This window comes from Diadema antillarum, unplaced genomic scaffold (genome assembly GCF_040938485.1).
Source record: "Diadema antillarum isolate AM-2024a unplaced genomic scaffold, OU_Dant_1.0 seq00002196_RagTag, whole genome shotgun sequence".
Taxonomy (NCBI): Eukaryota; Metazoa; Echinodermata; class Echinoidea; order Diadematoida; family Diadematidae; genus Diadema; species Diadema antillarum.
Window position 1 is genome coordinate 1 of NW_027272832.1, and position 72,089 is coordinate 72,089.

A 72,089-nucleotide genomic window follows, 5' to 3' on the forward strand; every position below is an offset into this window, starting at 1 on the left:
GGCCTTCGATGTCGCTCCACGATACACGGGCCTCAGTTACATCGGGGAAGGGGCCTATGGAATGGTGTGGTACGTATTCGTCAGTCTGTGTTAGAGAGTTTTTTTTCGTTCATGGTGGCCGTGGTCCTTCCGCTACCTAAACCGCTACGGCACTGGATAATGTACGTAGCCTCGGCCTCGTAGGGTTGAAAGATAGTCCGCGCATGCAATTCCAATGAGCCCGCACCCGAACGAACGTGAGACCGTCTGAAACATGCATGCACAGATATAGGACTGTTTACATTGTAGAGCCAGGGAGCGGAGGCTGGGCCGGTGGGAGCTGGGCGTGGGTGAAATGATACTGTTGTCATTTAACATTTCGTGTCTACATCTATCGTGAGATTTGTTGGAGTGAGTGGGTAGGTCCATGATTGCTGAGGTGTTGGCTAGCTTGTATGTAGATAAGGCATGTTGCCCATGATTCAACCGTTTCGATGAATAGAGTAAAACCCCCAATTTTCGGCCAGCCTCCAAAATCCAGACACTTGTCACTAATCACAAGCCAGCAAATTCTACTGTCACAACACACGCATATCCTATCGTTTCACATACTGGCACACTTGTTCACCACAGCCTCAGGAAAGTGCCTGAGTCACCTCCTAAAATCCATCTAAAAATCCCAAATTTTGCCGTCAAAAATGCAGAATCGGCGCAACTTTTCCTAAGCGTGTGCGAATTGGGTCCTGTGTAAAGAATCAGGGTCGTCGAAAAAGCGCTTGAAATTGAAAAATTACTCTGTTCTGTTGCGAAATTTTTCGCTTATAAATCGCAAGCTCAGAGTGTTATGGTATCCTCAAAAACACAAAAGAAAAACAAAATCTCCGTACATGCCGATGCAGTGAATAAATGTACAGGGGCTGAATGCAAGTGCCGAGTCACCAAAATTCGGACACGAACGGGCGCCGCAACGTCCTCGATGCAACCTTGCGCCAACAAGGTATGTACTATGGTGCGTGCTCATACTGTATTTCAGCGGCCTTGTGTTCGTATTGACATTGAACGCGCAATAGTGCCAACTGCGCGTGTCCGAATTTTGGAGAGGCTGTCCGAAAATTGGGGAATTGACAAGGTGGTGATATCTGGAGATTTTTTGAAATTTTATGATGTACAGTACGCGCAATAGAAAACGCCTGACGAAAGTGCGTCCAAATTTCGTCCTAACGCTTTTAGCAAAGTCAATATTGGGAAAATGTAGTTTGATATATTTAACTTACATTGTTATAGATATAATTTTTAGAGTATTTTTTGAATTTAACAAATATTGCAGAAAAGCTTAAGTGTCTGAAATATGGGGGTTTTACCCTAGACCACTCTTACAAATATAAAGGTAGATTTAAGTGCATTCTCTCCTAGAACACTAGTTCATGAATAAAACAAGGCGTAAATCAAGTGTGAAATTCCGTGAAGACAGACGTAGTCTCCGCGGAACATATCCCAACAACCAGATACAGACCGATCTTTTGGTCATAAAGGTTTTACAAATAGCTGGCAGTCAAATCTTAGACAGTGTTCTGCTGTTATGGTTGAATTGTGGGGCTTGCTTTAATTTATGATGTTGGCTTTGATCAGTCTATTATTATGTTCGTTAAACTGTAACTGCACTGTGTGAGCCTGTGCTGTGGTGTAGTAATGTTTTTTAGACAGATTTCTGGATAGCTATTTTCTCAATCATGTCTATTTAAGGCAGGGAATAATTTTACTTCTCAAATTCGATTAGCAGTTTTAATCAAGGGGAAATATTTTAAACAAAGTTTTGTCCAGTCCTCTGTGAAAAAAACCTGTTACACACAAGAAATTTTGTGTAGCAGTCTTGTCAAAAATGCGTAGCAAATTGCGACCTTATACAGGTACCACAAAAATTATTCACTCCTAAGGTCCTCACATTTTATTAAATAGAAAAAGAAAGCAAGATGAAAAGAAAGAAGACTACCTGTATTTGGCCAGTAGCAAGAAGGTTGCATTGTGTGGTATACGGTACACAATATGCATAGTATTAAAGTTATCCATGCAGTGACGCTTTGTAAAACGGTGCGTAGCAGGGAGAAACTTTGTGTATTTATTGTAACTGTAGTTGTGCTCGGTTGTCACACAGGTTGGCTTCCTATAAATGACCTTGCCATCAATTTATGACTTGCTTTCGTTACCCTTTGAGATTGATCACCTCATTTATTCTTCCTGCTGATTCTGTGGCTGTCTCTCTTGTGTTGGATTATATTGTGAGGTGTGAAATATGGATTACTCTTATATATTGCTGGATTAATTGGTTCAAGATGTCACTGTCCCAATCATTTAAAGAGATAAACTGTGCTGTGTGGGAAGTGAGGTTCTGTACCAATCCAGGCTGCTATTTGAGGATATACAGTATGTAATTTCTGTGAGATACCAAGCATACAAAAAACAACAACAACAACAAAAAAAAAAACAACAAAGTCAGCCTCCTGCAGTGATCAGATCCATGCTACTGTCATTGAAGGCATAGGGAACTACCAATGTACCTGGTAATAATCGGGTGTTTGTAAAATTATGATACATGTGTAGAGACAGGGAACCACATTCAGCCCTTGAGATGCAGGGGACCTGTCCACTGGCAACCCTCTCCCATTGTGCAGGTGGCTCCCTGATGTATCAAGTACTGGAAATATCATTTTTTTTTTTTCGGTGTGATTAACTAAATTCGAGCTGAGCAGCTCGAAAACTTTTTTTTTTTGCAGGTTCTTGAAATTATGCTTTGCAGGTGCTTTAATACTCGTATGCTTCTAATTTGAGAAAAAAGAAAGAAAGAATTTGATTTTATATTTTACCGTGCATGAAAATTTATGGATTTTGCTGCAGATCTCATGATTGCTGTCGTCCATACAAAAATATACCTATTTGAAGTTTTCACAAAGAAGGGGAAAAGTGCATCTACAGCATTGATAAGCATTGTTGAATGTGATCACTAAACTGCCACATTGCACATCATGTACATACAGTGTACTCACCTACACTGTACCAGTAAGTGGGCCTACTTGATTTGTGTAATTGGGGGGGGGGGGGGGGGAATGCTAGAACACAAAATCCTGTGTACCATGACCCCACTTGAAATGCTGTTAGTTCAGGAAAGGATAGATACCACAGTGTATAAAGATACCTACAGTTTTAGCATGTAGGTACTGTAACACAGTGAAGTTTGCAATTGTTCAAGTAGCACACTCAATATGTGCTCAAAATACAGCTGTAGGACAAGTTTGCCACCTGCTACTAGTCTGTGTTTCTTTAGCACAAAATGTTACATTAACAGAGATTGGACTGATGCACTGGCTTCCTGTCACACACGTCCACAAAGTGCAAACTGTTACAAGTTTGAGCTGGCTTTCTTTCCCCTGCTATTGTCTGTTGCAACACATGATATTCTAATAGCTACATGTACTGTTAGAAGCAAAGTGTTTGATCCGTACGTACATTGTACATTAAAGTTACACCAATTCTGTCAGAAGTGCATTTCTGTATTCTCCTGTCGTATTGTCTCCTGGAAAAGGGTCTTTTCATGCAGCAGTAATGGAGAATGAATACAAAAATCTACACTCGGTAGCACCAGCAGTAGTGCATTCATTCAAATGTTAAGTTCAACAGTGCATAAAAAAAGAAGGGGGAAAAAACAACAACAACATTACAACATTCCATTCACTGTCAGGCAGTGACATTCTACAAATGGTTTCCACATTTGAGCTGTCTGAAACGAGCAACCAGGAAATGTCATTGCCAAGGTTACACAGGATGATGGAAGTGTGGCTACAAGGAACAATGGTAATCCTGTCAGCCAGAAAGAAAAAAAATATTTGGCAAACATAGCAAACTTGGTATTCAAGGAAGTGGCTGTACTGGTTGTATGCAAAAAGAAAAAAAAATTAAGAAAAAAAAAGTTGCTTATTGTTTTGCAAAGCCAGCACCCATGGGCTCAAATACAAACAAATAATGGAATGAAGAAACACAAGACCAAACATGAATCCCAAAGAGAAATATGAACTTTAATTTCCTTGACTGTGTCATCAGTAAGAGAATCGATACGTGTAGATGTAGCATTTATAATTTTTTTATTTTGTTGAAAGGTAACTGCAACCAATACAAACTCTTAGGTGCGAACAAGAGAGAGAGAGAGCTGTGAAAATGAAGGATAAATTTTTGCTTTCCTGTATGAAACATGAAAACTGAATGGTAAAATTGTGATAGAAACACACAGTCTCATCAAATAATAGAAATGCGATTTCTAGAGCTCAATGAATTGAACTTGCCTTGGACACTTTAGATTTAATCCAAGCCTCCCAAGGTAATGTGTATATGTGTATTCAGCAAGGTTACTCATAACACGATTCAGATGCAGCATGTGTTTTGAAAGCAGAATGATTCCGTCAATACCAATCACATTGCATTGTGACATACAAATGTACATAGGCCTATACTAAATATCCGATTGAGACGGAGTGGGGAGAATTATGATAGCAGCTAAAAGTCCCTATAGAAATTTATGTCTAAATGAAATCAACTTCATAAAATCAATGCCATTTATTCCAGTCTGTTTTCCTGTCTGCTGAAGATTATATTGGTGGATGTTTCCTGCAAATGATCTGTTTCTCTCCTGAACAAAATCTGTGAGGTCTCCATACACTTAAGTTTTTATGTCCAGAAAGCGGAGCCAGTACAAGATTGTAGAGCATGAGAACAGAGTTAGGTCAGACTCACAATTATCACTGATGCATATCTCAGCTATACATTTGAATATGACAGTTTCATCAGTAATGGTAATTCATTTTCTGAACGAGCCAAAGTAGACCATAATTGTTTTTATTTTCCAGTTACACACGTAAGTACTGATACTGGTTTTACCATGTGATCATACAGAATTTTAGAGCCAGTGTGGATTGATAGTCATAGTCCTCAGACCTTTTTGGTACTTTAATATTCATACATGTACATTTTATATGAGCTGAAATTTGCGCATACGAATATTTTAGTGAATTGCTACATACAGATATTTCAGTGAATTGCTACCTGTCGAACATTTTCATGTGCTGTTAATTTTAGGTCTAGTTATTGCTACTTCACCTATCATAAAATAGATAATGAGTTATAAAGCGACAGTGCTAATACTGACTGTTTTTACTTGATGACTCCCAGTACATTTCAAAACAAGTGACGTGTCTTCTTCATTCAAAGTACTGTTTGATACTACAAGCTGCATATTGTTATGCCTCAGATATTGCTACGTAATTGCTCACACAGCGTGCTCGTACAGTAGTAGCTGCATGCAATTTCATGAGCTGATAATATAAGATTAACAAGCCAAAAGTTTTACCTTCAACATTGCATGGATGCAGTGTAGGTATTGCCTACATGTAATACACAATAAGTAGTCAGCAACTCTATCAAGGACAGTTCTTGACTGCAAATCAACCTCTCGATAATCTGTCCTTTAATGTCATGATTCATGGAAAACTATGAACAGGAAATGTGTGGTTTATAGAGCATTGTATTCTTTTGTACACATGCATGTGCAATGTTCACAGGCTATGTACTAAAGAAAGATTTACCATAGAACACATTCTTACATTTATCGCGATTATATGCTATCATTATGCTATGCAAATACAACTGTATGTGCTTGGACAAAGGATTCCGCAAGTGACTAACAAACAAGCAAACAAACAGACTTAAAGCCATCTGTACAGTATGTACATGTACAGTGTACAACTGTATATCAGCATTGTCAACAATGACTGGACAACGCCCAGCTCATTCCGCGCAAAGCATGAACTGCCAATCCAATGCTGCTAGACCTCAGATGTCTCTCGATGTAATTTTTCATTTCATGTAAACACCATCTAAAAAGATAGAAAAATATTTTGAACAGTTTAAGACCTTATTTGTCAGGTAGCGGGGGCTATTCATTTGTGTTACAGGAGGATTGTTCAGACTTGTTTGTTTTTTTGTGTGTTTTGATGGGAATATCAAGAATCCTGCGGTCATTTCTGATTTCTGTTGAGGTACATCACATCTGTACATGTACGCGTATAAGTTCTATTGATTATGCCTAGAAGATGGACAGGGAAGTGTACTAGTACATGTATGATGGATGAGCTACACTGTATGTAGATGACCTTTAAGTCTTTCATGAATTGATGTGTATATGGCAGCATGCTTTCTAGATCAGAACATTGCCCAGTCCCTGAATGTTATGGCCAGAGAGGTAAAACGCAGGCCTCTTTTTATTTTATTTTCTTTTTTTAAGCATGAGGAGTCTAACACTTGTCCACTCTGTGAATTCCATAGTGCATATCCTCTTCATACCATGCTGAGGTGATAGGCAAGAGTGATCTACAAACGTACCTTATGTATGATTTTACTATGATACACAGTATAGCGCAGCCATCAGTATGCAAATACGATACATCAACATGTACACAGCAGCGCCGTAAAATCAGAAAGTACCAAAATTAACTTTTATCTGACTTTTGTAGCCTCAGAGTTAAGTGTTCTAGGTTGTGAAATGTTTTGGGTTTGTTTGTGTAAGAATGAAAATAATAATGATAAACTGTACAAGGTGGTGCAAAACTGCACTAGTGCTTTGCGCTAGCTTGCAATTGCCGGAGTATATGTATGCAGTGGCTTCAGATCAGAAAAATAGTATTAAGAAAGATATCAAACAGTAAGGACCTCCTGCATCACCTCTCTCTAAAAATTGGAACAAGAAACTTTTTTTTTTTTTTACTTGGCCTTATGTACAGTTCTGCCTATTAAACACAGTATAAATGAATTTAAGCACTATGTTCTAGGAAAAGTATACAGTGTATAATGCCTATGATAGTTCTCGAATGTCATAGAAAGTATAACTTGTATGCACACAGTGTATAGTGTGTATTTCTGTCACATGAATCAATGGTTTTGTGAGTTTTGTGCTTTATGACCATACAATGTACCTTCCTGGGCAGTCATTTAATAGCATATGGAAAGGATCAGTGGAACTCCAGAGAGCAATCTGAGCTGGGCCAGCAGCAGGCTTCCTGCTCACACTTCCTGTAGCTACCACAGGTCTTGGGTATCCACAGGCACATCAGATGTAGCTCTACCAAGTCGTACATTAGGTGCATTCACGTTGGAATTACCGTGGTACTCTGTTAAAGTAGTGCTGTAATTTGTTGGCGCTGTTCTCACTGGATAAATACCATTGTGATAGATACCACTGTAATTCACTTGGTACCCATCTCACGCATGATTATATTTTGTGAATCACTGTGCATCTCATATGAGGAGAAGACAGGTTGTGTGTCAGGCCACTTGAGAAATATGCCACTGTGCGATCGGTAGTATTTTGAGTCGTAATTCACACTCAAATCTCGCATATAGTACTTTGTGCGAAGTTTGAATTACCACCGTAAATACTACATACTGTACTGTACAGTATGTTGCAATGTATTTCGTTAGGTATTTTGTGGTGTATTTGCATTCACATTATGAACTACTGTATACGCCATATATTTAGCGAGTCTAGATTTTCGCGAATCAGGACTTCCCAACGATTTTGCGAGTGGTTAGATTCGCGATTGTGGAGTCCTGTACTGAACGGAGAAATGTATGCGTGTGGGTCACATTCATTTCGGGATCAGAGTCATTATTTTCGCGTGTCTTTAATTTTGCGAATAGCACTTGACTCGCAAAATTCGCGAAAATAAAAACCTCGTGAAATATTCGGCTTTGTTATACAGTACATGTGGTGTACCACGGTGTTTCACTGTCAATCCGAATGAACCTAGAAGATAGATGTGCATGCCACAGGATGTGGAGAGTGGTTCAGACTGATGGGGCTGGGCACAGGTATGAGATTTTGCCCGAGGGTCTCAGAAACATGGATACACTTGGGTGGCTTTCTTTTATGTAATTATGTGAATGATAATCTTAGCCAGATCAAGCAACTGAAACTACATGTATATTTGTTAACAGTCGTTCCATGAAAATGTTTGTAATTGATGTCGTGTAAAGCTGTAGTGATACTGATTAGTTCGCAGTTTTCATGTGGCAATATCCTCTGTGCAACAATTTAAAAGACCTCTCAGCACGTATGGTGCTTGAATTAACTCACATTGGTGGTACATGTACAGTAGAAAAGTAACTTTTGAAAATAAAGATCCCATTTTGTACACTGATGAATTACGATCCCCTAAGTCAGAAGAGTTGGAAGATGCGGAAGTATGAAATAATTACAGAAAGTGAAAGAAAATCTTCCAGACTCGTTTTTTTTTTTTTTTTTTTTTTTTCAAATATGATACTCATCTGCATTTAGGCCAATGAGTTCTGTTAATTACTAATTACATGTACCAAAGCACAGACCCTTTCAGCAAGTCAGGCTCAACAAAGGAATAAAAAATGGAGACATGCAGGTCATAATGTATAATTGCCTGATGAGACCTTAGCCCTGTTTCATAAAGCTGTTTGTAAAGTTACAAACAACTTACTTATGAGCAACTAGTGATCAATTCTGATGTGCTATACTATCAGAATTTCCATAATTCAGCACAATAACTGATTACCAGTCGCTCGTAAGTTGTTGGTAACTTTACAAACAGCTTTATGAAACACCCCTACTTGTACTCAGTATTCAATTTGTATAATGACAGCAGATAGTGTCACCAAAGTACATCCATGTACATTTTGCTTTGCAAGTTTAGGTTTCTATGCTGTGTGTGTACAAGGTATATTCAGCACAATAAAACGGATTGAAAAATCCTGCAGTCTCATTGGTCGGGAGCTGTGCAGCAATTTTCACTGGTAGCACATTCAATATCAAATCATTGCAATCACTGGCGATAGACCGTGTAAATGTGCTATCGCGCACTTGTAGCAAAAGAGTTTGGGCACTTCTCAAGTGTTCACACACTTGGCAAGAAATACATTGTAGCTGTGCGTCCCATGACAGCAAGTAGCACGAGTTTGCACACTTAGCAAGCATTCGTCCACTTTTAAAGCATAAATCAAATGATGCACATGTTATCTTGTGCCCCAGAAGGAATAATGTGCATGAGGCAACTATGGAATCTAGCTTAAACCCACTCCGTTGCACCTTGTGGGTTAAACAAATACATAGTTTCCTCATGCACACAATTCCTACTGACGCACTCAAGACTCCTGCGTAATTTTAAATAGTAGGATATATGCTAGTGCCACCAGTTGCTTCAAACACAGAGTTTAGCCAGTAAATGAAACCTCAGGATGCTGAAGCATACACTTTGGGCCGGATGCATAAACATTAGCAATTGCTTGTGCTAGCCTTTTACTCGAATCCGTATGCATAAAAACAAGCAATTGCTTGTGAGCAGAAGCTTTTGCTAGCAAGCACAAGCAATTGCTTAGAGACCAATCATTTGCTTAAAAATGTATGCATAAAACATACCTTTTACTAGTTCTTGCTAGCAATTGCTTACGCTTTTCCAAGCTCTGTAAAATGAGCTTGAGCTTTTGCTTATCTGGAACGTTCCCTTCGTATGATTTTCATATTCATGAAAGAAAGACCACACTTGTGAAGGAGTAGTATAAATCTACAAGAAATTACTCATAAGTAGAGTAAGAAATTTTTCATTTCAACAACGGGAATGTCCAGTGGTTAGCATGCAAAATGTGATGAAAAACATGTAGGATGTCTGACTTTGGTGGAGAGCAAGGAGACCTATCTCCACGTGCGATCTGGCAGATCCGGGCAATTGCAAGCAGTGATGGGAATCAGCCAGTAATGCATGAGTGTGTGTGCATTTATGAGTGTCGCGTCATAGCTCTTCTGCTATGTCAGGAAATGTTTCCGCACACACATGCCCTTTCAAATACCTGCTGCCACACTCGCCTTTGTTCTTGTGTTCGCACAGGCGTGACGTCCCTTTTGTTGAAAACGCAAGCAATTGGTTGTGCGGGACAAGCAAAAGGTATAAGCACCAGCAAAAGGTTAAATGCATATATGGATTTAAGCAATTGCTTGAGCTAGACCTTTTGCTAGACGAGCTTGTGCTTTTGCTTGAAGCAATTGCTTACAAGCAATTGCTTGTTTTATGCATTCGGCCCAATGTGACTTTTGCGCATCACAGAATCCTCTTTTTCATTTAACTTCTTCAAAGTTAAATTGTCGTTGCTCTAGGAGCAAATTAGTGATCAGACAACAGCAGTAATTAATGCGTGTGTTGACAACAGTAAAGGTTGTACTCAAATTTCAGCACATACAGTGTATCTGAGTGTGAGATATATGGTTTCATGCTTTGTAGGTTCTAGTACACTGTCCAGAGAATGGGTTGACAGTGTGTTGTTGTTGTGACCGTTGCATATACGCCTCAAGCAAGAGAGAAACAATGACTTGTGTTGGCAACAAATTGATTAGATTGTCCATCCACACTCCTCCTATCCTGCCTTCTCTCTCTGTTCCTTTTGTCCTTATCATTTGTGAAGTCCCCAAGAAGATTGAACCATAATATGTACAATGCCATATTAATTCCCATGCTTTTATAACTTTTTTCTTTTAATATGTAATGCAAGGGAGGAAAAGATGACAATTTGGAGGAATTTCGTATTTCATTGCTTTTGCAAAGACGAAATTGACTCCTTGTCTAAAATACAGTCCTCCAACCATCTATTCTTGCAGGAGAATGGAATGGAAGGTGACTGTGGATGTATATTTCCAGCCTTCCTTTTAAAGCTGCTTGCTCACAAGACTAGTGTCGAGTGACATACAATTGTATGTACATACACTTAAAGGGATGGTGATATAGTTATGGTTGAGATGGGGAATTCACATTTTGTTTCCTTTTTTCTTTTTCTTTTTGCAAGATAATCACATATTAAATATTCTAAGATTAATTCAAAAATTTATTTGATGGAATTCAGTTTTGAAATGGCAGAAATGTCCAGAAGCAAAGTATTGCATAAACAAGGTGGTCCTAGTAAAAGGTGGGTCCCACCTTTAATTAGAAAGACCTCTTTGGTTTTGGATAACTCAGTAATTTCAAAACCAATTTTCATTAAATAAATTTTGAATTCCAGTTAGAATTGTATGCTCTTTCACATTTCATAAGAGGTTTCTCATTATCTCTCTAGAAAAGTTGGAAACCTGAGCCCTCATCTCAACTCAAACTATGCCATCCCTTTAAATGCATATCATTACACTGTATGTACCGTGCATTCTGTAGAAAGAAATCACTGCTGACTGATATTTGAAGCTGGTCTATGCTCAGCTTTGGTTGATCCATTCCATGCTGGATGGAAGAACTTCCCAGAAAGCAAAACATATGCCTGCGATGGATATTTTGAATATCAACACAAAGCCATTGTTTTATGGCTCTTTTCTTCCTGGTCAGGGAGCTGCATTTTTTATTCCATTGTTTTGAAAGAAAACTGTTTTATTTTATTATCCATTTGCTCAAAGGGTTTCATTCATTATTGCTGTGATCAATAAATTGTCAGAATGGGGCTTCATACAGCATGGAACATATTGCTGAGAATATCATGAAGTGCAATTGACTTGTTGCTGATGACTGGATGATCAAAAAAAAAAAAAAAATTCTTCCCCAACCAGATCATAGTCTATCTGTGGAAATTAAAGATTGAGAGATGCTTGTAGCTCTTTGTATCTATAGGCACATCTGTAGAATATAAAATTCTTTTTAGGTGGGCTACTAATTCCACCCACTACAGGTGTCATTTGAGGTGATTGAAAATCAAAAACATTCTAGTGATCTTTTCGGCCCTCTATCATCATCACATCATATCATTTTGACAGTGTAGTGATACCAACGTGAGAATCCTTTCATTTTAATTCATAATTTCCCATTCTTATGAATTATCGTTGAGATTCTGTTCTGTCTCTCTTATCTGTATTTTGTTTCTCTCAGTATATCCAGTAATACATATTTTCCATTTATGACAGGAGGTATTAAAAGAGGTATAGCATATTTAATAATCTCTGAATTAAAACTTTCCCTGGATTAATTTAGGATTAATTATCCAATGTGGCTCAACCTACGATTTGAATTCTTCTCCATATATTCTCCATAATACTGATATCCTGTGAGATCCCTCTTTTAAAACTGTGGAAAACAATTTGGCTTTTTCCCCTTGAGGTGCAGTGAATCAATTTACTCTTCATCTACACCGTAATACTCTGTTGATCTTCATCTTCAATGGTTGCTGCTCAATGTGCAGAATCCTGCATATTTCATCATGCAAGCTCGTCTTGGCACGAGCTCTCTGCTGGCCTTAATTTATGGCGCTGTTGCATAAATATTTAGACAACTGCAGTGATCTGGTTAGCTGAACATGGGAAGTAATTGAATCTCCTCTGATGCTAGTTTCTGTAGGCCATTCTGCACGGGCTTGTCTGTGAATGTAGAATTCATCCCATGGGCAATGATTTGTGGACAAAAGTCTTTTAAAATTCTTTTACAGGTCTACGAATTGTACATGGATGATCTTATGTCCTCAACAGTACAGCGAACATTGAATGATGATCAAGTACAATTGTACATCTGATGTATCACGTGTTACCCTGGGGTACCGTAGTATCGCGGGGTACCATGTTGTGTAGCTCCACCTCACGTCCACTCGAGGACAGCCGCAGAGAAGTGCATGCACTGTGTGTGCGTGTACATATAGCCATTCCCATGCCACTGCATGTTATACTACGCATGCATGGCACGCTGTGCTAGCAATAGCGCTAGCGTGTGCTTCAGTGCAGTGCAGTGCAATGCAGTACAGTGGCTAGCGCGCGCAAGCTCCAGCACCAAAATAATTTCCACTCTTTGGCAACCCAGGGTACAACCTTTTTTTAAAAAAAATGAATAATTCAACAAAATGGCTGATTTTTATTGGTACCCCGGGATACCATTTATGTCATTATTTGTATGCTCGTTTAACAGTTAAAGCTGAAGTACACCTGTATGTTGCATTCTTGTACAATGAAATTGATCGACATATCAAACACATTGCTGCCATGCTATTAAAAGCGCAGTGTGATTTAGAATGAAAATGCACAGCTAGAAGATGAGATCTAAGTGTACACCATGAAAATCAGATCTTTTTGATTGAAGTATAGACTTGTCAGGAGTATATGTGACCCTGCATCACAAAACCAACAAAAAGTCGCCACACATGGATTTTCAGTTAAGGGCAGATTCTGAAAGAACAGACTAAGTCTTAAAATGATGTATAACTCAACTGAAATGGACTCCCCTATAAACCTATCTAAATACTGGAAAGAAAGCACACACTCTGGAAAAGTGTGAACTGAGAAAAGAGGCTCTGAAGTACAGGGTCTATTCAAGTGCTTAATCTTTACCAAACTGTGCTAGCTGTCTGATGAAAAGGACAAAAACGCAGGATATAAACCACCGGAGCAACAACAATGACAGAATTATCAGATTAAGCTGAAATTAGGCGTGCTCTTTTAACATATACTGTCCATACTTTTAAAGCAGTAGCATATTATCCATTCAAAAGTTATTAGACTTGAAAGTGAAAAGTGTGAAAAGGATTTCAAAAAGTGAAAAGGGGCCTCTAAGTCATACCTGATCATTCTTCTCCCCCCCCCCCCCCCCCCCCCCCCCCCGGGTTGTAGAAAAAGTGATGAAAACACACTTTCCCATTCATGTTATGATCCAGAACTAAAGAATATTGTAGAAGAAGGATAGCTCTTTCAGAAAATATGAAAAACTCAACATTGATCGGTGGACCCATTTCACCTTTTTTGAGTCCTCACGTAAAATCAAGGGCTGCTACTTTTTGCTCGTTTTGTGATGCACGGTCACATATGGAGTACGTTCTGTGTTGCATCATTTTGTGCATCCTGGAGTTTATGCAGTTATACATAAATTTCTATATTAACTTAGATCTTTATCAGGTAACTTTCTACAAGTGTAGCTGTTTGTTTGAATTAATTTGTCAAATGGAAGAATAAAATATTCCATTTCCAATACGTTTCTTTTGGTATTTGTCATGAAATTTATAACATTGATCTCAGTTCATAGTTTATTTCAGTAATTTGTTGTGTTATTATGCTTATTCATATGTTACGGATATATGCTGGAAATGAAATAAACGAAATAAAGGAAATGGAAAAGGAAATCGTCATCAATTGGTGTCTACAAAAACAGTTAAGGCAGTGTTTAGTGCAGAAGGGGACTGTAACATACTTTGATTTAGATTTTGATTTTATATCTGTATGTACACGTATGAAAATTTTTTCAATTTTAATAGAAATGTCCTAAATACGATCAACAGAATCTTTTTTTTTATATTTAAGCAAAATCTAATATTTCTTACTTTGAACAAACATACGTAAAGGCATACTTTTGAGTTTGTTGACACACACAAAAAAACCCCCAACAAAATGAAATAGTTAAGGAAGCAGTTTGTTCGAAAGGCATAAAGCATAATCTTTTTTTTTATTGGTTGTGTGTGTAGAAGTCTTGTTTGGATTCATTGAAAAGGAAAATTATGCAAACTGGAAATTAGCCATGGATTGCAGGTCTTCTTGACGATCTTCTTCCTCCATTTTGTGACCTTAGCCCTCATGAAAATGCAATTAAAACTGGCCATATTGAAAGGTGCATGTGCGTGCTGAAGCCAAAATTGTGAATACCGCAGCGTAATCATGCTTTATTATGTCTGTAGGTCTACCACACCAATTGTATCATAGCACCCCCAGGGATAGCTAGCAAATGATAATGATTGAACACCCTTCGTATGTGGTTTTGAGTAACTGTTCACAGTATGCTTGAAGATGAGCTGTACCCAGCAAATTATGTTATACAGCCATCATTATATTACACCCTTCCCTTTCCTAAAATGATGTACATGTATGATTGTCAGAATGGATCGAGTGATGCACATTGCAGTGTTGGTGATACTGTAGGAATTGAATGTTGAAATAATTGGGTTCTAAAAAAAATACCTCCACCATTGGTCATGCATGCACAACACAAATAGCATTTATCCATGGATGCATGGGCTGAAGATCTTTCAGAATATTTTCTATGACCAGTTGAGATCCTCATGTCATTGATCTACATTCAATATTCAGGCAAGAGTTCATTCAGTGAAGAAAAAAAAAATAAAAAAAGGAGTTGTCCAAAGAAAAAAAAAAGAGGAAAAAAAAGGGGCACTGTTTGTGCATGTACAGTAGACTTTTTCCCATTGGACTTGTGTAAGACTTTTATGCAAGAAACGGACAGCCAGGAATTATTGTATGCTGTTAGATAATGCCTGCAAGGACACCCACTCTTTATTCAGGGAAGAGGAAAAAAAAGTGGTGACTGAAAGAGAGAAATTATATGATTTGATGATGGCTTAAATGCTATAAATCTAATAATGTGGATGGGAGTCAAGCAGACTTTGAAGACACTACAGACTTCAGGTTTGTGGGCAAGGCCTGTGGGATAACCATTGAAAGTCATGAAAGAGAGATTACTGTACATCAAAGGCACTGTATGCTGGGAAGGTTAGGTGGGGCTGCGGTCGAATGGAGGATAGATGTTGGGCAGCATTGTTGGCAGGGAACTAGGGGGAGAGAGTTACAAAAAGGAGAGATCGCGTTTTGTAACTACTGTAAGCAAAGAAGATAGAAAAAAAATGAATGTTAGACATACAGGATGGGTGAAGAGAAAGAATGTGAGAGAGGAGAAGGAGGAGGAGGAGGAGGGAGAGAGAAAAAAGAAACAAATTACAGGGAAATTCCACCCTAATTATCATGTTGCTTTGTATGAAAACAGATGAATTAGGGAAGCACATGTAGATGAGTGAAAATTTGGAGAAAACGGAACAAACAGTTGTGAACTTAAAGTTAGGAGAGTATCAAAGGCAAATTGGCAACTCTGTGACATGGTTTTAAGCAGCTCTCCTTTTGCTTTATAAAATACAAAAGTTGGGTAATTTTCATTGTTCTCAAATATTTTGGCATCTGGACAGAACACACATCGTGTGTCTGTTGAGGAGGGCATGCAAAAATGTGTTTGTTATATACTGAGAACAGGTTTGGAAAAAAAAATGTCTATGGAGAAAAATGTAAACTGCTGAATTTTTTAGTACAAACTAGTTTGAGAGCTGCTCAACACCTTTACATCACACAGGATTACCAATTTGTCTTTTAAAATCTGTAAACTGAATCAGTTCATAACTTTTTTAGTGTGTCTGATTCACTTCCCAAATTTTTCACAGATTAACTTCTCTGATTTTTCTGTTTTCTTGCAAAGCGATATATTTTGATAGTAGGATGGACTTTCCCTTTAAGATGAGACAAGTTTAAATCACGGAAGTGCTGTGTGCATGATATCAAATTTGCTTTCAAGCACAGTAAAGTGGGGTTGATTTTTAATTTATGAGCATAAGAGTATATGGCCCCACTTGTGCATCAAAACATGTCTTGGTCAATTTTTCCCAGAAATTAATTTTGTTCTTGTTGTGTGTTTCTTTTCCTGTAATACAGTATATTTGCTCTCTGCATCAAGAGGTTCTCTGGTTTCATCATGATTGTCCACAAATAGTGCATAAAGCCAAATTGATGACTAACTATAAAAGCCTGCAACTAAACTGGATTTTCTAATTTCTGCATGACTTTAGTCTGATACTTGGGTGGGTCATTTTGTGTTTTCTGTTGAATGTCAGGAAAGAATGCTGATTTGTACATTTATGAGAATACATGTATGGATCTGGATCTGAATCACTTTCTAAATTGCAACCATGTCTATGCACAAACTGAGGTATGTATTTTGATAATGAATGTTTCTGTGACAGATATATGGCGCCATACAAATGCTGTGGATCATCATCATCATCATAATTGTGGTGTGTGCATCACTAGTCGTAATGACATTTTGATAACTCATCATTGAACTTGCCACCAGTTGTTCTTATTAGTCTCTGCCCGCTGTGCAAATGCTATGTGATCCTGTATCAGGTAGGCCTATATGTAATTATGATGTGACTAATTTTAGCAGTGTCTTGATGTTCCATGGTCAGTTTGCTTTATGAATATCTTTGTCATAGACATGAGTATGTGAAAGAAAAATCACTATTTTTTTTTTTTTTAAATGCACCGGCTGGTCTGTCCTAATAGAAGAGTTTGATCTTGGAATGACTTAAGTGCCATTTTTAAACATTTTAGATTAAGTACATCATAAGATAGAGCAAGAGAGGCGACTTCTATTATAATGAAGTCCTCGGACCAGCATTTTTTTTTTTTTTTTAATACAGCGTATCAAAATTTTGTTATAGCAGAACAATAAAGTATATAGACATCATATAGCAAAATAATTTTGGGACTTGAATCTTACTTCATTGTATTAACATAAAGTTTGGTTTATATCTGTGTTTGTTAGAACTGGAGAACGGTACACTGTATAAAACCTTGCCTGTGATATCTCACTTGTTGCATAGCATGGAATATTCTTGAAATTATGAGTAGAAATATCATTTTTTTCTCATTTTTTGTTTTTATTTTGCAGCAGCTTTGATTTAAAATATCTCACATTAACAAGATGGAATTCACTCGTTTTGCTATCATACAATGTACAATTGTACTCTTCATATCTATCACTTGCTCTGTCTGCTACATGTACAACTATGTAGTACCAGTGCAAGACAAACATGTCCTCCCCAAGACAGCCATGTCGAAATGCAGTGAATGCAACGGCTGCCTGAAAGCACCGTCTGTGAGGCTTTATTAATAGGCAGAGTGTACCATGGATTTGCGACTTGCTAGGAGTGTTTTTGAAAATTCTTAGTAAAAGAAACATTTCCTGCGAGGCAGTAAAGAAACATACAAAGGCAAGAGTTGCAAAGGAAGCTGCATTCATTTTTGCCAGAATAGGGCCCTGTTGATACAAGCAAACAAATTGAGTTTATCGAGCGCAAGACCTACTTTTACAAAGAAGTCTTGACCCGTTTAGAAGCCAGCCTCTATTGAGAAGATCCATCTCGATGCAGTGCAGCCATTCACAAGTCCGTCACTCATTCAGAGCAGGACTTTGAATCAGGAAAGAATGAAATGAGGCATAGAGGTCGCTCATGCGCTGCTCGTCCGTGCACAGTGTACGTGCCTGCATGTACGTGAGTCGCCGGCGGGTGGAGCTTGTCTGAGGGAACTTGTTATGGATGGTACTGAAGATGTGACTTGTTAATGTTCAACTATCTGCAAGTGCATTTAAAGATAACTAGCAGAGGGTGGAATGTGAAAAATGTTTAATGTACCCGCTGTGATGCACGCACGGTAAAGTGCAGTAGGGTACAGTGTACATAGTACGGCGTTCTCATGCACCCTTTAAAAAAAAATGTCATGTAATCTGACATGGTGCCACCTTTTCCCTCCCTTATCATCAAAGTATATTGAGATTTTTGATTTCACCAGTAGAAATGACAATACTGCTTGAAATGATAAGTAGCAATATTGTCAAGGATGTTAACAGGAGCAGCAGTATCAACATTATTGTTATCATCATCATCATCAGCAGCACCATTGTTGTCATAGCAACATTATTATTTTGATCAAGCTTTATTTACTACTACCACATTTTTCAGCAAGTACCAATGAGTTGTCTTTCTTCATATCATCATTATTGGTGGTATTCAGAGATTATAAATGTGTTAGAATATGTTGATGTTCACGACAATATTGCTAGATACAAAATGATCGTAGACCATGTAAACACAGGGAAGATATTCAGATGGGTTGGCGTTATGACATTCATACTGCACCTAATGTGTGAATCCCTATGGTTGTACACTAACTGAGACCTCCCATTCTGGCAAAGGCTTCACCTCAGAGGAAACCATACACAGAACATTACAGGCGGCATTCAGCCACATGGACTACTGAATGACTTCCGTAGATGAATTGGTCATGACAGATGCGCCAGAAGTGATGGCGTTCTAATGAGCTCTAATTTCCAGATATGTGGAGTTACTCCGAGACAGATAGGCTAACATCATAATTAGATCAAAGTGCTATTGGGTGTTGTACGTGAACTACATCACCAGTGCGCATACATTTTTGTGTGCAAACGTACACTGTAAAGCCCTCTGAGCTGTGGGTAACCACACGAATGATCCTTCAGTTGTTTACAGATCAAGGCCCCAATATGACTTCTAGTCTTTATATTCGTTTGTTTTGAGAGAATGCATGAAAAGGGAGTGCTCAGAGCAAATTGAAAGAAAATATACCAGGTAAAGAACATTAAACCTATTTTCATATATCTTGCGTGATAAAAGTGCCCTTGACTGGCCTCTTTCAGAAGACAGGGGGGGATACACCCTAATAAACATTCATCAGTGTCTAGTGGAGTGAATGTGTACCAAAAAACCAATGTGGTATTTTCTTCATATTTTTTTTATACCCCCGCCGAACGAAGTTTGAAGGGGGTATATAGGAATCAGCGGACGGTCGGGCGGTCGGGCGGTCGGGCGGTCGGTCCGTTGCAAATCTTGCGTCGCGAACTACTTCCTCAGTTTTCAACCGATTCCCATAAAACTTGGCACAGATGTGTGCCTTGGGTTGTAGATGTGCAAGACGTATTTTTTGACAGTACCCAAAAGTACGTTGCCATGGTAACGGCATATTATGGGCAAAAATGGGTACAAACCTTGCGTCGCGAACTCCTCCCACAGTTTTCGATCAATTTTTATGAAATTAGGTACAGATGTTCATCTGAATATGTTAATGTGCAAGACACATATTTCCGCAGTGGCAAAAAGTGCGTTGCCATGGTAACGGCATGTTATTGGTAAAATATAGGGCAAAATGCTTCATGGCAAAACTGCTTCATCAGTGTTCTTCCAATTCTCATGGAATTCATATTGAATGTTTGTCTTAGGATATAGGTCAGCATGACACATTTCTTGACAGTGACAAAAAGTATGTTGCCATGGTAACAGCTCACATATTATGAGCCAAAATGATGGAAAATTTTGTGTTGCAAACTACTTCCTCAGTTTTTGCCCAATTTCCATGAAACTTGATACAGATGTGTGCCTTTGGTTGTAGATGTGCAAGACGCATTTTTTGACAGTACCCGAAAGTATGTTGCCATGGTAACGGCATATTAATGGCAGAAGATCAAGGAAAGATCTTGCGGATTTAACTACTTCCTCAGTTTTTTGACCAAAGCTTATGAAATGTGGCACACACCTTGATCTTGGTGGGAAGATGTGGAAGACATATTTTTCGGACGTGTCGGAAGCTGCGTTGCCATGGAAACGGCATATAAATGGCAGAAGATCAAGGAAAGATCTTGCAGATTGAACTACTTCCTCTGTATTCGACTGAAGCTCATGAAATGTGGCACACACATTGGTCTTGGTGGGAAGATGTGCAAGACATATTTTTTGGACGTGTCGGAAGCTGCGTTGCCATGGTAACGGCATATTAATGGCGGAAGATCAAGGAAAGATCTTGTGGATTTAACTACTTCCTCAGTTTTTGACAAAAGCTTATGAAATGTGGCACACACAATAGTCTTGGTGGGAAGATGTGCAAGACATATTTTTCGGACGTGTCGGAAGCTGCGTTGCCATGGTAACGGCATTTAAATGGCAGAAGATCAAGGAAAGATCATTCCTTGGGTAAGACTGTCGTCACGGGGTGGGGGTATTAATCACCTTCAGTGATATTTCTAGTTTTTTAAGGCATGTGACGTCACAAACTGCAGTAGTCTTCTCATCCAGTGATGGCAGCACTAAAACTTGTAACTTTTGAAAGGATTGTCTGATTTTCCGCAAACTTCTGGTTCACTGATGTGCTCTATTGATGTTGCCGCATTCACTCAATCCACACATAATATTAAGGTGAACTCGTCCTTTAAATACAGAGTACCTGAATCACACAACAGAGTATCGTGTGCAAATGTTTTTTTGTTTTTTTGTTTTTTTGTTGTTTTTTTTTTTTTTTTACACAGCAATTCGTTAACTCTTTCTATGCCAGGGACTGTTGACTGTGTGTATATCGCTATGGTCTTTCTCTGCCAATCAGCATTCAAAGCACGCAAAGGGTAAATCAGGGATGTGACATAATGGTTGCTCAGAAGGATATATTCTCTAATACCGTGTGACTCATTTCATTTTAGATACCATTGAAAACCAGAGAGTATTTGTGTAACTCTTCCTGATTTGTTTGTAATATAAACTCCCAGAGGAGACTGGCAATGGACAGTCTCCTATCTTCCTTGTCTCATTGAAATCGTGTGCAATATTTCACTGCAGACATGAAACATAATTGGATGCTGTATTGTATTATGTATGTGTGTGTGTGAGTGTGTGTGTGTGTGTGTGTGTGTGTGTGTGTGTGTGTGTGTGTGTGTGTGTGTGTGTATGTGTGTGTCAAGTACTATTGCATCTTTAGATACAGCTGTATGCATGTTTGCATCTTGCAATGAACTATGATTACCCGTTGGTTGCAGTTATGTGACAACTGGAAATTCCAGTTGCAAAAATGCAATACATTTAATTTAAGTTACAATTTGCATTTAACTATTTTTTTAGACAGTATGAATATCAATGCATATAAGGTGCACTTATTAGTGGACAACCTGCAGATTAGAAAAAAAAAAAAAGAACTTTAGGTAAAAGAAAGTAAGATGTGGAGCAGAGTGGTAGATTTTTGAACATTTTTAGTTTAGAGTTCAGCTGGGTTTTTTTCGCTCCAGTTTCAAGTCGTGCCAATTTTCAGCAATTCCGTTCAGGATGAACAGCGGTACACTACAGTGTACACATACAGGATATAAATAGTTGGGCTGCATTGCTGTCGTTTGCACCAAAGCTTGAAATTACTACAATATATGTCCCTTGATTAGTTCTCATGCATAATCAAGCCACAATCTTCTGCCTGTGTTGTGAGATTTTGCTGGAAAGTGTTTGAGCTGCATTCATATGCAGATTTTTTTTTTTCTTCTTCTTAGGGTACAGCGATTACTGATGAGGCTGCCATATCTCCTGTGGTTTTAGGGCTCAACAGTTCTTGAAACAGCCAGTGTAGTTTCCCCTTGCAATGCCATCCCAATCCACAGTGATGTATGTTGGGTTCATTACCCTCTATGACTGCAACCTTGTATTAAAGTAACAGGGGAAGGGGGGGGGGACCATTATGTTATACAAAACAAAATGTGAGAAAGACTTATAAACAGTGACAAGAGTCACATGGAAGAGAAAAAAGTGATGGTTCAAGTTCAGTTGATTGAAAAGACAAATTGGCTGGGGAAGAGACTAATCGTACCAAACATTATGTGGTCACATTGGCTGCTATGAGTTTCATCTTCCAGGAAAATTTATTGTCGAAGATTAAATATCGGGCAAGGGTCGACACTTTTTTTGTTTTGATTTGACATCACTGAGTTTGTTAATTGGGTAGAAGCGAAAGTGCAGCTTTGGTATAAAGTTTGGGTCTCGTTTAAACAGGGAAGGTTTGTGGGTAATATTGAATCTGTACTCAGTTCTCTTTTCGTTATTATTGTGTGTTTGTGAACATCTTTTGTGTGCAGAAATGCAGTCATGGGATGCACAGCCCATTCATGACTGTAAAGCCCAGATGCATCGTTGTAAGTAAAAGGAAGTCAGAACTTGATAAGGATTTCTGTGGTTTGATTGAGCGATGGTAATTTTAGTACTTCATCTACAGTGTAATATGTCTGCCATAATTGAATGGCCTGAATTGAAGTGACAATTTTTTTTTTTCTTTCCAAAACCATGTTTCTTCAGACAGAATTCTGAAGATGTTGATGTCATACAGAAAATCCTCATACTTATGACGTTTTGACCCAGATCCCAAAATGCAGCTGTACATGACAAGTCAAAGCATGAAGTCTGAAAGATTAGTATGAAAACGTGATAGAGGCATGACTTCTGTTTGTTTTTGTGTTTCATGAGTAGAATATCTCAATTTGTATGAGGACTGATGTCAAGTTTTCGTGCATTGTGGTAAATAGAGATCGGCTTTCATCTCATTTTCATTGCGCCCTGAAAATTTTGAGACGTCAACCCCAAGAGGGGTTCACTGAAATGAAAGCCTTTGGAGGGATCTTTTTGCCGGCATACAGTGTAAAGCTGATTAGGCCTGTGGAGGCATCTCCCCTTTCATCAAATACTGGTGTTCCATTAATATTAAATTGATGGTCACCAAAAAGCCTTATTTTGGAATGACTTCTTGTGCTTATGATGAGGATTTCCTGGGATTTTAGTGTGGGAGTTCTTGTAGATGAGTCCATGTGTGTCTTTTGTGTGCACGGGTTCAGATGGAGGTTTGCTAAGATAACTGTCGGCGAGAATGCGGTAACCATGTTTGAATGTCTTGCCCGAGATTGCATTTTACCTTCATGCGGCACACTGCATGCATTTACTGCCTGCGCCAGTAAAGAGCAGTATGAGATCAGACTCTCCTATTCATCTTGCCAGGAGTTTGGGAGCATGGATGAAATGGTGCTAAAATGTCAAAGCGCTCGCCCGGAGGGACGCTTCTCTCATCAAGAGTTGACTAATCCACTCTGCCTCATCAAGTCCCAAGGTGGCGGTGAGCCGTGCGGGGTTACCCCCCCCCCCCCCCCCCCCCTCCCCCCTCCAAAATTATCCTGAAGAAATCTGCCGGCCATCCGATGCATGCATTATGTATGGCCCATATATTTCACAGAGTGTGCATCTTATGTACAGCCTGGTTCCTAATTGCTCATTTAACTTTGAAGCAAAATGGAAAGGGAGGAATTTTACCATCACGTCCCTTATCAACAAGGATGGTCTGAGAGATTGTCTCATACATACAGTCTGTCACTTTTACTATCTTACAGTAAAACCAGAAACATTCACGGCATGAAGCTATTGAGAATTGGTGCCGACAGCTTTTTTGCACAGCATGAAACTTTCATAAATTACCACTTTCCCCCCCCCCAAAAAAAAAAAAAAAACCAAACTAAACAAACAAGTACATTACATTTACAGGATGGTGCACAATAGACCAAAAATTTTTGCATACATTTTACTTTTGTGAATTGTGGCTCCTCGTGATATTTATGAAAGTTTCATGCGTAAAGTGGAAATTTCTGACTTTACAGTTCCTTTGCAGAAAGGAATTTGCTTCTATTCTACTTCTACCTTGAATACTTTCACAGTTAGGCTAAGATCCTGTTAGTACAGTACTCTCCGCATAATCGGGTGGCTTTAAAGTGATATATCTGCGATAAAATGTGGGTAAAATTAGATCAGAAGAAAATTATTTACCCATTTATGCGGAGAGGCAACCCAATTATCAGGTAATTATAATGTGCATTGGAAGTGATTTTGACATTACTACCCAATTAAACGGAGTACCCATTTAAGCGATACCCGATTACGTGGAGAGTACTGTAACATGGAATTCTGCAGTGTTGTCACATAATCTTGGTGTCAAAAAGAAATTATGTTACCAAAACATTTGTTTGCCATTTCTGAGAAAGGACAGGAAAAATTGTTCTATACACATGTTTTATTCTACTTTTTCATTTAATCATACTTCGTTATCATATAATCTGTAAATGAGCAGAATAACTGTTTCGTGTACAGTAACTGCATAGTAAGCGATTTACAAAGACAACATGGCCAGACTCATGGCATATGGTAGAAAGGGAGTGTATACTGCCAGTGGACGATGATGATCAGAATTATCTGTAAAGAACCAGTAGACCAGTATCGTGTGCTACAGGTGTACATCAAAAAGATCCACCCGCAAGGCATGTCTCACCTGTGACTGTGCAGGGCAGCAAACTTCATAGTTTGGTTAAATATTGCCGTCCAGCCATACCCTTGTAGCCTCTAGTTCAAGCATGGACCTACTATACAAGCTGTAGGTCCATGGTTCAAGCTTGACCTTTATGACATACATGTAGTATGGAATCTTTTTTTTTTGGTTAGACACAGTTATTGCACCTTTGTCTGCAAATCATGGAATTTTGTTTCTGTTTCTTTCTGTGTATCAATGGTTATCAGTCATCCATAGCAGGTGAAAAATATGACTGCAGTGACTGCATGGGCACAATCAAATATTCCACCTCTTTCCCCGCCCTGGAGGTTTCCATGTATTTTTTTTTTTTCATTTGACGCTTTTTATAGCCTTTATTCAGACAAATCAAATGAAATTGTTACATTGTAATGACACAAAATATAACTATAATGCAATGTTTAACGGAAAACAAAGGGTTTATACATAAATTGTGCACATTTGACATGATTCATGAATGTACAATAAACACCTCATACAGAAATGGAATATACATAATTCTAAGACACTCAGCCTTCCTGCTCGAGGAAAGGAGTCACCAGTCTGAATAAAGATTTTATCTAAAAGCAAATACATTTTGTATTTGTTTTAGATAAAATCTTTATAAACAAATACAAAATGTATTTGCAAGCAGGTTTACTCTGTATGGTGCCCTCTATCATCAGGTTGTGGAATGTCCACCTGAGGCTGACTGTGTGATGTTCTGAACAAGGTGTAGGGCTCACACCCGTAAATACAATGGAATGTCCCAGGCCCCTTCACAAATTCGTATCAAAGATACCAAAATAAATGAAGAAAAAAATTAATTAAAAATCAATGATGTAGTTTGGCAAAAAACTGAATAGCTGTAGATATTTAGTATGAATTCCTCTACAAAATGCATTTTGGTTGGAAGATGAAAGCTTTTCTGGTGGAATTTGAGGGGACTATATTTCATCGGGTACGTGTTGGGAAAATGGGTGATTTTTTGAGTGACAAGAACTCGTAGTCTGGCTTTGCGGACCCCTGAACAGAATTTGAACTGAATCCATCCACCCTGAGAATTTGATGGATGAAAGGGTATATCTAACTTATCCAGGTTAGTGAAGCTGAAACACCTCATTTCTCCCAGCTGTTTTACAGAATTTTTTGAAATTTGATTTTTAATACACATCCCTATGGGGAAATATTTATGGGTGTGAGCCCTGTATTGTACATGTAGTGCAGGCATGAGGTCACCTTTGTTTTGTCATGGACTGCCTGGTGAAGTGGCTTCCAGTCAGCCAAATAAAGCAAGCACTAGGCTGGCTTCTTGGTATAGAAGGCTTGATTCTAAAATTCAATGAAAAATGGTGATGGGGAAGGCGGTTTTTTGTCTTTGGATTGCTGTTGAGGGCATCACAGCAAGCTTAACCCAGTCATTACTGAAGATGAGAGCCCCATGTACTGAAGCACTGCCATTTCTGAGATCATAGAGTGAAAAGGTTAAAGAAGCAATGTGTGCCCTGGCACACAAACACGATGTGTGGGGAATGCTGTGGAAATCAGTGTTTTGAGGGTCTGTGATCAAAATCCAGTGCCATGTGTTCTGACCTCGGTAAAAGCAATTTCTTCTTTATCTTTTCTGTGCTCTGCCTCACAGTATTGCTTTGACTTGAAATTGAATGAGGTAAAGCAGTAAGAAAAAAAAAATGCAAAAAACAAACAAACATAGAAGATGAATGTGACAAGGTGACATTCTTTTAATTAGACAGTAGGCCTACCACAAACTTCAGTATTTATATGCAAATGCAACAGAGAAGCATTTCAGGAAATGTAATGTCATTAGATGTGCTAATCATGGTACAAGGTGACATTCAGAAAAGTATCATTTTTTCACTTATGACTTCTTTGTATATGAATAATATCCCACAGCATTTTGTGATGGTGTGGTGGAGACAATCGGGATAATAATGCATGAAAGACAATTTGTATAGGACCCGTGAATGGAGGAAGACTAATTTGATCTTTGACCTCTATCAGACTCTGTATGAGTGGTCATGTGGAATGGATTCAATTTTTAAAAAGGTAACTGTTTACCATTGGGAACAGTGATTGAAAAACTGTTCAAGTTATCACATTTAATGCACAAGTGTAGGTCAGTTGTATCACAAAACATCCTACTATTTTGCAATAAAGCCTGAAGGATAAGGAGATATCACTATATTTCTCAATAAACCATAACTGTAGACTATTTAAGAAACAATTTTATTAGAGTTATTGTTCACAGTTTGTATATTTAACAATACTTAACATTCATATACTGATTAACATTTCAACATTGGTTGTTTCTATCCCCAACTCACATTTTAGAACTATTTTGAAGCACTAAAGCAGGGTTTTTATTTTATCTGCAAATGGTAAATAATGCCTTTAAGTGAGAGGGTGTTCCTGCCTATTTCAAAACTACTTGTAGTCCAATTCTGTGTAAGCCATTGATTTGATGTTCATAATCTGTCAAAAAATTGATTTTCTGCCTGATTATTAAACATGAATGCTATTTCATAATTATAGATTAATGCCAAATGATTTTGTGTAATCACTAAACCCATTGTGAAGGTACAAATTGCAATTATGTAAATTGACTAGGCTCCAAGATAATTGAAGGTTTATGACTAACCTTTAAACCCAACTATGCTACATGAGTCACATGAGACTAAACTGATGGTGACTATGGATGAATTGATATATGAAAAAAATACCCAGACAAACTAGAGGACTTTTTTTTTTTTTTAAATGCAAAAAGCAGAAAGAGTTGTCATGATGAAACATTCTCTAAAATGAAGCAGACTGAAGACTGAGATTGCGCAGAGAGAAGCTCGAAAGCCTGGCTGCATCCTGTCTCATTAGAGGGGATAGAAATGGAAGTCTTCTTGTCTTCATTGGTCAGGGAAAATGGGTGTATTGTCTCCCCTCTATCCTTGGCAGCCTGCACAAGTCTTTTGTAAGCAATTTGAGTGTGACACTGTGACTGTCTAAATAGACAGACAGACAGATAGATAGATGGATGGATGGATGGATGGATGGATGGATGGATGGATGGATGGACGGACGGACGGACGGACGGACGGACGGACGGACGGACGGACGGACGGACGGACAGACAGACAGACAGACAGACAGACAGACAGACAGACAGACAGACAGACAGATAGAGCGAGAGATGAGAGAGGAAAGAGCAAGAAGGGGAGTGAGAGAGCAAGTCTTGATTGATTGTAAAAAGAGATGGTGATTACCATTCTGATGTGTTCTGTGAATTGGCCTGCCTGAGTATAGCATGCGCCTTGAAATAGTCCACATCAGTATTCTTGCGCCGTGCTGTGTGACTGAGATCTCAGCATATGCCGCTCTGGCACTTGCGCACAGGATTGACATTTGTTGCATAAATCACTCCTGTGATTTGCGAAGTCACGCATGGATAAGGTTACATTTGCATCTGTCCATGATCTTACAGTATAAAGTGTCACAAACCACACCATGTAAGCTGGATTCTTTGAAGTGCAGTTCGGGACATTAGACAAGATGGCTAGAAACAAATCCAAACAACTGCCACATGCAGTACAGTCTGTTACAATGTACATGTAGTCAGTCGGAGGAGGGAATGCCCTGATGCATGCCACAGTGAATGCACATACATAATCTGCGGCACTAAGTGTAAAGATAAGACCGCAAAGAAATGCTACATGGGATTGTTTAGTGACTGTAAAATCATTCAGCAACCATTGAAAGATATCAGAAAGCTGATGACTGACACAATAAAATACCCAAAAGAAATCATACAGGTCATTGTGGTCTGTAGGACGGTAATACCAGATAAACCATTCTTCATTAACACTGTCAATATCAATGTCAATGGCATTGTGAGATGGATCAAGGGTCATACTGTACACAGTCAGTGTTTTCTCAGAAAGAAAGGTTACACCAAAGAAACTTTTTTCTCTTTGATTGACTCAAAGACAGTAAATCACTAATTCATTATACATGTGGGTATGGTACAGGTACATGTATGCATTTTTGGAAGAATATTATTTCCAGATAGGTCTCATTGCTAGCATTTTGCACTTCAGTATCAATTAATCATAATGCTTCTTGCCCACTTTCTTTCCCTGCTGCTGCTTGTTGCTGCCCCTACTCTTGGGCCCTGCAGTAGTGCACTGGACAATGCGACGGGAACCAAGGTAGCGATCAAGAAGATCAGCCCCTTTGAGCACCAAACTTACTGTCAGAGGACCCTGCGAGAGATCAAGATCCTGACGCGCTTCAGACACGAAAATGTGAGCGTAAACAAATCATATGTGTGTGTATGCATTTGTGTAGAAATCTATATATACTATTACATTAAAAAAAAAAAAAATTGCATGACTTTCAGGTATTAATGGAAAGCACGAAGGAATTTGGCAAAGCAAGCAGTGTAACAAGGTATTCAATGCACCATACCTATATTTCCATTTTTCGTTTGTGTAGAAATATTTTCCATTGTGTAGAAATCTATACTACTACATTAAAAAAAAAAAATTGCATGACTTTCAGGTATTAAGGGAAAGCACTAAGGAAGTTAGCAAGAGCAAGCAGTGTAACAAGGTTTTCAATGCACCATATCTATCTTTTCATTTTTAATGTGTCTGTGTATATTTGTGTGATTACAATGTATGATAATTTACAGAGCTCTGTATATAGTGTCTACAATGTGATTATAGCTGTGATACAGTTGTATCTTATAAGACTACAATGTGATATATGAATGCATTATGAAAAAATTGTATTATTAAGCTTTTCTTGCTGTGATATTAGGCATAACTGTGGAATGATGTATATCAAGTGTGTGGGTGTTTATGTGTGTTTTATTTGTTATTCTACAGATTATCAACATCCAAGACATCATTAAAGCTGAGGAAATGGAGAGCATGAAAGATGTGTATCCTTTCAGTCTGGTTTGCATACAAGTTGTATCATACATCCCTCGGGGTGGCCCTGAACAATTGTTGTTGTGTTGTGTATTGGCGCGCTAGGCGCCATTTGGGATCGAAGTTGTTGAGTGTTATGATATTGTGGAGAGGTACAGATTCAAACATGCAATTACGCTGATAAAGTCATCGACGAAATAAAGGAGATGTGGAGTCCAATAATATGCAGTTGAAGTGTTTATTTCTGAGTCCCGAAACTCAGACAGCAAAATAGCCAAAGTGTAACATAGGAGTTGCAAGAGTTACAAGTATCTCCAATGAACACAGATAAATCACAACATGTTTAAAGAGCAGATGAAATGCTAACTCATCTGGCTGAAGCCTGGAGTACAAGTCGGTTGATTCTTCTTTCAGAAACTATCTCTAAAACTTGGGGGAAATTCTCATCCTGAAAAGCACATGGTCCATACACAATATGATTGGTCAATTCATTGTAGGCATGGAAACGTAGGGTGTGGTCTTACTCATTTTGGGGCTTGAAACAAAGGAACAGTGTTGAGGGTAATGGGAGATGGCTTTGTGGCAGGAAGGGAACTGGACAAGGGGTAATAACTTTCTGACCACAATGGGAGTGGATACTTTGATGTGGGGTTGTTAGGAGGAAACTAACCTTGTTGGTCTGACATAGAGACTCCTATTGACATGAGGGGTGATGGACAGGTGTTGGGGTTACTGTGCTATAGCAAGGGGTTATTGAACTATAAGGGAAAGGACTAAAGCACGAATGGAAACTATATTACATAGTTAGGTAATGGAGAATTGCCTAACTCTATGTAACAGTTGGTTCAAGCATTTGCTCTCACATGACAGTAGTTGAGTTCACATCTAGATCCCTTTACCTTTAGGTTTTCAAAACTTGAAGTTTTGTAAACTACGTTAGTCACCTAGGGAACTAAACTACAAGTTAGTGCAGATGTAGACGCACATAGTTTTTGAAAACTACGACAAAACCTTAAGGCGAAGACACCACGAGAACACCATAAGATTTCTTAGGGTTTTGTCGTAGTTTCGTCGTGGTTTTGGAATGCCCCTCACAGAGCGCTAAAACTACGACAAATGCGAACGGAGTTTTGTTAACCACGATGCTCTTGTAGTTTTTAGTGACCTTTTACGGGTGGAACTTCCGGTACCCTATCGTAGTTAGCGTTAACTTGAAGTTTTGCTGACTGCATGTAGGTGTGAACGGCATCGAAGTTTTGCCGTGGTTTAAGGGATGGAATTTTTACGATCGTAGTTAGTATAACTTGAAGTTTTGGGATAGGTGTAGACATGGCTAGTGTGTTACTCGCTATCTCTTCTTTCCCCATCCAGATTTATATCCCGCCTCAATCAAACTCCATTACGAGGACCAATATATTCCCTTACCCCCTTTCCTGTGCTTTCAGTTTCAACATACTGTAAACATTGCCTGATTTTTTTTTCCCCTTCTGTTTTTGGGTCTAAACCATTATTCTTGAAGCTGTGATCCAATTCCATTCTTTGTGGCCATACATCATGTTAATCTGCTGCCAACTTTGCCCTATTCGTCTGTGAGATTTCTAGTCACTTTGTGTCGCTGGTTACTGATTGCCTGCCACAAGGGAGCTGCGGGCTATTTTTTTTTGTTTTTGTTTTCGTGAGCAAAAATCTTCAAATGCCATCCTCACCTCATACCGACCGACCCCCACCCCCACTCCAGGTTAAAGTACACAAAATAATCTTGATTTGTCTATGTGATGTTGCCCTATGATGCTCAGGGGTTAGATTTGTTTTGTTTAAAAAAAAAACACACAACAACAACAAATTCTTAAAAAGGTTCATTTTTAGAAATGTTAATGAGAACTGTTATGCTTTTATAGCATTCTTTATATCTCTCTAGTTTTCAATCAAAGCATGGACATGGAGGTCATTATGTTGTGTGGAGGTGCGAAAGTAATTTTCCAACCAGCACCATCTGCATTTGGTCAGGGTGTCAGTTTGCCTGGCTGATTTGATAATTATGAAGAGAAATATTGAAACCTTAAAGGACAAGTTCACCTTCATAAACATAAGGATTGAGAAAATGTAGCAATATTAGTAGAACACATCATTGAAAGTTTGAGGAAAATCGGACAATCCGTTCAAAAGTTATGAATTTTTGAAGTTTTTGTGCAGTAACCGCTGGATGAGAAGACTACTGCAGTGTGTGAATAACTTAGATGTCAGATGCGTACAACAATATAAGGAAAATATAAAGAGAATTTCACAAAATTTCATCTTATGAAAAAAGTTCACATTCCCCCGACTCGTTACCGACAAATGTTATGGGTAATATTATTCCCCCTGCCTCTAGAAAGAGCCAAGTCAAGTGCTCTTTTATTATGTGAAAAAAGTGAAAATATGTTGAATTTTCTTTATATTTTCTTTATACTGTTGTACGCATATGACTCACAAGCTGTAGTAGTCTCCTCATCCAGCGGTTCCAACACAAAAATTTTAAAAATTCATAACTTTTGCATCGATTGTCCAATTTTCCTCAAACTTTCACTGATGTGTTCTACTAACATTGTTGCATTCTCTCAATCCTTATGTTTATGAAGGTGAACTTGTCCTTTAAGCTAGAAGGCTCATTCACAAGAATCAAATTCTCAGAAATGCTCTGTTAGGGGGCAAAGCAGGAACTGTGAGATTTCTTTCTGTACTACATGTAACTATAAAACATGTGTAAACCACGACTTCGCATATGAAGACTGATTGCAAAAGGAATTAACTCCATGCTTGTTAATTTGAGATACTTGCGATTAAAGCTGCTAAAAACAAAGGAAAAGAAAACATATTATGTTCTTAATCTTAATTTCAAGAATATTCTTGTTATATGACAAGTGAGGGACTTTGGGAAGGTTTTACTGTAAAACACAATATTTTCGCGGCATGAAATTTTTGCGAATTGGAGCCAATGGCCTTTTTTGCAGCATGAAATTTTTTGCGAGTTGCCTATAACATTCAGTGCATATAGTGTAAACAAGAACTTTCGCATGCATTTTAATTTGGGGAATCCTGGCTGTCGTGAAATTCTTGAAATCAAAATGCACGCAAACATTCCTCGTTCTACAGTATTTTTCTCTCCCTGATGATGGACTTACTTTTAAAAAATTTTTTAAAAATGATGCTTAACCCCTTTTGCGACCAAACTCTTCATATAATCTGATACACAATCTCTTTGGCAGTATTTTCCCAGAGGGTTATTGAACTCGTGTTCCTTGACTAGCGCCCACTTTCCACCTCCCCGACGGCCACTCCCAGATACATCGTGCAGACGCTGATGGAGACAGACCTGTACAAGCTGCTGAAGTCTCAGCAGCTCAGCAACGACCACATCTGCTACTTCCTGTACCAGATCCTGCGAGGCCTCAAGTACATCCACTCGGCCAACGTGCTCCACCGCGACCTGAAGCCAAGCAACCTCCTGCTCAACACCACTTGTGATCTCAAGGTGGGTGGCGCCTCTCAGTTTTTGCGGTTTTTCCCTGTATCTGGGCTGAATATGGCATGACTTGCCTACTTGAAGCAAGAGTTGTGGCTGCGGCTGCGGCTGCGGCGGCTGTGGCTGTGGCTGGTCAGTCGGCCAGTGTGTGACCCCTGCTCCATGTGGTCAGTTTCACACACCTGTTCGTGTTTCAGTCAGTGTGGGCTCCACTGACACACTGCATGTGGCTTTCACTTGGCTCTATGAGGCAAATGAAGAAGAAGCAATTTTCTGTTTGTGGTTGGCTTGTGGTTCTCCCATGTGATGGAGATCCTTCTGATTTGTTTCACATTGTCACCTATTTAAAACTTGATTACTGTATACACCGAATATTTCGCGAGGTTTTTATTTTTCGCGAATTTCGCGAGTCAGCTGCTATTCGCGAAATTAAAAACATGCGAAAATATTGACTCTAATGCTGATATGAATGTATCGTACACGTGTACATTTTTCCGTTCAGTACAGGACTCCACGATTGCGAATTTTACCACTCGCGAAATTGTCGGGAAATCCCGATTCGCGAAAATTTAGACTCGCGAAATATATGGCGTATACAGTAATTGTTTCATACATGTTGTTATTGCCAGCAAGATCAAGGAACCTGTGCTTCTTGATAGCAGAATATTTCTTTTTCTTTTGTCTTTGTCATAGATGTAACCCTAATACGCCCGGGCTATTTCTAATCTTGTTATTACCAAGCGGGACGTGGGGGGGGGGGGCATTATGACCCCCTCCCCCCCCCCCAAGATCTCGGCCATGGATCGCCTGATTGCCTCAATATTTTGCATGAGGGTAGAGGATGAAGTAATCCACAAAGCTGTGTGACTTGATTTAGGAAAGCCCTTTTCCTCTATTTTATATGAATTGATTTATGCTAATTTATGCAAGAAATCATAGCTTCGGTTTAATACTAAATATTTCTCATTGAATAAAGCTGTAGGGATTGCAATTTTTGATACAAATGCCCTTTATAACTTCCTAATCAATTCCTCAAAGAAAATGATAGGTTGTGATTTTTATGTCTTATATATTTTATTTTTTCCAATTTTCTTATGTATTTCTTTGATTTTCTCAACTTTTTTTGGGCTGTGTATGATATGTCTATGTGCAAGAGGGTGTGTGTGTGTGTGTTTCGTATTTAAACACTATTTGACAAAGTTATGCTACCTTCTAGAAAGTATAATTTACATAATAAAGGACTAGTTGATTTTGTCCAATATAGGTTTATACACAGTCATATCGTCGCTGGGGTGACAAGACCTTGTATCTGAAATTTTGGTGAAGATGACTTTTTTTGATTAATGGTCAAATAATGGGTTAAGTGTCATCCTGGCCAAATCCCAACTGTCTTACTCCAAAAATGAAGCCACCACGGCATGTCAAAGGAAAGACTTTTGACATGTAGAAATGTCAAAATTTCACTGACATGTGTTCAGTTAATGTAATCTGACATCTACAGTGTATACCGTAGGCCCAATAACTAAAATTTGGTATCAAAACATGCGGGAAGGATCACAAAAAAAAAGTTGTGGAATTTTGTTTTGAAATATTAAGCCCCCCGCAGTATTAGGATTCATGAATATTCTATTATTCAGTTGCAAGGATTACAGATGGCAGGGAAGCAAAATCTAACCTCTGAAACATCAAGTTTAGTGTGTCTCCAGTCTCTCTAATCTTTTTTGTCAATACATGAAAGTCACACGAAGCGTGGTGGGATGTGGAAATAGTTTTCCTCAAAAGAAAGAAGATTTTATATACCTTTCGCACCGATGGCAAAACTGTTAATGTGCTGTAACAATAGAAGTTTAAAACAGCTGTCCTTGAATGGGTTGATCTGTGCATGATGTGGGCTGATGGACAGATTTTCAGTATTGTTCACAATTCATGCAGTAGAGTGGTATGTTACGATTTATGAAACAGTGTGTTTGATTGCAGTGCAAACAGAAAGTTGCGTATTGCATGCATGTACCGAAACTGGTCACATACAAATGTAATTTGTTCCATGGGCACATCTGCTCTGTTTCGTTTTGTAGATGAATTGAAATTGAAATTAAGCCAAACTTTCTTGCTAGCATGTGTAGAACAAATGCATAGTTGGTATGTTCCAGTGTTTTATAGTAATGTTTGTACTTAAAGGACAAGTTCACCTTCATAGACATGTGGGTTGAGTGAATGCAGCAATATTAGTAGAACACATCAGTGAGAGTTTGAGCAAAATCGGACAATCCGTTAAAAAGTTATGAATTTTTGAAGTTTCTGCTCATTCACGGCTGGATGAAAAGACTACTATAGCTTGTGATGTCACATGAGTACAACGATATAAAGAAAGAATAAAGAAAATTCAACATATTTCCATTTTTCTAGCATAACAAAAGAACACTCGACTTCTCTCTTTCAGAAGGCAGGGGGAATAATATTACCCTTAACATACGTTAGTAGCAAGTCGAAGAACTGTGCACTTTATTCAAAAAGTAAAGTTTTGTGAAATTCTCTTTTTATTTTCCTTATGCAGTTGTACGCATGTGACATCATACACTGTAGTAGTCTTCTCTTCCAGCAGTGACTGCGCAGATACTTAAAATATTCGTAACTTTTGAACGGATTGTCCATTTTTCCTCAAACTTTCACTGATGTGTTCTACTAATATTGCTGCATTCTCTCAATCCTTATGTATATGAAGGTGGACTTGTCCTTTAATGCACAAAAGCCACGGTCTCTAGTCACACAAATACAGGAGGTGCAATGGCTGATGGCATAGGATTTAAACTGTCACAGTATTGCAAAAGCTTTGCAACTGCCCATATTATCAAAACTCTCAAGGTATCACGTAAAGTGCTTCAGGCTTTTGTTTGAGCTTGTGTTTATAATTTCTTTGGAAGAAAAAAGTGGGAAGGGAAGAAAGAGATCTTTTTAATATCTAGATGCAGGAAGTGCTTGCCGTGACCAAATACAAGTGATATTCCAAAACAGATCTGAAGCAGGATGTTTTATATATTCATTTCAGTAATTCCTTCTGCATCCCATCTCATGCCTTTCTTTGTAACTTAATTCTATTCCATTCGAAGCTTTGTGTGTGTGTGTGTGTATGTGTGTGTGTATGTGTGTGTGTACATATTAATTTCATTGTAAACATGGGTCTGATATCGAATGAAATTCAGATAAAGAATATCATAAAACAAAAATGTGTGTGTGCTACAGATTTATTAGTCTTCAAACTTTATTAAACACTGCACATGGTGCCAGAGCTACACATCATATGTTATAGACTGTATGTGTGAAAGAGAACAAATTGTTGGATGCATAAAATGCATCATGACATACAATCTTTCTTCTATTCCTCACAAGAATGTATTGAGTGTGCAAGAGTCAGCAAGCCATGAGCTGATCTTAACGAGATTGTGCCTGTAAACTATGAAGAGAGGCAGGGAAGACATTTCCACGAATGTAGAGTGAGCCATATCAAGATTGTAAAAATTAGCCCCGAGAGCACCTCGTCCGCATCTTCACTTCTCACAGACGTCTCTCCTTCAAACTACTTTTACGAGCTCTCCTTGAGCATTGGGGGAGGGGGGGGGGGCGTGATTGCGTGACAAATTACGCAGTGATGATATTTATATTTCATCTGTTAACTGCACCGTGCAATTACAGCTCTGCCATCAGTGTGTGCATTATTACTGAGGGAGAGGCAGAACGTAGGACTGCCACATGCTGCATTTATGGATGGTTCAGCCACTTAGGGAAGAAGTCTCAATATTTGTATCTCAGGGCTGTGGTGGATTGAAGCGCAGGAAGCTTTTCGAGGAAGTGGGTGATGAGCATTATACATAACACCAACCCCCCCCCCCCCCCCCCCCCAAAAAAAAAAAAAAAAAAAAAGAGAGAGAAAGAACAACAACAACAACAACAACAACAACAACAACAACAACAAACAAAACAAAAACAAAAACAGACAGACAGAGAGTAAGAGGGATAAAAAGAGATAGAAAGATAGAAAGAGAGAGAAAGTCATAACAAGAAAGACTTAGAAAATGGCAGTATTATTTTGAGAGCGTAGTGTGACGTTATTACAAACTTGCCTAGCAAATTAGGGGGCTCAACTTTCACTGTCCTGTGTTACTCAGGTTCATACACTGTATCTGCTTCAGTAAAACTGCAGTGCTAATGATTTGAATTGAAGGAGGATAGCCAGAAGTTGTTAAATGTAGGGAGAGGCAGGACATTCATACAAGAGTTCAGATCATTTGATTTCAGCTGTTTTATTTGCAAGCTCCAAAATGTCCAGGATGCTGTTGTACACTTATATCAAACCAGAAACATTCATGGCATTAAACTTTTGTGAATTGCCACTGGCATTCAATGCACTGTGTAGATAAAAAAAAAAAATCACATACATTTTACTTTCACAAATCTTGGCTCCTCGCAAAATTTGCAAAAGTTTCATGCTTGCAAAAATTTGTGGTTTTACAGTATATGTGTCAATCAATGACGACAAGCATTTCAACTAGGCAGGGTCCACAATATGTGGCACTAAGTGACTTACAATTGATTTATGTTATTACTTTCATCCGCAGTGTTTTCTCACGCTACACAAAAGCAGTTGCTCATCACACAAATATCATCATGGAGTGCAGTATCAGTTACGCATTCATCATGATGAGCGATATCATTTGACAAGTTGATATGATATCTGTTTAAGAGCTTTCTGTTGTCTCAACCGATGATTTGTTTTTCTATGAAATGTAAAGATTGTCTCAGTGGTCAGTATGGTTGAGCCCTACACCATGCATTGTGTCTGACTTATTAATTTTTGGCTATACAACACCTGTAGATATTTAGTGGTTATTTTTTTTTTTTTTGTTCCTTTGTTGTGGTTTCAGAGGAACTACTTGCAGATTGAGTTTCAACATGATTTACTGCTTAACTCTCCTTATATGTTTAGCTGAAGCTAACTATACGTTTTGTCTTGTTCTTTTATAATTTCTCTATTGTCTCTGGTAGATCTGTGACTTTGGTCTGGCGCGAATAGCAGACCCTGACCATGACCACACGGGGTTCCTGACGGAGTACGTGGCGACAAGGTGGTACCGTGCCCCCGAGATCATGCTCAACTCCAAGGGCTACACGAAGTCAATTGACATGTGGTCCGTGGGCTGCATCCTGGCAGAGATGCTCTCAAACAGACCCATCTTCCCGGGCAAGCACTGTATCCTCTGCCTGAAGGCCCTTTGCATTTGATTTGATTTGATTTGATTTGATTTGATTTGATTTGATTTGATTTGATATATTTATTCTCCGTATGGCATCATTTACTATTTTTTTTAATCAACATAATCAAACATAATATACACAAATATGATACTCATCATAGCTACATGTAGTTTCTACTATTTCAACAGTTTTGATTACACATACATCCTGTGACTTAATTACAGTACATTTGTTATGAATTACCATACAGAATGGTCGCCAATAAAAAGCTATAAGCTTGACCCTTTGGCAACCGATGACACAGTACGTTAATGCAATAAGAGAAGGGGGGGGGGTCCAACATGATGCTCGTGGATAAGGGGGATAATAGGAGAGACAGAAAGAGCGTGAAAGAGAGGGTGATAGAAACCTTCCGATACCAGGCTGGCCAGATCAAACTCACAATAAATACAGTGTATGTGTGTGTGTGTGTGTGTGTGTGTGTGTGTGTTTTGGAAGAAGGGGGTTTGGGGTAAATAGGACATTAATAGGGCGGGAAGATGGCTGTAGGAAGTACCTTTAAATTTAGAGGGATGGTACAGTTTTGGTTGAGATGGGGCTTCAGGTTTCCAATGTTTTTATGATGATTTTTGGAGGTAATGAGAAACGTATAATGAAATATGAAAGACCATACAGTTCTTAGAGGAATTCAAAGTTATTCGATGAAAATTGGTTTTGAAATGACTGAGATATCCAAAACAAAGTGATTCTAATGAAAGGTGGAACCCACCTTTTATTAGGATCGCTTTTTTTACTTTGTTTTTGGATATCTCAGCCATTTCAAAACTGATTTTCATAAAATAAACTTTAAATTCCTCGTAGAATTGTGTGTTCTTTAATATTTCATGAAGTGGTTTCTAAGTATCGTCAACGAAATGGTCACTTTGTCGATGAAATGACTGATTTCGTAACAAAATAGACCATGCGACACGTTACGCTCCATGCAAATTGTCCATGGTTTAAACCCTGGTTTCAATTGTATCACCTTCGTGAATCCGGCCATGGATTCTTTTGGTGGTGCTACCATGTCATCATCCTTGTTCGTTGCAATTTGTGATAACTTTCAAAAATATCCTTATTCTTCATCCCAGTTATCATAAATTCTGAAACTCTGTTTTCAGTATAACTAATTTATAGCTGTTCAAATGTAAAAATCTGAAAATCATCCGGAGGTTTCCCTTAACTGTGTTGATGCGTCTCACCCAGACCTTGACCAGCTGAATCACATCTTGGGGATCCTGGGCTCTCCTTGCCCAGATGACCTGGCCTGCATCATCAACGAGAAGGCCCGGGCTTACCTGGAAGGGCTGCCCCTTAAGCCCAAGGTGCCGTGGAGTCGTCTCTACCCCAAAGCTGACGGCAAAGGTGAGATGGCAACATGTAGATGATGTTGGATAGCCCCGAGGATTCATAATCATCAGTTGAGAACCAAGAGACCAGTGATAATAATAACATAATAATGATACTAAGGTCTTACTCATCCAGGGTAGCCTCTTCGGTGTTTCCCCTGCTCTACCAGAGAGCCCTGCCATCTATACATATAATACGCGAAGTTGTTGTTGTTGTCGCGGCCTTATGTATTTCCTGTTTTATTCCGGCATTGCTGGATTGTCTATCTCCTCCCGAGCCGTCGGCTCCGGGCAGCTGCGAGCGGTGCCGTCGGCCGCAGGAGAGTATCCTGCATCGAATGGCGCGGGTTTCGTCCCCGCTCCGCCTCCGTGTCGACGTCGAGGACAAAAAAGAAAAATTAATTAGATAGATGCATAATGCATTTTTGTGCGTGACGAAAGAGCCGAGCGTTTTAATATTCACCAATCCTGCGCTGGACTCCTACTTTCTCGATAGTGCATCTTTTAGCTTGCAGAGACAGTGCAGGGATATAAGGATGATGGGTGCAGCGAAATCTCTGACATTTTCCGGCGGACACGCACGCACGCACACAATGTACTCTCGGGTGGGTACGGTATGCCAGTGTGTGGCCTGCGCCTGTGTATGTATTGACGATGGTTACAAGAAACACTATCTGCTTGCGCGTGATATGGACTCTCATAATGGTATAATACACGGCGCGGTCGTATCACAGGGGCATTTACGTACAGTGACGTTCGCCGTGGCGTGCCCTAATGAAAACAACGAATGCTGTTATTTTATTGTATTTTGCACAACTGCAGGATACTATGCAGTTCAGGTACGTCATTTAGTTTACTCTCAAGTCGGTTATCATTGTACTCAGACTGTTTAGGACGGCTAAATATCCACTTAAATTTTGTCCTTGCCGATCGTATCCTTAGATTACACGCGCCGCTGTCCATTCGTTTACTGCAGAGCTGCTGTAAACATGAATATTCATAAGATGATCAAGCGGACGTAGAGGAAACCCTTGCCGACCGCCTTTTTCTTTTTTGAATTTCCAAGTGGAAATAAAATGGGTAGTTCTATGGTCCCATCACACCAAGTTTTGGTGATAAAAATAAAAAAGAGGGAGCAAATGAAGACAAAAAATTATTTTCTTTCTCCCATAACGTGGGAAAAGAGTTATAAAGAGAAAATACGAGGCCCTGAGATCCATGGAATTCCAACAGGTGCCTACTTATTAAACCTAATGACTATGATATGATCTCCCCCTCCACAAATAATATTGGAGATTACTGTATAGTGGTAATATAATAATAATAATAATAATAATAATAATAATAATAATAATAATAATAATAATAATAATAATAATAATAATAATAATAATAATAATAATAGTATAATAATAATAATAATAATAACAATGGTAATAACAATAACAATAATGATGATAAAATGTACCTGTGTCTGAAGCAGATAAACGGGTGGTTCTATGATCTATCAAACCAAGGTTTGGTGATTAAAAAAAAGAGAGCAAATGAAGACGAAAATATTTTATTTCTCTCAGCACAATAGCAACAATAGTCCTGCTCAGCACAATATTACGTATGTTAGTGCAGTGAAGCAGTTTTGGAAAGTTTGTGCAGGACTGTCTTCAGAAAGGCTTTTTATCAAGAGCAAAAGGGGGAAACAGACTTTTTTAACAAATTAACATTTCCGCCTCCCTATGTTGATCATCCCTATATTATGACTCTACTCTCTCCTCTCCCCTAAATAATAATAATAATATTAGTAATAATAAAAATGATAGTAACAATAACAATAATACACTGAAATAATGATAAGAGAATAGGCCAATGCAAATGAATGGGGAGGGGTGCTATGATCCATAACTAAGAGTGGGCGGAAGAGACGCAATGTTTGAATTATGAAATATCAATGATAATGAAGCTTTTTGAAATAAGTAACCTTGAGAGTAACCTTGACATGACGGACAAAAAGATTCACTATCCTTGACCGATAAACTTTTTTTCTTAATTCCCTTGAGTCATCCCCATGTCAATAAATTATATATAATAATAATGAAACCGAATGACTATGATCTCCCTCAAAATAATGATAATGATAATAATCATAATCATAATCATAATCAATGATTATAATGATAATAAAAACAATAAACAGTATCAATGAGATAAACAGGCGGTTCTAGCTCCATCAACCCAAGTTTTGATTATGAAAACAGAAATGAGGGAGCAAATGAAGATGAAAATATTCTTTGGGTATTTCTTCTCTCATAACGTGGTGAAGAAATATTAAAGAAAGAATACGAAGCCCTCAGACGTTTCTTATACTTATAAAGCCTAATGACTATGATCACAATAATAATATAACAGTAGGGGCATAATAAGAATGATAATATGATAATAATAATGATGATGTTTAGTCTGAAGCAGATAAACGGATGGTTCTATGATATATCAAACCAAGTTTTGGTGATTAAAAACAAAATCAGGGAGCAATTAAAGACGACAATATATTTTTTTCTCATAACGTGGGAAAAGAAATAGGAATAAAAAAAAATGCGATGCCTTGACCCTCGGGTGCCTGCATGGATGCAAGAGCAGGGGGTATAATTAATATCAAAGTCATAGTGTCAATAGTATCTCCCAGTTCAGACGGGAAGAATCTGTGGGCAGAACTTTTGGAGAATCTCATAAGCGTTTTTTGGTGATTTTTCCCTGAATGTTTGTTTGTTTGTTTGTTGTGCGAGGGCGAAAATGTGTGTGGGGGGATGGTGGTCATGAGTAGAAGAGAGCACAAGTGACGAAAGAATGAGAAAACTTTTCTTTTTATTTCATCGATAAAAAGTGCAAAATCGTATATATGAGAGAGAAAAAAAAAAAAAAAACCTCAGACCCGTGGATTTCCACGGGTGCTGCTAGTTATTATTTTAATACCCTAATGCCCCTCAGGTTCTTTGCCAACTATTGAATGTGCATACACTTGAATTGACAGTCCTAAAAGAAATGCACAACTTTGGTATAATTGGGCCAGGTAAAGTTTAATGCCTCGTGGCTGAAGGCCATGGCGGAATAGAAATGCACAGGGGCTAATTAATTAAATGCTTAACCCTAAAATGGCTGGCGGGGAGGGGGGGGGGGAGGATGGGGGAACAGAATCCGCCCCCTTCACATTTCACACAATAATTCTGTAATGCAAAAATGCCTCATCATGAGGCGTCGGGAATATCTTTGTTCAAAACTCGCGCAACTTTTGAGACCAAGTTCGTAACGTCTGCGCCTACTTTTACAAAGCCAGAGCCACTTTTGTAACTACATGTCACCCCAGAACGAGCATAATTTTGTGATTTTGTGTACATTTCCTATAGAAAACAGTGCTCTGTCATTTAACTCATAAAACCTGATTTTTTCTTCTTTTTTTTTTACTAACAATCACCTTGAGTGGTCAGTGACAATTTTCAATCAAAAAACATAGAAAAAAAAAACAAAGTTGAAAAACCAAAGGAATACATAAGTTCCTAAAACAGTAAAATACATACATAAAACTGAAATGACTTTTGTAGGTTTTTGTGATGTATAATTGTTGAATATGCTTAACAGATATACAGACCAAAAAAAGTACACTCTCAATTATTTGTTTGTTTTTGTTTGTTTGTTCATTTTCCATCTGAGAAGATGGCGGGATATCCCATATTCAGCTACGTTAAGCTGGTCTTCCATGGGATCCAGTTGGACGTGAGGTGGGGACCACTTCACCAGGTTAAACACCCTGCTCTTTGCGATGAATGAATGAAGCGGGATCTTTTACATGCATGAGTTGTTACTCTCTCGTACATGGAACCTCCATTTTATGTCCTATCCGAGGGACAGAGTGTTTTGCCTCTTGCTAGAGGGGACGGTATGCTTACACACAACATTGCTCAGTCCAGACTCGGGTTGGAACCCGGGCCATGTGAGGCAGACGCGCTACCGACTGAGCCAACTCACCGCCTGACAGTGCCTTTTATTAGGCTAAAACTCTCTCAATGCCTTTAATTAGGCTAAAATAAGATCTTGGGCTTAGTGTGCATGATCGATTAATTACCACGTTATAGATCCCCCTTCATTCATTGCAAATAGCAGGGTGCTACCCAAAGAAGTGGTCCCCCTACCCACCCATGCAAGAAAACGGCCAAATGTTGCTGACCCCTCCTGGTTTGCCCCAGACAGCAAACAGTGTCAACCAGGCACATTGTGCCATATATGCTTGAATGAATGATTCCAGTGATTGCATAGGATGCCAGAATGACATTTCTTAGCATGAGCATACAGAGTCACAAGACAATTTAATAGACCCATTCACATTGTAAATCACACTAGAGCAATACTCTTTATACAGTGGGGTATTGTACGATGGAACCTCGTACATGTATGTAAAGAGGTCGGATATAAACAAAACCCTGTCATAAGAAGGCAGTTTTGCAGGTCCAAACTGTTTCTCTGATGACATAGATGGTACTCTGGGGTACCAAATAAAAATCAGCGATTTTGTTGAATTTTTATTTTTTTTTAAGGTTGTACCCTGGGTTGCCAAAAAGTGAGAAATTATTTTGGTGTGATTTTTTTCAACATTCAATTTGCCCCATGTTCTTGTAAAAAATTCTATAAGTCATGTTTTTTAGCTAGCTGGAGCTAGCGCGCACTAGCCACTGCACTGCACTGCACTGCACATGCTATTACTAGCACAGAAGACTATGCATGCATAGTATAACATGCAGTGGCATGGGAATGACTACGTACATGCACACACAGTGCATGCATTTCTCTGCGGCTGTCCTCGAGTGGACGTGAGGTGGTGCTACACAATATGGTACCCCGTGGTACTACGGTACCCCGGGATAACGCGTGATGCATCATATGTCCAAGTTTCTCTACCCTGGGAACCTTATCTAACAAGGTACTGTAAAACAAGGAATGTCCGCGTGCATTTTAATTTCGCGAATTTCGCGAATTTCGCGAGCGCCAAGATTCGCGAAATTAGAATGCACGCGAAATTTCTTGTCTACACTATATGCATTGAATGCCAGAGGCAATTCGCGAAAATTTCATGCCACGAAAAAGGCCGTCGGCTCCAATTCGCGAAAATTTGGTGCCGCGAATATATCATGTTTTACAGTAATTATGGTTGTCGGGTCCTCGTCATGACGATGTTCTCCTGTACGTTACTAGTATTGGCTAAAACACCATGGTTTGCCACTTTCTGTTACAAAGAGTTATACCATGTGACTCTACATTTGAACCCAAACAAGTGGGGATCAAAACTCCCCACCATTCAGCTCCATGCATATGCAGACTGATCATGCTGTTGTTCTTGCCATAGAAATCACTTGAAACTATAAACTCTTGTCACTTGCAGCACTGGACCTCTTGGAGCGCATGTTGTCCTTCAACCCGGACAAGAGAATAACAGTGGAGGACGCCCTCGCTCACGAATATTTGAGCCAATACTACGACCCCGAGGATGAGGTAGGTGGTACAGTTTGAGTGTATTTAACCCATATCCGCCGGTCGTGTAATGCAGTTTTAAAGGCTGTTGCAGCCAGAGACGATTTCATGTACGTTCACTAAACTGAGCCGTCTCAAATTCAAGGTAATGTCACCGACACTTATGAAAAGAAAACTATGAAAAACTATGGAAAACTATATATCAGTTGAAAGAGAAAGAAATGGCCTTTCATATTAGATGTAAATCAGCGTCATGTCATGAATTATGTGATGTCAAATGATTTTAATATTTTTATATGATTTATATATTTATGAATAATCACATTGCTTATTCAAAGGAAACCACTAATGAAAAATATCCACAGCCTTCATACAGAAAAACAACTATAAATTTTGAAATCTTCATAATGTAAGCTTTCCAATAGTATAACTCATAGTGTGTAATGATTACAAATATGAAGAAATATCGAATAATAACTCAAAGAGCTGCACCTGCAGACTAGTGTGGTCTATAAACTCATAGACTCTATGGGTGGGACTACAGGAAAGTAGGCCTATACGTACACGTACAGCAGTGTTTGATCTCACATATAGATGAAGACCTATTCTGTCAGCAGCCTGCTGTAAACCTCCAAAGGGAATACAAATCCAAGTAAAAATATCAGTAACAGGAAGTGATGCAAAGGACTGGGGGGGGGGGGATATCAGGTCATAGTTCACAGGCTATAATATAAAGCTATATAAATGACGTCATTGTCCAAACCATTTCTGCTATGGATTATCCCGTAGATTGGCGTTTGCAGTGTTTGCGTGAACTACGGGATATCCCGTAGATCGGCGGATACGTATGGGTTAATTTTTTGTTGTTGTTGTTGCTGGTATTGTTGGTGTTAGTAGTGGTTTATATCACAATTATAGATATTGCTTCAGTGTAATATGTGTACTGGAGGCACTGTTATTGTCTTTCTCATATGATTATCATTGTTTATTGCTGTCAAACTATAGTATCAATTTATTAGCTTCAACTTGGTAACTTTCTTTATCAAGTAAGGGTTCCTGATAGTAATGGAGATTAAAATCTGCAGAAAGTGCAAATATTTATCTTGAATTTTGTTCTAGGCACATGTTCTTACAAAATTATTTTGCTATGGAAATTTGATCACTTTGAATGATATTTTAGAGCCAGATGATTCATTTGTTACTAATGGCACAGATATAGTTACTATATCTGTGTAATGATCAAAGAGTATGCCAAACTGCATTTTGATATGACCCATGCTACGCTTCTCCATTTGCTGAATATATCATGGAAGTTGTAAAGGACAGTACATCTTGTGATAATGGCCTCTGTTAGTGTGATCATGCAGTCAATGAATCCAAACTTTGTATGTCTTACTTTGAATAATCGCTGCTTACTTAATATGTCGCTGTAGAGCGATTTATCAATCAGTTTTGGTATTCATAAAGCAATCCGATGCAAGAATCATTAGAATTGTATGCTCTTTAATATTTCACTGGTGGTTTTTAATTATCTTGCAAAAAGTTAAAACCTGAATTCCCCATCTCAGCCAAAACTCTACCATCCTTTTAATACAGCCCGTTGCTGAGAAGCCCTTCACGTTTGCCACGGAGCTGGATGACCTACCCAAGGAGAGACTGAAGGAGATGATCTTTGAAGAGGCCAACAAGTTCAAAGCAGGTATAACGGGCTCTTAGGGTGCATTTGAGTGCTCAAAAGCAAACCAAAGCGATCTGTACTGTGCTTTGCTATATTTGGAGTGTTCGTGCGCTCTGTGGAGAAAGCGTACCTCATGAGTTCTTTTTAGAGGGGATCACACATTTTGTAGCAGCAGGGTCATTCACCTGGCACACTTAAACTATTTACAGATGTCCCGAACAAAGAGAATGAACTCTTTGCATTATGACATATGTGCACGTTACGCGTATTCTTCACATGCAAACTTTTGGTGTGCTTTTGGTACCCTTTTGGAGCACATCAGGAAGTGGTCCACTTCTGACTTGGTTCGGTTCGGTATGGTACACTGTAACAGTGTTCAAGCGCTCCTGTGATGCAGGTTCGGTTCGGTTCAGTTTGCTTTAGGAGAGCGCTTGAATTCCACTAATCTTTCCCTGCCAGCTCTCTGTATAATGTCGCAATATTGTGGAAAGCATTGCCATTGCCCTTGTTAATTATACAAAGACTGAATGGTCGTGACTGCGATGGCACAAGATTTCGTAGGAGTTGAAAGATATCTAGGCGCTCTTTTAATTGAGGCGAAGCCAAGTTCAACAGTGCGCCTCATCTTTCACTGAGTGTGAAATCTTGTTCCATTTCATGGGTAAACACCATACGCTACTGTATTTGTTTTATACAACACCTCAGACGTCAAAGGATGTGGCCCACACTGATTCTTTGATTTAGTACAGAAATGGCAACCATATTTCTAATGAAAGGTGAATGAATGGCACAGTGCATCAACCAATCAGATATCTAGAATTGTTGTAGGTGTCTACTCCATGTAATTGTAGAAAGCATCGCCTCATGCATAATCATGAGATGAGCACCTACCAAAAAGATTGAATAAGAAGGGAAAAATAGAAAAATTGTAGAGAGTTGTAGTCACATATTGTCTTATTTCCATTGTTTTGTCTGAGCTAAAAACAAAACCAAATTTTAGGCTCTGAATTGGTCAACATCCAACATCTTTGATTTCATTGTAATTTCATTCATAGAGGTCATCAATAACAAATTTTAGGCTCTGAATTGATCAACACCCAACATCTTTGATTACAATGTTATTTCATTCATGGAGGTCATCAATAGCAGAGCTTTGAAATTCTGCAGGAAGTAAGCTTAGATACCACTGCATGTCCTGACGGAGTATGGGACCTCCCAGATTGGGGATTATATTTCAATTTGCCGATTTAAATGCATGGAAGACACAGTTATCTCCAAGTCTGCTTGTGGGAACTGCCCTGAATTTGATGTGTAAATGTAGGTTTTCCTGCTATAGACCAATCACAATTAGATTGACCTTTTCACATGCTGTGTGTTTGTAGGCCAACTTTTCAGCGGACATGCCAGTTTTAGAAACTATGTTTCTTTAAATGTGCTTTTGAACAAAAAAAAAGGAAGATATTTGTGTGCACATAACCTTGAACATCATTCATAATTGTACCGTCTGGAAATGGGGATGTGGTAAGCTGTCAGCATTGAGAGAATTCATGCATTCAATTAAAACTTAGCTCTGCTGCATAGTGTTGTTGACATGTGTCTATTTGTTCATTTTTGTCTTTTTCATGTTTTCTGAATCCACAGATGGTAGAAGTTAAGCAGACTTAGCAAAGCTGTATTACTGCCATACGATGTACAGGGCTTGGATAGAGATTGCTGACTGGAGGAGGGGGACATTTAAGCGTTTTTGACAGTTTATCCAGAAATCCGTTCAACGTCGGCAACATAGCTACAGCTGTGGACTGACCCCATGGAGTGAGATCCCTCAACCCATGACTTGTGTAAAAGTGTTGTACATATGTCCCTGAGTATGCGTTATTTGTGTGAGGTAATTTTGTCAATGCGTTCCACTGTGCGCAATCCAATTGTTCTGCACGTGGAGTAACGGCTGTGAAGTTCCCTGTGTTTGTAGACTGTAGGAGCTTGTCAAAGCTCATTCCCCAGCATGTGTTGGCCAGTCCTTACTTTGTTTCAGGTTTTGTGGGTGCTGTCAGTCTTTGCAATCAAGCTAAAATGTGGAAAGACATATATTTCATTTCTTTATGTGATCACTGCCTAGTAGCACAATTGTACATAAAACTTATTGAGAGTAAGAACACCCCGTCCCCCTTTAATTACCTTCTGTAATTCCAGTCTTTGGGTTAACACCTATTTGGGATATCCACAAAATGCGGGCTGCGGAAGGCGTACACCTTTATTCCAATGTTAATGCTATTTTTCAGCATGTCTCACCTTCTGGTTAAGAAATGGGAAAAAACATAGATGTTTCATGTGTTCTAATGGAGATCACTGGAAAACATATGATTGATTTTTTCTAAAGATTTTTTGAAACACTTAACTTTTTATGCCCACACACCTACCTCCAGTGAAGAGCACATGTGAAAAGGTAATCAGTAAGTCAAAACACAAAATGACAAAGCATATATAATGTGGAAACTCTAACAAAGGCATATGATTATTTTTTTAATTTCATTTTTCAGTGTTGAACATGGCTGTTCTCAAGTACTGCTGTTTTGACTACCTTGTATGCATTTCTGATTTTTAATGCACCATGGTGGACAGTGGTTACTAACCCCAAAACATTTATAACTTCTTGTAATCATCAATGATGGATTAATCTGAAGAAAAAAGACCTTTAGAATGGTAATTGAAAATTGGTTTTGTACATTAAGCAATTATAAAAAAAAAAGTATATATATATTTTTTTTGTGTGTAGAGAAATAAAGTGCAGTTTGCTGCGTCAAAAGTACAGACCTCACCCTTATCATTGTGACGAAAAAGGAAGAAATTACAGTCATGTAAAATAAATAGTCTCTAGGTGTGAATGTATGAAGTGAATTGATCATTGTCGGAATTGATTTATTTCTTTATCACCTGTTTGACAGGAACTTGTACAAAAAGGTGACAGGCCTGCCAGTCTACCTTTAAAATCGTTATGGAGGTATTGCAGAGGGAATTTTTGGTTGCGTTGATCACTGTGCTACACTGTTTTGGGGCAAAAAAAAAAATGCCCTTTGTTTGATAGTTTAGTCTGGTGAAAGAACAGTCAGTTTACCAGAGTTGGTCCCACATGGATGACCATGGTTTACCACTGTATGCTTGCCCTGTTTGAATGGGTGGCTGTGATATGTTTAAAACTGTCAAAAGTCGTGAAAATGCCAAAGAAAAATTGAGGAAACCGAGTGGAAGAGGAAATGGAACGGGGAGAAGAAGTGTGCCACGCACGTCTCACGAATACTGGGAAAGTGTACTGATAGTCAGCAGTGTGAGGTTGTGTCACATGTTTGTAACAGAGTATCAGATCATGGTTATGAAGTAAAGTATAAGATATAAGATTTATAATGTTTATACAAAGATTACATAAAAAAGAAAAAATCACTGTAAAAATCATGTGCAAGTATTAATGGTCATTAAAAAATAAAAAAAGATAAATGTGTAAAAAAAAAGAAAGAAGAGGAAGGAGGTTGTTTTGCTTATGTGAAAATAATATTGCATAATATTGCTATGTTGTAAATGCTGTCACTATGTAGACATGTGTGAAGTGCATGCAAAAAAATCAATGCTCGACTGCATTCTAATGTACAGGTTTGCTCATCGAGAGAGAGAGAGCTGTTGGTTCTTACGAAAGCAGTGTAGCACACTATATTCTGCTGACTGGTGAAATGTTATTCTTTTCTGCTTTCTTGTGTAGCATCTTAACAATGGGGGGGGGGGGGGGTTAGAAATTAATGAAAGAGATATTGCACCAGAGAGGTTAGGATCATGCATGTTTTTTGCAGTAGTAGAAGATGGCTGTTTGTAGGTTATTTCTACAAAACAGTGAGGGAATATTCCAGGAATTGTCTGGTGACTTTTCTTCAGATATCAATGCCAAATGCACATTGAACATTTTTCCTGCTTTGTTTGTGGTGTTTGAAAATATCGCTATGATATCGTACGTAATATAGGATACTATCGGGAAGTGCTCATTTTGTTCGCAAGAAGAGTTCTCATTTCGCACAATCAGCTCTTCTCGGGGGAAGAGCAAGGTCTGTGAAAGTAGGACTTACTGTGCTCGAAACCACGAAGGGTGGCGATGTTGAAGACCACAAAATATCAAAACACCATCAAGCCGCAGCTGACTTTGAATGATGTTACTTAAGTAAGAAGTATTGCAACTTTGGTATTACAAGCATGAATCTGCATTTCGGTTTAGCTTCTCTTGTTAAGAATATATGAAATAGCTCTCTTTCTTCACTAGTGATGTTGTTAGGTTCTGAAGTTGTTTTTATGCCTCCGCCACGAAGTGGTGCCGGAGGCATTATTTTTTTATGCATGTGTAATTTTTTTTTGTATGCATATGCCCGTGATGGTTCTGTGAACATCTCGACAGGCGGTGTTGAATTTCGCAGTCTCTTGATACAAGCATGAAACTGGTGTTTTTCCATCATTCTCTAATAGCTAACATTTCAGTTGTTTCATTTTGTACTTAGTTTTGTGCATGCCATACACCGAAAGAGATGTGTAATGTGGAATATGCTCATACTCTTATACTGTGATATATGCTATGTTGATAAAAAAGTAAATAAAGTGGCAAGGGGAGTGAATCTGCAAACTTAAATGCTGAGCTGGTGTATATTATTGTTCATGCATCTTCTCTTGCTTTGGTGTTGATTTCCATCTTTCTTTCTCAAAGATTTTGCAATTCATTGAATACTTTGTCCTAAAACTGTTCAGTGTGAGACATCTTTACTGTTGGGTAATTGCATGAGTCATTGCTGTACGGGATCTTGTTTTGCATTAGGCTTGTAGGCATGGAAACTTGTTACCTACGTACTGGAGACATCTGGACATGGTTTGCTGTTTGTTGTAACCACTTCAACCAGTTGCCCACCCTTTGGAATCGATGTGTATAATCTGTTTGTCATAACCAGTGTGAACAGGTGTTAAGTGCTGGCCATCTAAATCAGGTTTTTTGTTTTTTGTTTTTTTCGCTGGTTTGGCCTCCCAATCTCTTGTTTTGTAGAATTCAGTGTCAACTGACATTTTCACAGTGTTCAACGTCCTGTGAATAAAACACAAGTGCAACGTTGGCTCTGCAATTGACAAGTTCGCCAAGTTTTTCCTTTGGAGATACCTCTCATGGAAGAGGAATAGCTTCATGAAATGTGGAAGACCTCTTATTTCACAATTGGTATTGACTTGATGCCAGTTGGTAGTAAAACAACCTATTTGCTACCCATGTTGTCAGTGCCCCCCCCCCCCCCAAAAAAAAAAAAACCAGACAGAAACGCACATGTACACACTCACACACACACACATTACCAGAGAAATCCGCATTACAAGAGCACGTGGTGCAGTTTGTTATTTTGATTTTTTTTCCTTCGTTTCATGTATGTACAGAATTTCTTGAGTTACAGATTTGTAAAATAGGCATGCTTTGCAATGCTGATCCAGTGAAATCTCTTTGAGATATTGTGTACATGACCGTGGACAGACAATTTTATGTAAATGTAATGTCTTGTATATATTTATACTACTTGCGCTTTAAGGCTAGGCAGTAGAGGAGTGCTCATGAGTGAGGTACGCATGTAGGAATTGGAGTCATGCAATTGGTGGTCAAATGCTTATGGAATTTTGTAAGTTTTGGAATCTTGTGGCAGGAAGGGGCAACTTGCTACATTAAGGCATTCCTAGGGGGTTGGAATACATCAAGTGATATGATATTCCAAAGAACATGAGTTTAATAGAGAAAATATTGAAATTCACCAGACTTTTTGACAGAGCATTTACAACATTATGTAGATGTAATAATACTCAAATTTATGACGTGTTAAAAAAAAAGACACGTACACATATGATGCATATAACAGTAATTGGGTGCATGTCTTAGGAATACATTGATACTCTTTTTGCCCCAAAGTATGCCTCTTAAATTGTTTTGCACCAACATATTTCAGAGAAACTAAAGTTCCTGTAAAATCATTGTGTCATTAAAGGAATTGATGTCTGTTTGCACCTGTAAGCAGGGGTAGTCATGATCGGGCTTTGAGATATCAATAATGCTTGCAGAATATTCCTGAAATGGACTAATCCCAGCTGCAAAGACGACTTGCCATGGTGACATGTTACAGAGTTGGAATGGTGGTTGCGCCAGAGCATTCACTGCAAATTTTTAACTGCTTATGTCATCATGGCCTGTTCTTAAATGATGCATCATTGAACTGGAAAACTACTTGTTGTCAGGCCTGATATGGGATGTTTCAAAGCTGAAATGCCAAGTGCGAAGTAGCGCTTGGGACAGCTCATGTTATGGTGTGCACTGACAAAATTTGAACATCAAGCAAATTATGGAAATTATAAGAGCTCTGATGAATGGGCTGTACCTTTAAATTCACCAGGTGAGCGTTAAAGGGGGAATCTCACTGAGCGGGAAACGTTTGCGAACGTAGCGAATTGGGATTTTGCCAGGGTTTGTAAAGGGTTGCAAAAATTTCATCAACAGTTGCAAGAAAGTTCGCAAACGGTTTTTATTGTCCCAAGCAGTTTTTCTTGTCGCAAAGAAATTTTGAACATTTGTATTTTCGCTAACAGTTGCAAACATTCGCAAAACAGTTGCTAATATTTGCAAAATTGTCGCTAACATTTGCTAACAGTCTCTAATAGTCGCCACCTGTGTTTCGCAAACACTTTCGCAAACATTCGCCTAAGTGTTGCTAATTGTCGCTAAACATCGCTTACTGTGGCTAATGGCAGAAACGAACCCTGATTTTTTGCAAACATTAGTCAGAAAAGTTGGCGAATCTCAAATTCGCTAAGTTCGCAAATGTTCGCCGCTCAGTGAGATACCCCCTTAAAGGATGTGCCATGTTCGCTCTGCTCTTGAATATTGAATGTAGCAAATCGATGACTGAAAGTCAGTGTATCTGTTTATATATCAATCTTTTTTTTAATTGTCACAATTAATCTTTTTTTTTGGTAAATGACAATAATTTCTTGCATGAAATAAACGTAATCATTCCAACTCAATAATAAGTAAAACAAGCAGTTATGTATATGTGTACAGCAAACATTTGTAGAAGGTTACCTGGTTATGAGGGAGCAACACAAGTGCAGCTGTTTGGCTTGTAGAGCTGAGAACTCCAGCCGTAGCAACCTATCACCTTTGGTTCATGTTTCATTCTTGCAAGATGGTGATGATGGGTTATAAATATGATCACTACAACAACAACAACAACAGCAAAGAAGTCACAAATCCTGTCTTTTTGAATTAAGTGACCGAGTTGAGATTTTACCACTTGCCAACCAAAGTAGAGTTGTCCACTCGTATATCGTGTGGAGGCCAAGCATTGCATGTTGAGGTGTGTTGGACTGGTGGGCAGCGAGATGCCCACCTGTTTTTGATCTTTGACCCATCGTTTGTTTTTATGCCCAGTGTAGGAACCTGTGAAGACTGCCAACAATGAGATATATGTACAATGTTTTCAGAGTATCAATAGAGATATTTCCTCTGAACCAATACATATGGCAGAGGGTGGAGCTCATGATACCAGCTGTCTATGCAGATACAAAACAGTAAGATTTTTTTTTCTTCTTTTTCCAAATATTGACAACTAAATTGAACAAGGAAAGACAGATCCCTGCACATATATATATATATTATTATCAAGAAGGAAAACCGAAAACATGCCTGTTCGTGTAGAGTGATTAGGTAGACAATACACACATGTGAAAACAGGGTTTCACAAGTACACAAGATTCTACGTATTTGTTGTCTGCGCAGATAAACAGTTTTCCGTACCACTCGAGTGTCTATCCGTAGGAGCTGAGTGAATGTTCTCCAAACTTATCATTGTGTTCACATGTATTTGCCGACTGGAATATTATTTGTGAGTGTAATTTGGTAAAAAAAATCTAGCTACAAAACTTTAATAGAGACTGTATTGACAGCTGATTGAAGCAAGTTGTAGTAGTCCAGACGTTGAACTTGTATAGGATGACTCGGTTTAGGAACACATATTTTGTGAGGTTTGGAGGTTAAGCAAATTGAGAATCGACCCGTTTGATTTATTAAAGATCAAAAGGAAACATATTTTATTGATTGCAATTGGTATCACATTCTTTGTAGTCTTGTGAGATGTTTGTGTCATATATGTAAATATTTTTAGCATGCCTTTAAAAAGGAAATGAAAAATATTTGGCATGCCTGAGTCACTGAGGAACAGTCTGATTTGATGAACAGATTTCTTTTGATAATGGGAAGCAAACTGAAAGTGCTGAATTAAAATGTGTTCTTATCTGAAGAAGGGGCACATAGTATGATTTTTCTTAGATGGGAGAGAGTTAAATTGCAAGAGATAAGGAACTTTTTTGTTTTGTTTTCTGGATTGAAAAATGGATTTTTGTTGTGAAATTATATTGCAAGATTTTTATTATTTTAGATATATTTACTTGCTTTAACAAAGAATATATATGAGTATATGTCTGTGCCAGGTATGTGAAACCTTTTCCATGACAAATAGATTATGCAGCAAAATATATATGAGTGTCTTGTAAAGCTGACGATATATCAATCTCATGTGGCTAGTGTATGGTTTTCAGCATACTGGTGCACACTGTGAAATCCATATGTTGTTTTCATCTTTTGTTACACAGAATTTATATTGTATGATCCAAGTGGGAATTTTATGTAACAGCATGTTTAGGACGTATTGCGAAAGCAGCATCACTGATTGTAAACTAAGATTAAGGACATTAGATACATTAAATGAAGATGAAAAAAAGAAAAAGAAAACACACACGTAACCATTGTTGTAGCTTCAGATTCACAATAAATGTACAGTACTTCACAAAAATAGCTTTGAGCAGTCCTCCTGTGATAATTCTGTGATTGTACATATTTGTGGTGTGGTGCTTTTTTGCTGACACTTTTACTTTGCAGTATCTAATGGGTTCAGTCAGCTTTTCCAAGTGCCGCATAATGCGGAGATATATTTTGTAAGTCGGTAAATTCTTGCAGGGCTCGATTATAATCATTTTCTCTTACACTCAGCAAAAAAAAAAGAAAGAACAGTTTTTCAAGTTCATCTTTCTCATAGACCATTTGGCTAATAATGGTGTTTTATATACCATGTTAAAGGTAATTTGATTGGCTATAATCCCAGTAGGTCGATAAAAAGGAAAACTTTATGCATGAGTGAACACATTCATTTTTCTCTTCTAAGGCACAAAATTTAAAATCGCAAAAATGGACAAGTTGTTATTTAAGCGTGTATGCTCTTCCATATAACAATGAGAACAAAAGACAAATTCAACACAATAAAAATGCAAATTAATTTGCAAAACTCAACCTATGATGTCTATAATGTCTCTGTAACTCTCCAAAGATAAAGAAAGACAAAAAATAATGGAAGATATTGAAGAATATTCTGTCAAATCCACACAGAAAAAGTAATGGTAACATAGAAGGTTAAATATGAAGTGTTATTCCAAATTAAGAACATCTGAAAAAACATTTGGTTCCTAAATTTGTTTCATGCATTCTTACATTCCTTGATTAAAAGGTGAAATGAAGAAATTCTGTCGTTTTTATCACCTTTGCGGCTTACTCCCTATATCATTTAAAGTTTGAATTGATAGAAAATTCTTACGTTACCCCTTCAGTTTCCCCACTATGTTTTTGTTTTAGAATATGAAGAGAAACGAGGGAATGGAAACTTATTTCTCATGTCTCTCGTTACATTAAATTGGTCTTTTGTTATTGCTATCTTGGAGGGCATTTGCAAATGAATTTCAATTTTTGCAATTTTTACTTTTCTGCCTTGGAGGACAAAAAATGAATGTGTCCACTCATGCGTACAGTTTCCCTTTGAATTGAATTGAATTTATTTATTCAGCATAAAAACAACAGAGAAAGACAATGATGAGCAATCATGACAGACACAGAGAAAAAACATAACTTTGGAATACATAAAGCTGAAGGGAAGCAGCCAACGAGGAATTAAGTTTCCTTAAAATCTTGCCGACCCAGAAAATCCATTTTAAAAAATGCATTGGTGGTAAATTTTTCATATTTATAAAAAAAAAAAAAAAAAAAAATGAGATGAACAGATATACCGTTGCAAGACAAAACATAAAGCAATACAGCATGATATACAATACACTACATTTACATTACAAAGACAATACGAATAAAGTGAGTTACGATCATTAGATAGAATACATGTATTGCCAGCCAAGCATGTCAAAAACTTAGGAATTATAATTTTGTATAAAATTCTCCTTAAGTTTACGTTTGAATACATTAAAAGAGGTAACTTTACGAATATCATCTGGTATTGAGTTCCATATAAGCGGACCTTGATAAAACACAGATTCCTGAAATAATGATGTTCTTACTTTTGGGATATGAAAATTCTTAGCGTTTCTGGTATAATATAAATGAATATTGCAATTTAAGGTGAAATAATGCATCAGAGAATCGGGTAAAAGCTTTCTATGCCATAGAAACATAAGATTACCTAAAATATATTTATATCTGTCATACAACTTTAAAATCTTTTGGGAATTAAAAATTGGTGAAGTGTGAGCTAAATAAGTTGAATGGTTTATAACCCTTATTGCACGTTTTTGTAGTTTAAAAAGTCTGTCTATGTATATATTTGCAGCACTTCCCCAAACAGAAAGACCATATTCAAAAAAAGGCGCAATAATTGCATTATATATCATTTTAAGAACAACAGTGGGTAAAAAGTTAAGTCGAAAAAGTATCCCAATATTTTTTGAAATTTTGTTGCATATAATATTTATGTGATCTTTCCAAGTCAATTTATTATCAATTGTGATTCCTAAAAATTGCAAAGACACTTCATGCTTAATTTCAGATCCTGCTAAATATATACTAATATCCTTGACATCAACATTTCTGTTCGTGAATATCATAAAATGTGTTTTACTTGTATTTACTGATAATTTATTCATATATAACCATTCAGAAATTATACTTAGCTCATTATTGACTATGATTTGTAATGTTTGGGGATCATTATGAGATATAAAAATACTGGTGTCATCAGCAAATAATATATATCTAAAAACCTCAGACGTATTACATAAGTCATTCATATATAAAAGAAACAAAAGAGGTCCCAAGATTGACCCTTGGGGTACTCCACACTTCAATTCTTTAGATTTAGATTGAAAACCATCCACAACAACATATTGCACTCTGTCGGATAAATAACTGCGGAACAAATCTAAAACAACTCCTCTTATGCCATACAAATACATCTTACTAAGTAAAATATCATGATCAAGACTATCAAAAGCCTTACTCAAATCCAAAAATATGCCGATTAAAATTTCCTCATTTTCTATTGCACACATCACATTTTGAGTAAAATTGATTAAAGCATGAGAAGTGGAGTGCCTCTCCCTAAAACCATATTGGTTTGAAGTGAATATATTGCACTCTTTGATAAAGGATAATAAACGAACATAAATGCATTTCTCAAAAATCTTTGAAAAAAGAGATAAAACAGATATCGGGCGGTAGTTACTTAAAATCTCTTGACAACCTTTTTTAAAAACAGGTATTACACGCGCTATTTTCAGTTTATCTGGGAAGACACCAGCATCTAAACACTTATTGAATATTGCACACAGAGGTTCACATAAATAATCAATAACTCTTTTCAAAACACAAATTGCAATTCCATCTGAACCTGGGCTTGTATCATTCTTAACATTCTTCACAATGTCAACAATTTCATCAGGAGATATTGGTTTAAAAAAATGCAGATTTCTCATTTTTAATAATATATTTTACATTAGGTGACTTCTTATCATCATCGAACTTACGTTTCAAATCATAACCAACATTAACAAAATACTCATTAAAAACATCAGGAATTATATTCTTATCTGAAATCAATTCATTATCAACAATAATCTTATCAACACAGGATTTCTTTTTATGTTTTCCCAAAGCCCTATTAATAACTTTCCACGTTTTACTACTGTCACCATGTGCAGCCTGAAATTGAATCTTATAATACAGTTTTTTTGCCTGCTTAATTTTATTAACAACTTTATTTCTAATTTTCTTATACACCCTTTTTCTATAATCAGTTGGATTTTTAAAATATAACTTATACAAACGGTTTTTCTTTTTTATAATCTTTCGAATTTCATCATTAAACCTTTGTATAAACCTACCAGGTTGATAGCCAATTAGATAATCTTTAATATGGTATTTGACAATGATTTTCATCAAAATCTTCTATGAAAAGTATTAACTGGAAGAAGTGTTTACTTTCTTTTTTTTCTGAGTGTATTTTGTCCTTATAATCCAATCAAAAAATACAGGAGCAATGCATTTAGTAAGGCAGACACACATACAGGCACATACATAATGTGAAACCCACTTAGCTCTTTTATTAAATGAAATAATATAAACAGGAATTTTCCAATTAATTTAACATATAGCATAGCTTGACAAAATAATAATAATGATAGGAAACATAACTGCTGGTTTGTGTTTTCATACAGTGCACTCCCGTTACAACGAACACAGTTATAACGACATTCCAGTTACAACGAAGTAAAAATTCAGGCCGCACCATTATCCACTCTACATATTTTTATTGTTTATTTGTTCGGTTTTAACAAAATTTCTATATAACGAAAGAAAACTGCTGGTCCCAAGGACTTCATTATAACTGGAGTCTACTGTACAAATTTGTTTTGAATGGAGAAAGACTGGAAAAGCATTTGTATAGTTTGATGTGTTCGTAGAATATGAGGCAGGTAATTAATTAGATTAATTTCCACACAAGTACTGCACAGATGTTGAAGCTATCCTAACCAAAGAGAATGTTCCAAACTTTTCAAGCAGGTTATACAACAGTAAACTATTTCCAAAGAATGGTTTCTCTAAATGCTCACTTTGAAATTAAAGTTCTGAAGCCATTTTACATGATAGCTGTATTGTAATTTTCCTGTGGTTGCCAAATTAAAAAAAAAAGAAAATAATTGAAAAAATCTGAAATATGTAGTCCCTAAAACTTTCTTTGCAAAGAAACAAGGATGCAGGAGGAATCGGAAGAATTGTGTCATTTCTGCAATTTAAGAAGTATGACAGAAACCACAGATGAAGTCGGGGGAAAATGGAGTGACAAATATATACCAGATAGTTGAATAAAACTTCAGATTGCAGTAGGTTTCTGCATATGCACTGTCCACGACAATGTCTTGCAGAGAAATTTACGATATAAATGAAAAACCCATGCATTATGCGGCAAGGTCTTCATCAGTTTTTCCAATGAAAGGAACTTTCAATCATTTCCTGACATTTTCTGGTAACAATTACAGCCTCCTGCATTTGCTTGTTCGTTTGTTTTTTGGCAACTGCAGTGCATTTTGAATGAAGCAAAATTATGGAAATGGAAAGTAGCACTATAATTCTGTCAAGGAGATATCCCATTTTCTCACAAAAAGTTTTTTTAATGTTTAATTTTACGATAGAAATGATTTAATATAGGACACAAAATTGAAACAGTCAGCTATTATTCATCAATCAGCCAAGTTCAATGGCACAGGGAATGTAGCACGGGGAGACTTTTCTTGGTAACCTCAAAACGAACAATAGACTTCATCAAGTAAAGATGCAGCTAAGAGCAGGGGTAGATCCGAGAATTTCGTAACTGACCAAAAAACAAACAAACAAAAAACCCCAACATCAAAACAAAACAAAGAAAACAACAACAAAAACAAAAGGCTTCCAGTGCAATTTTTTGGTGTCACTCACTACATTCGAAAATTAAAGGGGGCGCATGCACCCTCTTTAATTTTTCCCTTTTTATTTCTTCTATCTAAAAAAAAAAAAAAAGATTTGAAGGGTGGCGCGCGCCTAGTGCCCCCCCCCCCCCAACCGATCCGCCACTGAAGAGGGGCACAGTTTAACACCTCAAAACGATCGCGTGCCCATCTCTTCGACCCTCCATCCACCTTCATCTTCCCCTCCCTCTCTCCTATGGATCAAAGTCCCACACGCGTGCATGTACAAATGTTTTAGACGCAGTGCGTGTCGTGCAGTTTTTCCCGCCTTGAGCCTCCCTGGGGCTGCGCCCACCTGCCCTGTTGAATTGTGTATGGTGTTGGTAGCAGACGTCCTGAGGTCCAAGCAAAGATCGTACAATCTTTGGTCCAAGTCGTTGCACAGGTGGGCCGCACAATGTTCGTGGCAGCTGTCGTCGTCATTTTGTCCGTCTTTCTTTGGATCTACGCAAGCAACATACTGAAACCAAGCAAGAAGCATGGCACTTCTGTCTACAACTTCAACAGCTTTATTGATGACACCGGTTCAGGTGAGAAACAAGTAGTAGGCCTATACATTCAATGTTTCAGTGGGGCAGATGGCCAACAGAGTTGCCGGCCAAACTCCCGCCCATCTCGCTGCTAGTAGTTGACCGAGAGATCTGGTCGTCGGGGATATATGTTCCGCGGAGACTGCGTCTTGCTTCACGGATCCCCTGGCCCTGCTAGGGTTGGGGGCTGAAGTGCTGTCATGAACGCAAGGGTTAAAAAACCGGGAACATTGTACTGGGTATGCAGTTTTGAGTTGGAAACTAGAATGGAAAGAGTGGTAATTTCAGTCTGAAGCTCGCATTTTAGATTGCAAAGACGATTAATTGATCATGCTTTTAAAGTTATGATGACTAAGTTATGATGATGTAGGACCTACCCTGGCATTTTTTATTCATAGTTTATTCATGAGTACAAAATAAATAGGCCTCTAGACAGTTCAGCCCACAAGAATGACACTGATGAAGATAAGGTTTGACTGCTTGCTACAACACTGATGAAGAACCAACCCTTGTTTCCCAGAACTTCTACAATTAAAGAGGAAGACATTTATAATAATATTCTTAGAAATGCTGATGAATTCATTGTCTTCTATTGCTCATTCCAATGAGAGGTAATGTTTCATTTAATCCAGACAAATAACTGTTGAATGTATGCTGTGGAACCAAGTCAATAGAATTGGCAGTGCATGTCCACAGTGTAATTTCTTATCTATCACCACATCATTCACAAGCAGCAGCATGTCATGTACTTTGAACCCAGCTAGTATTTGAGGTCTTTTGTATGGACATATTTTTTAAAGTGCTTTGACATCATGATTTTATATGCTAGGAAGTTGCTCAGCTCAAAATTATTAGTATGCATCCTTGCTGTGGTACATCTAGGGAGGTGCTTTAAAGAAACTTTTACAACCTCCTTGTTCATATGAATTTTCATCTATTTTTACGTATGGTCTTACAGATATGTTTTACTAGCTTTCACTGCTGAAAAGACATAGGACCTACATGTATTTAAAAATGGATAGGATTACAAATACATGTACTTCATTACAACATTTCAAGAGATTCTAAATACTGTGTGTGTGTGTGGGGGGGGGGGGGGTGGGTTGTTGTTTTTTTTCCTGGTTGGGGCAATTTATGTAGGTGCAGCCTAATCAATGTTTGTCTCATATCCAACTCCGGGCCTATTGATATCTGATACATATACACTATGTAACCATATTAATCTAGATAGAGAGTATGAGAGAGAGAAAAAATGCATATCATATACATGTATATAAGATACACGCAACACACACATTCATAGACATTCATCAGATATGTAATATATTGTGCTGACAAACCTCTTTGCAGGGCCACCTTGTAGCAATAATGACAATCAAGTAGAAGCCTCACCCACTGACAGATACTCCCCCCTATACAACGATCCGGGCAGGCAGCTCCTCATTCTCTATGGCACTGAGTATGGATTTAGTGAAGAGGTCGCCAGAACTCTGTTTGACAGGCGAGTACATGTAATAGTGCTAAAAAGAATGATTGAGTCTACCATAAGCCATGTACCTTCCAAGTATGCTTTCAATTCACTTCCTTTTTGTTTTGGTTAATTAAGTTTATTTGCTTTTGTTTTTTGTTTGTTTGTTTGTTTGTTTGTTTGTTTTTTGCTTCCAGCTCATAAGATTGAAGGATCATGAAATTCCACTAGTGGTTGCCCCCTTTAAAGAAAAGGCAATTGATGTTTACTTGTTTACTTTAATGTTTAAAATGTTTGTAGACCTTTAAAAGAGATATGAACTGAGGTATGGGCTAGGAAGAGAGCTACTATCTAGGGCAATGTTAATGGAACATGTAACACAAGATATGGAACTCTTTAAAAAAATAACTGGTTTCATAGTGAAAATTTCCCTTGATGTTACCATATATAGTGAACAGTCATTTTTTTTATAATTTGTTCAATCATCCTCAGAGATGTCAAATGTCACTTTTGTCAGTATTTTGTACTGTTTTTTTTTTCAAAATACTGCAGGGTTCATGGAAATACTGTTTTTATTTCACAAATTGTATTACCATACATGTCTATTTCAGGAAAGGTAAAAATCCTGTTTTCCACCTTTGTTGTACACCTTTTCAACCCCCAAAATACCTCAGTGCTATTTACAAGGTTGGTGTCCCTGATTAACATACTTTAGTAATTCTTTGTTCATCCATCTATATTTGCCTGTTGTTCATCTATACCAGGCTGGAGCAGGTCAGAGACGGCCAGTACCCAGACCTTCAACCCCGTCTCCTCAACGCTGCCCACCACCAGTACCTCAGACTGGATGAAGAGCAGCTGGTACTGGTGATCATCTCTACCAGTGGAGATGGTAGGGGATCGGGGGCATTTCATGAAGCAATATGTCAGATATTTTCTCTCTGACAAACTGTTATAAGCTACCCAAATCATTGCATCTGATTGGCTGAGAGCAAATTTGTCAGACAGAACGCTTCTTGAAATGCCCCCCAAACCAGGGTTACAATCTACTTTCTATCCACTCCTCTTCCCTTTGCCATGACTCCCCATTTTAGTTTGCTTCTTTTTGTCTCAATTATGGCACTCTATCTATCTCTCTATCTATACTATGAACATCTATATTTTTGCATGATTAATTTTTCATGCAGAGCGGCTAAAAAACATATTCGCGGGTTCTATTTATAGTTACTGTAAATGTTGATATTTTCACACAATTAATATTTTGCACTGATCGGCTCAAAAACATATTTCCTGGTTCTTGAATTTGTGCTGTGCTAATGATAACCCATTCGATATGTGCAGAGAAAATTGTGAAGATATTTTTGTGGGATTTAGAATCTGCTTGAGCCAGGAGAAGTGCGAAATACGGGAAAATTGGTGTACAGCAAAAAATTCTGCATTTACACTATACCTATTATTATTCACTTTGGTCCATCTGCATATAAGCAGAGAACATAATCTGCATTTTATATATAACCCTAACTTTTCTTTTCCATGACTTGTCAATCGTCACAAACAATTGACATTAATTTGTTGAAAATGATCACTATTTTGATGTGAGCAAGCAACCTGATGTCACATTTTTATAGGCATTCTAAATAGCCATCCATCTATGCCTGATAGTAGTGATAGCTGTACAAGTAACATTCATTTATCTTCCACACATTCAGGGAAATGCAAATCAATTTTGTGGAAGTAATTATATGAGAGGATATTGAAAGCATGAACATTACTGTCTAGATATCTCAAATTTCGAGGTTCTGCTGCTGGTATCATTCCGTTGTTTTCTTTTGGTCAGCGCTCCTTATCACAATACAAGTGCCAGTTTCAATGTTTGTTTTTGGATCTTTGTTACTCCGTTGTCAGGTGAGGATTGTATTAAACATAATCTGTAAATGTTCATCACACACTCCTCTGTAGTCTTATTATTATTTCACTTTTCGTTACAGTGCTTGTGGAACAGTCATTGAGAAGAATTGAAGAGTTTGTTCGCAAAAACCGATAAGTCCATTTTTGAAGATTTTGAAGTAAGATCTCTGTCATAAAGTACAAAATAATACCTTTTAAATAATATATTGGTCACTACATATAAAGGTACATTTTTGAAGTTATGGTCAAAAGAAGCAAAAATTTTCTTATTATTCTCCTTGTTTTTCTTGACCTTTAATCGCAAATATCTCCATTTGGCAAATATGGACTTAAAGGGAAGATAAACCCCAAGAACAATGTTGATTGAGTGAAAGCAGCAACATTAGTAGAACACATCAGTGAAAGTTTGAAGAAAATCGGACAATCGATGCAAAAGTTATGAATTTTTAAAGTTTTGGTGTTGGAACCGCTGGATGAGGAGACTACTAGAGGTTATGACGTATGAGCGGACAACAATACCAAGAAAATATAAAGAAAATACTACAAAAATCCATTTTTCATGAAAATTACAAATTCCATCAACTTGATATTGACATATGTTAAGGGTAGCAATTATTCCCCCTGCTTTCTGAAAGCGGTTGGTCCACTGCTCTTTCATAATTCTAGAAAAGTGAATTTGTGTTGAATTTCCTTTATATTTTCTTTGTATTGTTGTCCACTCATACGTCATATCCTCTAGTAGTCTCCTCATCCAGCAGTTCCAACACCAAAACTTTAAAAATTCATAACTTTTGCATCGATTGTCCGATTTTCCTCAAACTTTCACTGATGTGTTCTACTAATGTTGCTGCTTTCACTCAATCCACATTGCTCTTTGGGTTTATCTTCCCTTTAACGGTTTTTGCGAACAAACTCTTCAATTCCTTTCTCCCTTAAACTGATTTTTCTCTAATTCTTAAATGCTCAAAGCCCTCTTTCATCAATTCTCTTTCTTGTCTTCCCCTGCCTATAACATGTCTGCCAGCTTCTTGATATCTTGCCCCTTTATACCTCTTTTTTTTCTTCCATACTTCATTTCTATTCTATATTCAATATTTTCCTAGGTGTTCCACCTAGCTCTGCTATGGCTTGGTATTCCTCCTTCTTGTCGTGTCCAGACAGTCTAGCTCACCTGAGATTTTCGGTTCTCGCTCTCGGGGACTCCAATTACCCACATTTCTGTAGGGCGGGGCGCACTGTCTGTGACAGGTGTGTGACAAATGGCATACATTGAGAAAAAAATATTTCCTCCCAACCACTGCTTTAAATGATAAGCATATTGACTGAACTCATTTAACATTTTTTGTTTTTGTATCAATGTTGCATTTCTTTCCATAGTTTTGTTCTAAAAATGCCCCATTAACATTACATTTTGTATTTTACAATTGAATTCTCAAGGCTTGTCTCTTTTTAACAGCAATGAAACACAAATTGCTTCTGGAGGGCAATTCTGACAGAGCTGTTTAAACCAAATAATTCTGATACTGGTACATTAAATGTTTATTGAATGAATCCCATGTAGTTTGATGATGGTAGGAAAATTAGAAAAGACAGATAATCATTTGCACCTTTTTACAAATGTGAAACCCTAACACTTCAAAAATGTGCAAACCACTGATGAGGCAATGTGAATAAAATGCAGATATCACTTCAGCATTTTAAATATTTGCAATGTGATTTGTAAATATTTTTGTTCAAATGTTTGCCTCAAACCAATGTATTTAGGCTTCTGAAACGAGGAGCACGCCCTCTTGTGAGCAAAATGGAGGTAGATGCTGAGGATTGGACGGTCATCAATTGCTGGATGAATGCGGTCTTAAGTGCCATCACATCAGACGACTTCAGTCTGGAAGAAAGGCTAGATTACCTGTCACCCTTGATAACTCATTCTACAGCTGAAGATGGATTCAGCAGGCTTAAGCCATTTATGGCAATTTTGAAGGTATTATGTCAGATGTAGAATGCATGCACAGGGTGGTCCACGAGGGGTTTTAGCATGTCGCTGCAACATGCTAAAATTCTTGTGCAACATCCTAAAAAGCCAGCAACATGCTATGCAACATCCTAAAAAGCCAGCAACATGCTATGCAACATCCTCAAGAATTTGCAACAAGCTCAAAGTAAAAGTATTCAAAAATGTGCAAAACATGTGCATAACATAAGAAACATCAAACTACCAGGTACTTTAGATATTTGTGTGCAAGACATGAGAGAGAACATTGAATGTAAGCAGCACAAAGAGAGATAAGCAGCAAAATATTGCGTACTATGTACTCATCGTGTGCGCTCCGCGCATATTCAATTTCTGCAATATTCTCAGATTCTGAGCTTGCAACATGCTAAAATTTCAAGTTGTGGACCAACCTGCATGCAGTGTTTAAAATGTGATGGATTGAATATGCATATTTGTCGAAATAATTTATAACTAATGATTAGTACTAGAATATATGTAGAATTTACCATGAGTGCAAAATTGGTTGTATTTTTTTTTTCACTTTCCATTTCTTGTAAAAAAAAATGCATCACAAAAAGTTTATAACGCAGATGAGGGGCTTGCCAACACATAGAATAAAAAAAAAATCAAGTTTGAGCAGTGGTACTTTCAATTCTGTGAAAATTATCATAATCAATTCAATTCAGTGAATTTTGAGCAGTGTTACTTTCAATTCTATGCAAATTATCATAATGCTATAAAGATCAAAACCTAAATTACCAAACCTAAGCTAATTAACCTAGGATTTATGTAAATATTACAAAACTGATTTCCTATGAAAAGAGACATCAGACCGTGTTTTAGCAAGGATATTTGAATAAGAAAGTAGTAAGTGGTGATGGACATATTGTATATGATATAAGATATCTAAATTATGATAAGAATATTTTATGATTATACAAATAGAATATGTAATGCCTGGTAAAATATTTCTTTTGAAAAAAAAACACACCAAAAGGTTGAGGACTCTCTGACCTTGCTGCTGTTGTTGTTTGTGTGTTTGTTGAACTTGTGCATGTAGGTTAAAGAACAACTTACTGAATGCAGTGAGGTGGGGGATAAGGAGACCATTCACTGCGAGTTCAACATAGAGGGCAGCAGTCTCTGCTACACTTCAGGAGACGCAGTAGGCATCTATCCCACCAACCGGCCAGAGGATGTTGACCTGGTCTTCAGTGCAAGTGGACTAGATGGTGACAGTATCTGTGCTCTTCCAGCCTCGGCTTACCGGCCGCACCCTGGTTAGTCTTTTGTTTTCCTGTGGTGACTTCATATAAATCTAAAGTAGATCATGGAATAGTGTCCATCACAGAAAACAAGACAACCTCAAGAAAATCTAAATTTTCTTTCAGCCATAAACTTTCCATTTCAAAATTCTGACTGCTGATTTGAAGCATACTGAATTCTCCTGACCTGTGTATGTCACACTCATATGGAAACAGTGATTTTGGACTGAAATGATATGTGTGAGCTCCTTTCCAGATAGTTAAATTTGTAATTGCATTGCTGATAAATGCCATTCAAGCATCAGTTTTGTTCTGTAACTACCTTGTGTAACCCAGAGACTCCAACTCTCCCGCTTTCGATGGGAGATCTCCCGCCAAAAGCCCATTTTTGCAAAATCTCCTGTTCTCCCGCTTGAGATTTAATTTCTCCCGCTTGAAATGATTTCTTACTTAGTGTCTTTGTATGTTGAAAATCAAGCCTTAGATAGCACGAGATAACATCTAGAACCTTCGAGCTGGACCCCGGCCACAAGGAACTTTGTGCTTCGCGCACATCAAGTTGAAGTCTCCCGTTTGCTAGGGGTTTCAGGCGGGAGAATCTCCAGATCAGAAGGTGCTTGGGGTTGGAGTCTCTGGTAACCACTTGCTAAGAGTTCATATTTTTCCATGTCAGAATTACAATTCCTTGATATAAGCTCTCCCATGTTATTTTGTAAAAGCTTGATAATGTATTTTTTATCTCTGTCTGTATGTCTGTCTCATTATTTTGTCAGAAAATGAAATTTCACTCTGGCAGTGTCTGCTAAAATACTATGATCTGAAGAACATCAGAGTGTCTTTGCTGGAAACTCTTTTGAAGTTTGCTGTTGGTGAAGTGAAAGCACGTCTAGAAGTTCTTCTAAAGGATGGTGTGAGTAGTTTGGATTTATAAGGAGATATTTCAATGATGGGGTGATTTCAAAAACGGAGACTTTGCTTTAGAGCAAAGATCACCATAACAAAGGGTGCTGTTAACTCTGTTAGCATGAAATATCTGCATGAACAGATGTTTGTCATATTAATCAGTATTGCAGGTTAGCCATTTATGCTTCATTGTAGTAATATTGAATTTAAGTGTCAGCTCTATATTTTTTTAACATCATTGCAAAACAGTTTCATTTACATTAATTGACATGCTAAAGTGACAGAGAGAATCATACCTTCACAATATATGCAAATTTTTTATTTGTTATCGAACATTTTCAGCTGATCTTGTGCTTTATCAAATGTTTGATGTGTGCACTTAAAAAATATCATAGGAATTTTGCTACAGGGGAAACTCGGTATAACGAACACTGCTATAACGAGATATCGGTTATAACGAGGAAATTTTCCCGGTCCCAAATTTCCTTCCACACAAGTCTATGTAAAATGCTACTCTTATAGCGAGATCGGCTATAACGAAATAACTGCTATAACGAGATAAATTTTGTGACTTCCAAACAAAGAAAAACATAGTCAATCAAACCTGCTATAGCGAGGTAAAGCAAAATGCCTTCGGTAAAGCTTTACTTCGCCTGTGCTATCATCTTCCGAGATTGTAAAGCTTGATGCGCCAAAAACTGTCTTGTACACACATAATCATTTTCTTCAGTGCACTCCAGCTAGCACTGCATGTTGTACGTGTAAGTGTGTGTGTGCGCGCACACTGATACATGCAGAAAATGTGGTGGGACGGCCATATGTATACATGACATCATCATGACGTTTAGCAGGTGTGAGGCAATCTGATGCTGTGATTGGCCTTCTACGTAGGGAATTCCCCATCTTCACGCACACGCAGTCATAATGTACATACAGAATGTGTCACATACACACACACAGCATTGTGCAGACCATATTCAAGCTTTCCACACAACACACACCCATATACGATAACCACATACCAATCCACAGACGATCTTGATACAATCGCAAGCTATATAGAATTACAAATTCAAACATCTACAATTAATAAGAAACACATTCTTGTTTGGATTTCCTTGGCGAAAAACATCTTCTTACCCATAAAGGTGAGTAATTGCCTCACACACAATATCAAGTTATCAGTATTGATTGAAATATGATGGGTAGTCCCACATGTGCAAATTAATGTCTTTATGTTATGCCTTCTTTTATGCCTACTGATATAACGAGATATCGGCTATAACGAGGAAAATGACTCGGTCCCGACCATCTCGTTATATCGAGTTTCCACTGTACTTTCAAAGATCATGAACATTTAGTCCAAAGGCATATCCTACCTGGTGTGAGCATAATGCAACACATAATGCATGAGTGTAACATGTTAAAATAGCCATGACATCATTAAGGCAGCTTTCTTTTCATATATTTTCAGACATCCAGGAGCAACAAGAAGCTCATGGATTATTTGGAAGGAGTGGAGCTCGCAGATGTCCTGGGGGATTTCCCTGTTAAAATGGCAACAGGGGATTTGTTACGTAACTTACGCCCCCTTCAGCCACGATACTACTCAATCTCCTCCTCGCCTGTTGTGGTGAGTGTCCAAACTACTTCAGAGGGATATGGAAAAATTTGCCACAAGCATCCATTTCATTATTTATTCACTCAGTATCCTCAGGGAAGAAATTTTGAGCAACTAATCAACCATGTATGAAATGATAGTCTTTGCCCTAAGAATGTGTGAATGAATTCATCACATTTACTTCAGAAAAGGAGGGCTTTTACATACATTTGCAAATATAGGCTTATTTAGATAGCAAATTGCCCTTATGTATTCCAGCCCATCATATTCTATACATGGCTTGCCAATGAGGAAATGCATTTTCTTTTCTTATAGTCGAAAATCTGGATTCACGATCACAGCAAGGTTTCTTTTAATGCGCTCCTACTTTGCTATCTCAGTACAAAGCTTGTTTGCTGCCCATGATGTGGTAATGATCATAAATTGCATCACGCGTTACCTCGGGATACCGTAGTACGCCGGGTTACCGCGTTGTGTAGCGCCACCTCACATCCACTCAAGGACAGCCGCAGAGAAATGCATGCACTGTGTGTGCGTGTACATAGTCACTTCCATGCCACTGCATGTTATACGATGCATGCATGGCACGCTGTCCTAGCAATAGCGTGTGCTTCAGTGCACTGCAGTGTAGTGGCTAGCACCGCTAGCCCCAGTACCAAAATAATTTCCACTCTTTGGCAACCCTGGGTACAACCTTTTTAAAAAAATAAATAATTCAACAAAATGGCTGATTTTCATTTGGTACCCCGAGATACCATCTATGACGTCATATGTCTCCTATGGTTGCAATAACAGTCACACATTTTTTATTTGTCCACAGATGACAGTCTTTGTGATGGACAAGGATTGTTCAGGTAACATGAATATGTCCAGAATGTCACTTGATACTTGGTATACTTGGTATACTTGGATGTAGAGACTGGAAGCAAAGCTTATTTGTCCCACTTGATGATTCCATCTCTTGTCCATCTCCTCCTCCAAGGATCCCAACAATGTCTGCGTCACAGCGGCTGTGGTGCGATACTCCAGCAGAGGACGAGCGCGCGTTGGCGTGGCAACCACATTCCTCCAGGACAGACTGCGGGTTGGGTACGTTTGCCCCGTCTTCATCAGTCCCAACCCAGACTTCAGACTCCCCAAGGACCCATCCAGGGACATCATCATGATAGGACCAGGAACTGGCATTGCACCCTTCAGGGCCTTCATCCAGGAGAGAGGTATAATTATTAGGGAAACATTCCTTTGCTCTAAGCTCTGTGAAGATGTTTATTTCACCCAACAATAGATCAAGCTACATGGGTAGATGCACACAAGCTTTTTGTGTGGAATTTGGTAGTCCTCTCACACACATATATGGAATATTTGACCAGAGTTTGATACTATTGTAAAAACACTTACTGCGGTCACTATTCGAATGGTCGTAGGATGCGTCTCTCAAATCAATCCAGGACA

General features: G+C 38.1%; 2 protein-coding genes across 3 annotated transcripts in view; both read left to right on the forward strand.

Annotated features, from left to right (window-relative positions):
- The first annotated feature begins 6 nt into the window (after positions 1-6).
- On the forward strand, positions 7-52,234 carry LOC139714223 (mitogen-activated protein kinase 3-like). 2 transcript variants are annotated; one of them, XM_071625939.1, is made up of 9 exons: positions 7-69; positions 28,989-29,115; positions 29,701-29,756; positions 33,067-33,256; positions 38,288-38,492; positions 39,743-39,901; positions 45,311-45,420; positions 46,996-47,098; positions 48,719-52,234. In XM_071625939.1, exons 1-9 carry the CDS (start codon positions 62-64, stop codon positions 48,730-48,732), a joined length of 972 nt encoding a protein of 323 aa, XP_071482040.1. In that variant the 5' UTR covers positions 7-61; the 3' UTR covers positions 48,733-52,234. The 2 variants fall into 2 exon arrangements, with proteins under 2 accessions (XP_071482040.1, XP_071482037.1); XM_071625936.1 differs by lacking the exon at positions 48,719-52,234 and having other exon boundaries at positions 46,996-47,115.
- Positions 52,235-61,302: 9,068 nt separating this feature from the next.
- LOC139714221 (NADPH oxidoreductase A-like) overlaps positions 61,303-72,089 on the forward strand; it is a 14,108-nt gene continuing 3,321 nt past the window's right edge. Inside the window, exons 1-9 of the mRNA XM_071625934.1 lie at positions 61,303-61,479; positions 62,830-63,016; positions 63,727-63,839; positions 65,959-66,103; positions 66,620-66,836; positions 67,909-68,128; positions 68,887-69,023; positions 70,491-70,649; positions 71,620-71,854. Coding sequence (XP_071482035.1) covers positions 61,347-61,479; positions 62,830-63,016; positions 63,727-63,839; positions 65,959-66,103; positions 66,620-66,836; positions 67,909-68,128; positions 68,887-69,023; positions 70,491-70,649; positions 71,620-71,854 — 1,546 coding nt within the window. The 5' untranslated portion in view covers positions 61,303-61,346. The remainder of the gene's footprint in view (positions 61,480-62,829; positions 63,017-63,726; positions 63,840-65,958; positions 66,104-66,619; positions 66,837-67,908; positions 68,129-68,886; positions 69,024-70,490; positions 70,650-71,619; positions 71,855-72,089) is intronic.

Bases quoted from the DNA above. Each gene is read 5' to 3' on its own strand.
- LOC139714223 (XM_071625936.1), top strand. The intron at 29,757-33,066 runs GTATCCTTTCAG...GGCCACTCCCAG, and splicing joins ATGGAGAGCATGAAAGATGT to ATACATCGTGCAGACGCTGA. The intron at 39,902-45,310 runs GTGAGATGGCAA...TGTCACTTGCAG, and splicing joins CCCCAAAGCTGACGGCAAAG to CACTGGACCTCTTGGAGCGC.